General features: G+C 35.3%; 2 protein-coding genes and 1 pseudogene across 2 annotated transcripts; all 3 read right to left on the bottom strand.

The window, feature by feature from the left end:
• Window positions 1-2,591: 2,591 nt before the first annotated feature.
• LOC132142873 (deoxynucleoside triphosphate triphosphohydrolase SAMHD1-like) lies at window positions 2,592-8,425 on the bottom strand. The gene is made up of 11 exons (XM_059553058.1): window positions 7,436-8,425; window positions 7,254-7,354; window positions 6,832-6,940; window positions 6,152-6,243; window positions 5,881-6,044; window positions 5,625-5,776; window positions 4,504-4,584; window positions 4,281-4,409; window positions 3,964-4,089; window positions 3,568-3,832; window positions 2,592-3,531 (listed from the first exon to the last, which is right to left on the bottom strand). The coding sequence occupies exons 4-10, from the start codon at window positions 6,220-6,222 to the stop codon at window positions 3,569-3,571; spliced, it is 987 nt and encodes a 328-aa protein (XP_059409041.1). The 5' UTR covers window positions 6,223-6,243; window positions 6,832-6,940; window positions 7,254-7,354; window positions 7,436-8,425; the 3' UTR covers window positions 2,592-3,531; window position 3,568.
• A 164-nt stretch (window positions 8,426-8,589) lies between these two features.
• On the bottom strand, window positions 8,590-46,192 carry LOC132141756 (deoxynucleoside triphosphate triphosphohydrolase SAMHD1-like). Its single transcript, XM_059551418.1, has 14 exons — window positions 46,175-46,192; window positions 45,064-45,126; window positions 44,733-44,831; window positions 44,519-44,669; window positions 42,696-42,793; window positions 41,471-41,527; window positions 40,860-40,922; window positions 40,651-40,755; window positions 40,155-40,371; window positions 39,484-39,570; window positions 30,338-30,372; window positions 29,997-30,157; window positions 9,201-9,337; window positions 8,590-8,700 (listed from the first exon to the last, which is right to left on the bottom strand). The coding sequence occupies exons 1-14, from the start codon at window positions 46,190-46,192 to the stop codon at window positions 8,591-8,593; spliced, it is 1,401 nt and encodes a 466-aa protein (XP_059407401.1). The 3' UTR covers window position 8,590.
• Window positions 46,193-47,210: 1,018 nt separating this feature from the next.
• On the bottom strand, window positions 47,211-54,329 carry LOC132141757 (deoxynucleoside triphosphate triphosphohydrolase SAMHD1-like; annotated as a pseudogene).
• Window positions 54,330-72,089: the final 17,760 nt, after the last annotated feature.

The following is a 72,089-nucleotide window of genomic DNA, read 5'->3' on the forward strand; positions in this document are numbered from 1 at the left end:
CCGCACACTTTTTGCACACTGAAGTAAAACAAATAAAAGCATATTTAAACTTTGACCTTTTGACAAAATGTCACAATATTTATGAAAATACAGTAAACCCTATACTGCACTGTAAAAAAAAAGTTGTGTCAACTTAAAAAAAATAAGGCAACTTATCGCAAGGGCTTTTTTGAGTAAACTTAACAAAAAATTACTATGTTTGCGTATTTTAACATCAACCTAATCCATTGGTTAAAGTTACGTCCAGTGGACATCTTTTTATGTCTTTGCAGACCTTGAAAAGATGTCCACTGAGGAGGCAGAATGTTTTATGATGTCTTTTTTTAAATGTTTTCTATGTCTTCTGTACGTCCGATATAGACGTTCACAGATCCTCCTTACAAGGTTCTGTGACTTTATTTCTGTCAGACATCTAGAGAAGCTCTTATTGAGAATTAACAGAGGTTTAAATGTTGATACATTATACATTTGAAGTCACCATTGTGGTGGAAAGTGTTTGGTTTAGTTGGGATCTTGGTCCAGTTACTTCTTGTGTAAGCTTGTCTTTTGCTGCTGTAACAGCGTATTTTAAAGCACTGTTTTTTTTGTGGTGAAGAAAGACAAACTTAAATGAGCTCAGGTGTCATCAGCTCTTTGCTGATGTTGGCTTGTCTCTTGCTGCTGTAATTTGCGTGTTGTAAAACACTGTTATTGTAGCAATGAGAGTTGAGATCAGACATGCACATCTTGCTTGTAATGGTGACAAGTTAAAATAAAATGTATTGCTGCAACTGTGGATTCACTATTATGGATAGAAACCTAGTAGATAAAATAAAGTACTTATTTTTTGAAAACAGATCACGTTGTCACAAACAGACATCAAGATTTTGGATATGCATCACATCAATGGTGACAATCAGAACAAAAAAGGCTGGATAATAAGGATGAGTTTGTGCTATGGAGCTCTTTTGTTTGTCACCGTTGTTGTGATGCATATGCTAAATCTAGAAGTCTGTGAGTGTGAGTACTTGATTCTTTTACTCAAAATATTTCAAATGCATTCATTTTGTCCATCTTCAAAATAAGTATTTTGCTCTTGGTGCCCGTTATAAATATCAAACAAAAATTATTTTCTGATCTCAAATACGTATTATGTGATAACTTTCTCATCAACAAAAAACAACTGATAACACCTGAGCTCATTTAAATCTGTCTTTTTTCACCACAAAAACAGCGTTTTAAAATACACCAACTCAGCAGCAACTGGACCAAGATCCCAACTAAACCAAACACTTTCCACCACAATGGTGACTTCAAATGAATCAAGTATCAACATTTAAACCTCTGAGTGATTTAGGTAGAGTCTACAAAACAGTCAAGTTAAATAAACTTAAATATGTAAGTTTTGGGAGACTCCATTACTCAATTAAATTGAGGCAACAAGTTTACTCAATCAATTTAGTTCAGTCAACTTATTAGGGTTTTCAGTGTATATTACATTTTGATTCTCACTATATTATCTTAATTCTTGTCTGTCAGGAGTTTGATGTCGAATGTAAAGAATTGCCTATACTGCGCTTTCCATTTTGTGAGATTTATGTTGTCAAGAAAGTGTGATGTTCTTGTGAAGACTGAGATCTTTCCTCTGCTGGGTTTTAAATGCTTTCCCTCTGCAAACTGCCACACATGTGAGGGCTGTTTCTACAGAAACAAAACCTGACAACTCTAACTTATCTTACACTATCACACAGGAGAGGTTTTTAAGTTCCATTGTTAGTCCAAAACAAATATAGATAAAACTAATAAAGAGTAAATCAAGCAAAATAATGCATCACAAAGCTTTACAAAATGCAGATAATAAAGTTTGTGTTAATTAAGGCAAAGAGAATCTGTTCATCTTAATCCTTTTTTGTACACATGTGAAAGGATATTTAGGCAGCTTTTCTATAACTAAAAAATAAGTTTCCTTTGGTCTGTAACACCTATTTCTTATAAATGTCTGTCCTAATAGGCTATGTGTCATTGTCCTTGAGTCACTTCGGTCACTACAGAAGATGTGTACATGACTCAAGGCATCATTAGTATTTTTTTCATGACTGCTTTATAAGTTGTTGTTTTCAATTAATTAGTTTCATTTTCAGTATAATAAAATATGGTAATTTAACTTAGAAGACACTGAACACTCTTATTGGTGTCTTGCGCTCTTACCATCATCGTTCAGCACAACAAATATTTACTTTATTTCAATACCCAAACATGTGCATGTATGTAATCTAACCTCTGTTAAACAAGAGCTCTACAGTAAAACACTTCAGTTCCAGCTCAAAGGCGGATGAACCCACAATCATCTTAACTAATTAAACCCACTCTCAAACTGACACTAATCTCGGTCTAAATACAATATATTGAGGTCACACGACCAGATGAAAACTGGTATCATGATACCCTGTTGAAAGACTCTTTCATGTGTGTAATAAAGGATTAATGACTGTCTGTTTAATTGAAACAGATTAGTGATTAATTAATCACAAGACACATCTATAAAGCAAAGGAACTAATACTCTAAATATAGCAAACATTTATTAGACAAGAAATAAATCATTACTCCATCATTGTTGTTGATGCAATACAGTTTATTTTCGTCAGTTTCTGAGAATAACAAACTGAAAAGCATTACATTTTATCCCCTGAATAACTCATGTTTTCCCAGAAATATGTAAATGAACTCCTACATCCTAAAAGGTAAAATATCTAATGTAGAAAGACTCATTAAATGTCAAATTAAATCTCTAAAAATTATTAACTCGAACCCCAAAATATATCCTACTGTAACCAGATCACTGACCTACACACACACATCTGAAGAAATTACAAGAAAATAAAAGATTCATCAGTTACCTATATTTATCCATCACCAAACAAACCTGTAATAGTATTATATAACCCTTCACCATCTTCTACTGTCAACTAGTGAAGATTTACCCAGCATCAGCACCACATTGTGAATAATAATAATAACAAGCATAGAGAGCTGCTCAAACAAGAACATAAATCAGCAATTAGGCTCAAATATCGGTTTACTGTATTTGTGAAGAACTAAAATCAAGATAAAATCGCCCTCCACTTTAGTTTAGTAGCTCTGTTTCTTCAGACTGATTTACTTTTATGATTTTACTTTCTCATCACTGATTTTTCATTGCACTGCTCTTTGTCAGCAGCATCTGCCACAACATTTATTCACAAAATAATCTCATATGGTCACCTGTGGCTTCAATAACTGTCAATCAGTTGTAATAATTTAATCCTGGTGTTCTTTATTTTCTAGTCACTTTGGATAAAAGCATCTGCTAAATCAAATTAATTGCATGACATGCTAAGTAATTAATCAAGTTATTCTCAATTCAGTGTATATATTACCATTGGCAGAGAAAACCATTAAAATAAAAAGTAAAAGATACTACATGATTATGACAGCAGTGTAAATCATTGATTAGACTATTTTTGGTTAGAAATTATAATTAAACATTAAATGAATGCTTTAAACTCACAGCCCTAGTTTGCAGATGAATGAAGGCAACAGATGTGGACTTTATTCTGTCACACGTTTAACAGACAGAGCAGGAGCAGTGCTGTCACTGCCACCCCAAGCCTCATGGTTTCGATACTCCGCCTCCTGCAGTCGGTAACTGGGTTCCCTGTAGTGAGGACCCTCATAGAGATCCCACACACCACTGAGCACCTTACAGGAGCGGACCTCTGTTATATCACAGCTGTCCAATGATGGACAGTCTCCTGTGATCAAGCTCCTATTGCCTCTAAACTCTTCCTGATCGAAGACCAGAATCATACACACCTAGAAGGAAAGAGAACATTGCTTTATATGAGACACGAAAATAGAGCCTTAGTGTATGAACAGTTGGTTTATGAACAGTGTCACTGTAAAGTGCTTTCTGTGTGAATGACAAACAAGCCATAAACTCTCACCCCGTCCTCACGGAGACGCCACCATCTGAAGCACTCCTTAGCATCCCTCTCCTCCTCGTCTGATTTTTTTGTGTAGTAAACCCGACCAACATATTCAGTAGACTCCTTTGGCAGCAGACTGGATATCTGCAATACAAGTAAAAAACAAACATGGTCATCAATAATTATAGATCTAGGAAACTTGCTTTGACTTGCCCAGATCAGTGAATAACATTTTGTCCCAGTAACAAGATAAAATACCAGTAAATGTACAATATGTGTACTTTTTTCCCTAAGTGTAATGTTAAATTACTAGAGCAGCAAAGTGCTACAAGAACCTCATATTCCTTAATGTTGATTCCTTCAGTGGGGTTTCTCTTCCTGTAGAAATAGACTTTTTTGATGAGGTCCAGACTTTTTTCAGCCTTGTTTTTAGTCTTCTTGTCACTATAGTCCAGTTGAATAGTCTGTGTCAAAGATTCACAATATTACAGTGACTTAAACGTTTTGAGACAATAACACAAATGTCGAAGTGTGAAATTAGATTTGAACATAACATACATCAATGATGAAATCCTTCTTATCCAAGAAAACAGTTGGGATAAGTTTGTTCCACTCGTCCACTGCTTTATTCCACTCTTCCTGTACAAATGGTGATTGAAGACAAACACATGAGACCAGTTTGCCCACAAGAGCACCTGAAAATTAACTTGCTTGTTTAGCCATTATATATGTATTTCTTATATTTTTATAAACTACACATTTATGCAAATTTTAACTTGTATGTTCCTCTCTGAACAACTTCAATTACAGATTTGTTAAAACAAATTTTAACAATTGTGACCATAGTTAGCTAACAATGCTTTTGGGAGATGAACCCCTGCACAGTAAAATCCTGAGTGTTAAATTAACAGTGATTATATTTGGTCTCACTCTACTAGACTGTTAAAGCAACTAAAGCAGAGTTTAAGTTAATGAGCTAATGAAGTGATTAACTAAGTGCTGATTGTGAATTAGTGATGAACAGCTGCTGTTAAGAAACAGAATCACTGAAGAAAAGAGAAACACAAGAACTACTACAACTGACTTCAGACACAGCCTTAGATGAAATCAACTGAAATAAAATACATGAAATCTCTCAAGATCTGATTAAACAACCCCACAAACAGCATCACCAGCTCCACTTATTAATAACCAGACTGACTTTATTTCTGTCAGACGTCTACAGAAGATCTTATTGAGTTAATTAGTATAGTTAACCACTTAATTGGTTTCCTTGTTTGTTCCTTTTGTATCGCTCTCAATTTCTGTTATTCATGGCCTGTTCTCATTTGTTCTCATGGTCTGTTGCTTAATTTGTTCTTTTTTTAATAATCATCATTATGAATTATCTGCTGTCTTCTTATAAAACTGCTGCAGTTTGAACCTGACACATTCTTCCTCAGCTGAAACTGACCGTGACAACCGGGACAGTGTATTATTGGTAAACTGAAATTCATTTATGTCATTTTAATAGAGTAATAATGGGACAAACTGTATTTGCCCATTTTTAAAAAAAGACAGTTTTAATTGTAAAGTTTAGTTAAGAAGGTGTGTTAAGAGTGTACATTACATATACATTAATGCCATTGCTTTGCAACAGGTCCAAGATTAGTACATTAATTGTAAATGTTGTCTTTTACCTGTAAGCTCTGTTTGTCGTTGTGTTTAGTTTGTGTTATTCTCGTCTCTCCCACACACTTGGGCAGGCGTCTCTTCACAACATCCTCGAGCTTCATCCGGGCATCTTTCAGCTTGTCATCAGTGGAGTATAAGATCTCCTCAAAGATGTGATCTGATAGAAGGAAAAACAATATATAAATACAAATATAAGTCTCTGGTCAAATGAAAGAAGAACCGTTTTAATTCTCCACAATCCTGCACATGTTTTTAACTGACCGGTCAGTTTGATGAACTCTTTCATTGCTTTTGACGTTTGGTCCTCACCACCTGTAACCCTGTTTAGAATATTTAAGATCTTCTTGTCAATATCTTCCTTGGATACAGTAACTGGTGAGAGCTGTGTGATCTGGTCTTTCGCTGCTTTGAGGGCTTCTGAGATCCTAATGAACAAATCAAAAAAGTATGAACCAATAAACAACTTAAGCAACACTGAACAAGAAGAGCACAAATATATTTTTAAACTGAAGTTCAGTCAATGTTAACACACATCTCTTCGATGATGTTGACGATCTTGTGCTGGTAGGCCTGCTGATACAGAGTGTATCTGGTGTGAAACATGTCATAAATATTATCAGCCACCTGCGAGAGACAGAGAGAGTGATGAATTAGAGCACAGACTGACTACAGTACGTGATTTCACTGATCTAACAACAAAACACTGAGCACTAGTGATCGGATCACCTAACATTCACCTTCATATTAGATGGAAGCAGAGACGTAACCAGGACAATTTTACTCATGTAATACTGAATGACACATTGGCTGATAAGATGAACTGGACCTTTGATTTATTTTATTTTCATCTTAGCCTCATCTAATAGTGTACATTAACTTTACATCATGGAGTTGTCTTAAATTATAAATATTGAAATGTAAATGTTTACAATTGAATTCATAAACATATTTCTCAAATCTGAACATTGATTTCATGTTCATCTTAATAAACTGAATTAAGTTATGTATAGTAATGGAGGAAGCTATCTCATAAGTTTCTGTTTTAACTCAGTTGACTGAAGCATTGTTTCTACAATCATTTCTTACAGGCTGAACAATGATTGATCATTCACACATTATTTTACAAACTGCACACACTATATATAAAGACAACTTCATAGGTAATAAATGATCTTATGAGAAGTCATAAATACAGTAAGTTATCATGTGTACCTTGTCTCTGAAGCAGATGTGTTTTCTCCCCTCCACCTCACACACACGAGCAGATTTCAGCAGACGCTGATGGTCAAAGCTGTTTGGGATGCCGAGGTGATGACAGTCTCTGACAGAGATACAGTATATCGAGATATGATTTTGGTTGATGTTGTGCTGACTGCTCTGACTTTATACAGACACACAACAGTGTTTTTTTCTTGGTTTTTACTTCTGTGTTGCGTGCTTTCTGCAGCCACGTGACCATCATAAACCAAAATATTAATATTTATGAACATATAAGGTTATATTATATCAAAGCTTCTTAAGGATATCTAAAGTGATGTCTATGTAAGTAGTTTACAATTAAATTATCGATGTTAAGATTAACAACCATTATTATAAGTATAAATGAGCAGTCCTTTAAAGGTTTATTTTTTTACCTTGCAAAATAGTCCCATTTGTGCACATCAATGCCATTCCTTTGATTTACCACGATCTCATACAGGAAAGACTTGTCCTCCGTCCTGCCCTCCGCTGGCCACTGAAGAATCAAAATAACTTCAATACTCAACAGAAACACTGTATGACTTGAGCATTGGAAGGACAGTTCAAGATTTAGTACCACTTTAGCTGAAGTATCAACTCCTTTTATCAACTCCAGAATAAAGGTGATATCTTCTTTCAGCTCTTTTTTCAGTTCATCATTGTTCTCTACTATGTCCAGAAACAGCCAAACCGAGGCATCCTCAAGCTATGAGAATAAAACACACAAACACAAATATATATGAATTGCCACACAGTCATAACTTTTAGAAATAAACAATGTAAACTGTATAGAGTTATAAATAGAGAATTTTATGTTAAGCTGGGCATCCATTGTAAATTATTCTATTTAAAAAACAAAACAAAATAAATTCTGAATGCTACACCTCAGAGTGTCTCATTTCATTTCAGCAGGTATCTAAAACTGAATTAAGTGATCTATAATTTATTTGCTCCTGGTTTTCTGTTCTTGTGGATAAACACAGGAAACAATTATTCTTTCAAAACCTTTTTCTGAGCGATGTTTATGAAACTATAATTGTGTTTTTGTGTCCTTTTGGAGATCGGCTTTTGTGTTCTAGTGAAGAAGAGAAAGTCATACAGGTCTGGGAGGACATAAGAGAGAAAAAATGATTACAGAATGATAATTGTAATTTTTTTATATGAGTGCTGTATCAAAAGTTATAGCATAATTTGACAAATTTCTGCCTTGAAGCCCTGCAGTACACTCACTCAATAGACTTTTGTGTGTCACTGTACACATTTATTGTGATTGGTTTTGCTAAAACGTGCTTCTTTCAACGGTACAATATTTAATTTGGTTTACTCTTAGTAGGCTGTTTAGTAACCACATTGTGTTTAATCAAGTAGCATTTGTTTGTATTTGTAAAGAAAGCACCTTTTCATAGAAAACAGCATTATTAATTGTGAAATGTTAAATATAAAATACAGTTTTCATTTTATGCACAGTAACGAATAGTTTTTTTTCTGCTTACCTTCCACTGATTGCCTAAGAAAACAAGCAAACAAAGGTTATTATATAAGACGTTTCATAAATGATGTCATAAGAACTGAAACTGACGTCACAGTTATACACATCTATTCATCTGCTGTAGAGTCTAACAATAAAAATGTGTTATTCGGTTTTGCTTTATAATATTTAGAAATTTAGTAACAGAAATGACAAAATAATAATAATAATAATAATAATAAATTGTATCATTAAAGCTTACTCTTAACTGAAAGCCCAACTGACCGGATACATTGTCATCAGTGAAGTGAGAAACTTACCAGGGACTTTAGGGATGAACCTGTCCTTAAACACGTAAGAGAACGGACCATGACCTTAATGAAAAACATAACTGTAAAATATACATGTTTCATATTTCACATGAGAACAATTTTATACTCTTTTCATTTGACATGCATCACATGATTTGCTATAATAAAGGAAACTTTCAGTTAAAAGAATAAAAGAGCTTAACCATCTTACTCCTAGTACAAATAAGTACAAAAATACAGTAAAAATGTTTGGTTTTACCTCATTTTAAAATACTACAAACATTTTTTAGCAAGCATTATTCCAATTTTACCTTTACCCCGAACAAACTTTTAACATATCAATTGGAATTCTATAAAACTCAATTCTGCAAATAAATCTACATAAAGAATCCATTTTATATTTATTTATATCATTTGTTTGTTATTATTTGTTCTATTTAAACAAATAGTAACTTTACATTGTTCCCTCTTTTGAAGGATGTTCAAAACAAAGAGTAATCACAGATGTATAGATATAGATAAACTTTTATTTCTGCTCAAGTGTGCTCATTTTTGGCACTCACCTAAATTGTAGCACAGAGCTGCGATTTGGACGCACAGGATTTCTTTCTCCTCAATTAACTGGCTCTGGTCATTTTTAAACTCCTTCAGTTGTTTCTCTTTCAGAACTTCTGCCAGACGTCCTGCTAAATATGCCGCACTTAAACAAACACAGACAAGACATAATTTTAAATAAAACACAGGATAAATCCAGCTTTTACATCATTTGTTCAGTTGATTGATTTATTTAGAATCTGATTATCTATATTGAACTGTATTGGTGATGGACATTAGCACTAGGGACAACAATGTAAATGATGTTTTGTCACGTGAACAGTTTATTCTAATCAAAGTTAGTAACAATGATTCAACCTAATGAAACAAAAACTGTTTTTCAGAATAAGAACTGAAAGAAAGAGCTTCACCGACATTATTTACTGTGAAGAGGATGAAGTACAAAATACATATTATCTTTCCACCTTTACAAAACATTTTCTATAGGGTAAATAAATCAACCATATGCCGTATGTATCTGTGATATTCTGCAATATCTTACAATAACTTGTACCTCATGAAAAAGTTTTAACAAATTAGTAAATAGCACATAATGGAAGACAGTTGTCGTATGTTAATTTCGACAATGACAAAGCCATGGAAAGATTTTTGACTATTTTCAATTTAGTACAGAATATAAATACAACTATCTTAGAAGTTTTACAAAGCAAATTGGTGTTACTTAAAATATATTGTTTTATACCAAGCCTTTGTGCAACACTGACTCTAAAAGCAAAAGGTTTTTTGTCTAAATTGTTATATGATTGAAATTTAATTTAAATACCTTTTTTCTATAAGAATTTACTCTTCAGCAAATGAGTTTGTGTAATATATTGTCTGTGCAAATGTGACTAGTGTATCATTAAAGGGGTCATATGATGCTACTAAAAAGAACATTATTTGGTGTATTTGGTGTAATGAAATGTGTTTATGCGGTTTTGGGTATAACAAAAAAATCCACATACAGTACACAGCAAAATCTGCAGTGTTAATTTAACACTCTGAGTGTGGAGTCTGTGGACTCATATAAACTCTGAAGCAGTGTAAAAGTAACACTGAAGCAGAGTTGAAGTTAATGAGATAATTAAGAAGTTAATGGAGTTATGATTGACCATTATTGAAGACACCTGATGTTAACAAGCAGAATCACCAAATGAGAAAATCACAATTTGTGTATCACCATCATAGTGGTCAGTGTTTGCTTTAGTTGTGATCTTGGCTCGTGGCTTTTTACTTTTAAAATTTGTTTTGCAAGTCTAGAGCAAAAGTCATCGGGTGGTGATGGTTATGTTTTAATGTAATTGTTGTTTGACCTTACTGAACTAATTTACAGTGTTTTCTCTAAATAAAACTTCCATTATTGATTATAAGAGCTTTGATTCCACAATTAAAGCGTCTGCATTTTCTATACATTCTTGCAAGTGATTCAGAATTATTTTTTTTAAGTTAAAGAATGTTTATTTTAGGCACACACAGATAACAAGAATCAGCGTATGAATCTCAACAACGGTGACAAACAGCATATTCAGATAAACAGATCTACTCTGAACATCACAAAACTAGATACTAAAAATTCACATAAAAACAGCAAAAATAAAATTTTGTTAGAATAAAAAGTTAAAAAGACAGTTCAGCTCATAATTTATTCATGCCGCAATCCATGATGGGATCCATGGATGTGTTTTTATTGTCTACAACATGCTTTTTTGATGGTCACCGTTGTTGTGATTCTCACGCTGATTCTTGATGTCTGTGTCTCTAAACTAAAGAACTCTTTCTTTATGTAGAACTAACTTTTAAAAAAAAATGTCATATTGCGCTAAAAATGCTGGATTGCTATTTTTTTCCCCTCTTTATTTATGTATATATTAATGAAACCTGAACTCACGCATTCAGGTCACTCCATGACAATTAGTTCAATCAATAGCACACATGATTGCCTTTGCTCTGGTCTGTATGTTATAATTCTGTTACCACAGCAACACAAAGTCTAAAGTAAACATCTGAAGGTTCAAGATCACAAATAAAGCAAACACTGACCGCTATAATGGTGATACACAAATTGTGATTTTCTCGGTTGGTGAGTCTGCTTGTTAACATCAGGTGTCTTCAATAATGATCAATCATGACCCAATTAATTTCTTAATTATTTCATTAACTTCAACTCTGTTACTTTTAACACTGCTTCAGTGTTTATATGAATCCACACTCAGAGTGTTAAATTACCACTGGGGATTTTGCTGTGTACATTATTGTTTTATTATTACTCTGAAAAGTGAGGTGTGTTGTGGTTGGCCAACTATACAGTGCATTGTGATTGGCCGAATGCCTCAAGTACGCGACAGATGTGTTACACCCCTTAACATATTGTGATGCTGTGTCCGGCCAGAGCGATGAGACATACACATAAAACCCAATATAAACGTGATATAAACATGATTTCTTGTCGGAAGGCCAAACAAAGTAGTTTCGCTTTCACAGTGAAACACACAGTGTCTAAAAGACATGGCGGTGGCGGCAACAACACTACAATGAGTATTAAAGTACACCTTCTTTCTTTGTGTGAACATCTGGGCAGCGTTATGCAAATCTTCCCACATAGTGATGTAGACATGTTAGAATGAGCCGTTTCAGGGTGTGGACGAGTCGTAACTTTTTTAAATAATATCTCTTTGGATTTGAGACATTACAGATCTTCTTTATGCACCAAGAGCTTGTAACAGAGAAAGGAAAAATTTAAATATGACCCCTTTAACACTTTACAGTAGAAAATAGAAAGGGTTATGCATTACACTTTTCGTCTCGATTGCTAACACACAATAACTGATTCATCTGACCCAATTTTCCAAAAAAAAAGTATACAATTTTCGAAACAAAGACGTGTTTCTCAAAACTTTGAACACATTTTACCTGTTTGCACACAAGGTCCAATTTGCTCAGTGTTTTCTGCACAACTCTACTCAAGAACGGCATCATTTTACACTGGTTTAACAATGTTCTCATTCAGAAAACACGACACACAATATAATTAACTCAAGCATCACAAAATGAACTAATTTCTCCATGTGTTCAGTAGCAAAACTGATGACACACAGTTCAGAATCTCAGGATGAGATGAACAAGACTAAATGAATCCTGGTAGTGTGAGACAAAGAGGAAGAGGAGGAGAAAATAAAAATGAAGGGGATGAGGTCAAATTTCATTTGTTCCTGATGAAATACACAGCACTATAGTCGACTGTGTTCTTCTGAATGGACTGACCATGAGGGAAGTTGGTCTACAGGCTCATCTACAGGGTTACAATACTACTTAACAGATTAACAGAACAATCTTTGATCTTAAAATCTGAAAATGTTTAACTAATAAATGCTATAGAAGTATTGTTAGTCACATTTTTTTTTTGATTGCTAACACACTATAACCAGGTTTTGAACTAAAATTTCAAAACCATAATGCCATTTTTTAAAAAAGCACACCCATTTTGCTGGACTATAAACACTATTCCCCTGCTTTAACACATGAGTCAGATTTGGTGAACTGTTACTGCAAAACCCTACACACAGATCCCTACATTTCACAGTGTGTACATCGTTTGGTCATTTAGAAAGCACTAGCATTCAATATTGTTCACTCAGTTCTGCACAGTTTGAGCTCAGTTACCACACAATTACTCAGGTGAAAACACTACAAGTCAAAATGTATTACACATCAATCAGAACCTTTGCTGGATAACGGGCCAAAGTCAGCTTACAGTTTTTCTCAGTGGCTTTGGTGCACTTTTCGAATCAGAAATTAAAGTTTTTACCAACTGCTTACACACAAAATCTTTTTATGTCACACGATTTTTTAAAGCTCTCACTCAAAGTGCAAAACTACATGTCAAATCTTCAAAACCATAAGCTATTTCTCAGCCTTTGACTTAGTTTTCAATTGCATAAAACACTTTTTTCAAAACAGTACACACAATTCTCTACCTAAAACACAAAAATCTATCAGGAAGTGACTTGCTTTTCTTTACCAAACACAGCCAATCAAAATGCTACACTTATTCACCACGTCACACAGACACACTCCTCACATGTGCAAACACTAATTGCTTAACTGATCACTAACCAATCACTGCTTTACTTTACAGTAGTATAGATAGGCCTATAAATAGGTCAAAGGTCAGATGACCTGTTTTGAACAATGGATGCTAACAATGAACAGAGAGCAACACTGTAAACCCAGATTATTAGGGCCCGAGCACCGATGGTGTGAGGACCCTCTTGGAATTGCTCCGTTTATTATTATTATTATTATTATTATTATTATTATTATTATTATTATTATTATTATGATTATTCTTCTTCTCTAAGATGAATCGCATTTTTGAGAGCCTAAACATGCTCGAAAAGTCATGAAACTTTGCGAAAAGTCATGAAACTTTGGAAAAATGGCTCGACAGCGCCACCTATACACGTTCAACGGTGTGCGCCTCGAGCTACGTTTCACGTACATGTATGAAAATTGGTATACACATGTATCTCTCCAATACCTACAAAAAAGTCAGTCTCTTGGAGCAAAATCCGAAACCCAACAGGAAGTCTGTTATTTTTAATTTTATGAGCAAATTTTGTGTCATTTTTGTCATTTGCATGCGTTGTATTTTAACGAACTCCTCCTAGAGATTAATTCAGATCAACACCAAAGTTGGTATGCCTAATTTAAAGGCCTTTGCGATGTTAAATTGCGAAGATTTTGAGTTTTCGTTAAAGGGCGTGTCTGTGGCGGCCTGGCGAATTTCGATGATTCGCCATGAAAAATGAAGTTGCTATAACTCGGACATACAATGTCCAATCTGCCCCAAACTTCACATGTTTGATGAGACTCCGAACCTGAACAGATTGACATGCCCATATTCAGTTATAGTCATAGCGCCACCTATTGGCAACAGGAAGTGACATATTTTACACTGCGACTAACTACTCCTAGACCTTTTATGACATCAATGTCTTTTTTGTGGTCAGTCTAATCTAAAGGCCTGTGCGATGTTAAGTTGTGAAGATCTTGAGTTTTCGTTAAGGGGCGTGTTCATGGCGCCGTGACAAAATTCAAAGTCTCGCCATGGGAATAAAAGATGTTATAACTCAGGCATAAAATGTCCGATCTTCCCCAAACTTCACATGTTTGATATAAACATATATAAAAGTCCTGGCCTGAACAGATCTGAAGGCCAATATTCCATCGGGTGTGAAAAAATGGCTCGATAGCGCCACCTATACACTTTCAACGTAGTGCGCCTCAAGCTATGTTTCACGTACATGTACAAAAATCGGTACACACATGTAACACACCAATATCTACGAAAAAGTCTCTTGGTACGAAATCCGAATCCAAACAGGAAGTCAGTTATTTAGAATTTTCTCTGCAAAATTGGTGTTGTTTTTGGCATTTTCAGAGGTTGTACTGTAACGAAGTCCTCCTAGAGATTTATTCAAATCAACACCAAACTTGGTCAGTTAAATCTAAAGGCCTTTGCGAAGTTAAATTGGGAAGATCTTGAGATTTCGTTAAAGGGAGTGTCCATGGCGGCCTGACAAATTTCGATGTTTCGCCATGAAAAAGGAAGTTGCTGTAACTCAGACATACAATGTCCAATCTTCCCCAAACTTCACATGTTAGATAAGACTTCTGCCCTTAACAGATCTACATGCCCATATTCAATTATAGTCATAGCGCCACCTGCTGGCAACAGGAAGTGACATTTTTTTACGCTGAGACAAACTACTCCTAGAGATTTTTTGACATTAATGTATATTTGTGGTCAGTCTAATCTAAAGGCCTGTGTAATGTTAAATTGTGGCAATCTTGAGTTTTTGTTAAAGAGCGTGTCCATGGCAAAAATGACAAAATTTGATGTCTCGCCACAGCAAGAGAAGTTGTTGTAACTCAGGCATAAAATGTTTGATCTTCCCCAAACTTCACATGTTCGATAAGAGTGCAGCCCTGAACACATCTTAAGGCCAATATTCCATTGTAATGATAGTGCCACCTGCTGGCAACGGGAAGATTGGCACATACATGGAATAAACGTTGATATATTCTACTTATATTTATGAGTTTAAAAGCATATTTCTCACCGTTCACCTCTTTACTAAAGCCACTCGCTGCCGATGAGCCCGGGTGCGAGGGCCCGTTCATCGCTGCTTGCAGCTTTAATTTTACTTGTGTTTTTAAGTCCAATCAGTAGTTTCTACTCAAACAAATTAAGTTTCTATTACTTAAACGTGTCATTTCTTTACATTGCTTAAGAATTCTGAGTAAACTGTACTTTTTAAAGGCCTATCTTATTGTAATTATTTTTTTGCAAACAACTCAATATCATCAAGTTTTGCCTGTTACTAACAAGACTGACTGCAGCCTGGTGCTTCCCGTCTCATGCCGAGGCGTGTCCAACGGTTCTTAGGGTCAAAAACAAAATATGAAATCGGGAATTATTTTTCATGGAGTCAGGGGTAAATTTGTGATTTCCGGATTTTATTGTTGTGTCCCTGATGTTAACGTAAAATTGATGAAAGTGTGATTAATAACATCATTTAAAATGTGATTAATAACATCATGCTGTTTTTTAGCGATATTTATGTGCTTTACTCCAAAACCTTTTCTCAAGAGAGATATTTTCTTCCACTCGCGATGGGGAGAAGACGGGGAATTAGTTTTTTATCAAAGGAAAACACCATAAGTAAGTGATTTACCTCGTTTACATGTATTTTATAAGATGATATTACTTGATGGTGATATTTAAATGCTCTGTGCGCCTAAACGAGCCTAACGGTTCCTCACAGATTTGAACTGCTGTGCAGGCAGACCATGGTGCAGTCGCGGAAAAGACCAGAAGTAAGCGTTTTACCTCATATAAAATATCTATTTTATAACAGCATATTGATGAAGAACAGCAACTTATTGTGACATAAATATGTTGTGCGCTCCTACACTTTCCTCAGAGAGATATTTTCTTTCACTCACAAAGCGGAGCAGACGGGGAAGTTGGTTTTAACAAGGAAAACACGGAAAGTAAGTGTTTTACTTCATTTACTATATGTACGTTATTTCATAAAATAATATTATTTAGTAACGTTAATGCTATTTGTATGTTGTGCGTGCCTAGACGATCTGAAACATTTCTCACAGATTAAATTTGATGTCAAAATAATAATATCAGTAATGTTAATTGTTTCTTGCATGTCTCCTGACCAAATGTTGTCATTGTTGTCATTATACTAAGCATTAATTTAATGAGTTTTCATAATGTTGAGTTTCAGTATATTTTAGTTATTTATTCCATATATATATATATATATGTATGTATGTGTATGTTTCATATCAGCATGGGATTCAGGAATCGTAGAAAGAATCAGAAACATACTGATCTTTTTCATATTATTTAACAAACATCCTGACTAGATTGTTGGTCTCTGTGCATGACTGTGTGTTCATGAGACACTATTAGTTTAGTTCAATCTGAATTGCACAAAAGTTGTGAAAAAAACTTTCTTCACTGAGTTGAATCTTTTCCACTGACTCCTGACCAGAGCTTCAGTTGTTATGACTGTCAAAATGACAGCTGACAGATGAACGTGATAATTTCCTGTTGCAACGAGCACAGCAGATGTATTTACCTCAGAGAAAAAAAATCACATATGTTGTATTTCATGCTTTGTTTTTATTAATCTTCATTTTTCAAAACTTGTGTGCTTTTCCTAGTTGAGTTGGATTGAATTGCTTTGCTAATAGATTCTCATGAGCACATATTCATGCACAGAGACCAGCAGTCGGGTAAATAAATGATGACATCATTTTAAATTTTGTTTTGTGGCGAAATAATCCTTACCATTACAAATTGTTCACCTGAATTGTTATTCACTTATACTCATGCCATTCTACTGACACCATGGAAGACATGTATGTCATACAGGTTTGGAGCCACATGAGGATGAAAGAAAATTATTTTTTTCTCCCCAATTTTACAGAAGCACTTTTGTGATGCTGCAAGTGGGAGTGGATTTCTTGCTTAGATGGAAACTGCAGAGAACCACATCCTGTCGTACTGAAAAAAAGAGACTACTTTCACCAAGGAGGTCCAAACGCCATTGGCACAGACTTTGTTCAGTAAACATACATTCAGCCAGGGCCGTACTTAGGGGGTGCAAGTGATGCGGTCGCACCGGACTCCACACTTGAGGGGTAAACGGACTGAATGAGCCCCCATGTCCCCCCCCCCCGGGAACGCTTCCTACTTCGCACCAGGTCCCAAATCAGCTAAGTACGGGCCTGCATTCATAGTTAATGGAAATGACTGAGATGCTGTGGTTTAAGCAGATAAATGTAAGCACTATAAACCTGATTAAATTGAGAATAAATATGGACTAAATACGTTTTTTTGTGCCTTTGCACTGATTTGCTTTGACATTGTTTTAATTGTTGTAAAGTATGTTCTTTATATGAATTGAAAACACTGAATGTGAAGACATTTTGGTGCAGGGAAAAATAATTACAATATTTCAGTTAAAATAAATAAGTGTAAACATGCATTGTTTTGTGAATTAATGTATCTCACTCTCTCTCTCTCTCTCTCTCTCTCTCTTTATATATATATATATATATATATATATATATATATATATATATATATATATACACAGTACAGACCAAATGTTTGGAAACATTACTATTTTTAATGTTTTTGAATGAAGTTTTGTCTGCTCATCATGCCTGCATTTATTTGATCAAAAATACAGAAAAAAATGTAATATTGTGATATAATATTACAATTTAAAATAATTGTTTTTAAATGTATTATACTTTAAATTATCATTTATTTCTGTGATGCAAAGCTGAATTTTTAGGATCATTATCACATGATCCTTTAGAAATCATTCTAATATGATGATTCATTATCAAAGTTCGAAACAGTTCTCCTGCTTAATAGTTTTTCAGAAAATGTGATACTTTTTTAGGATACTTTGATGAATAAAAAGTAAAAAAAAAAAAAAAGAAGCTATGTTTTTAAAATATAAATATTTTGTAATAACAATATAAACTACTGGTCAGTAATCTTTTTTTCTATATTCAAATAGAAAACTATTATTTTAAGTTGTAATAATATTTCACAATATTACTGTTTTTTCTGTATTTTTGATCAAATAAATGCAGGCTTGATGAGCAGTAGAAACTTCTTTCAAAAACATTAAAAATACACAGCAAAAAATGCAGAGTGAAATGAACTCTGCTGGGAGTACATGTGAGACCACACTCAAGAGTGTGAAAGTGTTAAAATAGGAGTGTTAAATTAACACTGAAGCTGAGTTAAAGTTAATGAGATAATTAAGTGATTAATTGAGGGATGATTGACCATTATTGACGAGACCTGATGTTAACATGCAGAATCAACAAAGACGAAAATCACTATTTTTATGTCACCATTATAGTGGTCAGTGTTTGCTTTAGTTGGGCTCTTGAGCATTACATTTTCAAAGTCAGATTTGGTTTGGCTGTTACAACTGAATTGTAACAAACAGACAAGAAAAAAAAATCAAAAAGTGGGCATTTGACCTGAATCACCCAACTCAATTAAAGCCTAAACAGATTTGATTGACCTCATTGATTATAACAACCCTGTGATTGTGCAGTACACACTAATTAAAAGGATTTCTTGAAAGTTGTTCTGATAATAAAAAAAACTTGTTTTAGGCACATACATACATCAAAAATTAGTGTAGTAATCTCAACATCGGGGACAAACAGCATATTCAGAAAAACAGAACAACTCTAAACATTAGAAAACAAACTACTAAAAGTAACATAAAAAACAAAAATAGAATAGTAAGAATAAAGGAAATTACTGAAACAATTCAGATAATAATTTATTCATGCCACAATGCATCATGGGAGCCATGGATGAATTTTGATAGGTAGCACCCAGAATGCACTGCAACATGCTTTTTGGATTTTCACCATTGTTGAGATTCACAGGTTAATTCTTGATGTTTTGAAAAATTTTTGAGCAAACAACTTTTAAGAAATTCCTCAGATTGTCTTTAAAATGCTGGAAATACTATGTTGACGAAACAGAGGGCTGAAATAATCAACAATGTAACTTTTAATCAGTAATTCATGAATAACAATAGTCTTTGCTTGTCCATCAGTTTTATAACAGCCAATTAAAATCTGACTTTATCATTTTAGGGGTCAAGAGCCCAACTAAAGCAAACACTGACCACTTTAATGGTGACACCATTAAAATAGTGATTTTCATCTTTGTTGATTCTGCATGTTAACATCAGGTCTCATCAATTATGGTCAATCATCCCTCAATTAATCACTTTTATTGGTCAATATGTGAACTAATCAGGCATAATCAATGTGACTCTAGCCATTTATGTATCAAGTTATTCTACTGTTATAATCATGCATTTGACTGTATGTAGAGGCCTGCATGAGAATGAAACAAATAGAATGAAAAGAGCAAAATGGAAAAGCTCTAGATTATTTGTAAATTGAAGAAGAAGGAAGAGTATGTGTTATGTTTGGGGGACACTGCTGTATTTATATACCAAATAATATAGGAGCATTTAATGAAGTAATGAACAAATTGAAAAGGCTAAGAATGGTAGATAAAGAAAACGTTGGAAAAGATCCAAAGTTAGGAGCATGGGGAGCATAATTAATAACTAAATTGGGAATGTTTTTAGGAATTTCATTATTGACAGGAGATTTACTATTTTACTGTGTACTTCCCATATTGAGGTCACTTGTCAAAGCCACAGCTAAGCAAATTAAATTCAAAGATGTCAAGACGATGGGAAATTGATTTTTGAGGGTAACCAAAATGGACTGAAGATCAACTATGCTATTTTTGTGATTTTACATTTTTTATGTTTATTACTCTTGGATTTTACATAAATGTGACAACCACAAGCAAGTGCTGAAGTGCTGAATATTGTTTTATCTTTAATGAGGGGTTAGGGAGACTGGATCTTTTACTCCCTCCTCGTCAAATTAGGAGAGAGATGTTTGGTCCAGTAATCCATCAGAGTGGAATTTCATAATCTAGTCACTGGTGATAATACAATGTGACTTATCTAGTCACTAGGTAGTGTAACTAATATGACTGGATTATGGAGTAGCACTCTGGATAAATATAATCAAATGTGAGACTTATTAAGTCTCAAAGGGGAGAATGTGGAAGGTTTTTATTGGTCAATATGTGAACTAATCAGGCATAATCAATGTGACTCTAGCCATTTATGTATCAAGTTATTCTACTGTTATAATCATGCATTTGACTGTGTGTAGAGGCCTGCATGAGAATGGAATGTGCAGAGAGTGCAGGGGTATAGTATATGGTGCATCTGCACATTCTATTTGGACATATGACAAAATATATGATCAGACCTCCTTGGTGCAGACATTACCAAAATACAGCATATAGTAAAGTTGGACACCCTGTTTTGACATAAGACAAAATATATGATTAGGCCTCCTCGTTTCACGTAAAATAAATTCTACATCCTAAAGGCAAGCTGGAGACAGCCATAAAAGGTTAAAGAGTTAATAAACAGAATCATATGTATGAAATGTATTGAACATGGGCACGCCTTCAGAAGCACTGTATAAAATAGAGACACAGACTCGACAGACTGTTCTGCAGAGCTTTCTCGGTTTTATTTTCTCTTGAAAATAAAATCTTTCTTCTGGAAACAAAACCCCAAGATTCCTCAGATCCATGGCAGACGAAAATACACTACAATATATATACACACAATGTTTTTTTTTTGTTGTTGTTGTGTTTAAAACACTTATTACAGTGTTGTTATTTAACTCTTAATAGTGTTACATTTTAACACCATAATAGTGTTGGTAATATCAACTACTTATTGCAATGTTGTTATTTAACTCCAATAGTGTTACATTTTAACACTGTATTGGTGTTGCAAGTGTCAACACTTTTGAAAATTTAACACTCATGTGGTGGTATCCATATATACACTGAGAAAGTGTTAAATTTAACTATTGGTGTTAAATTTTCGATCTCAAATTTGTAGTGTGCCATCACTGAGGAAACTACACACTAGAAACCTATTAGGCCATGGCTTTGTTTTGTTTTGTTTTTTGTTGCAAAAAAAAAAAAAAAAAGACATGTTCAATACAAATAAAATCGGATCAGTGTAATGTTGCAGTTGTATGTATTTATTTTACATGGCTCTATTGATTGAAAGATATTTTGAGTTTCAGGAACTAAAAGTTAAGTTGGGTCAGTTACAATATTCAATTCAGCTGACTTGGTAATGGAGTAATGCTAACTTGACAAGCTGAGTTAAATAAATGGGGGGGGGGGTGATTGTTTAAACTAAGTATCTTCAGTTACTGTTACTCAGTTATAAGTGCATTCAACTTAAATGTTCTATTCCATTCCATTATGGGCTTAAGTACATTGAACCTAGTCCACTTCACTTATTCAACTAATGCTTCATTACTTAACATTTTTAAGGCAACGAGTTACCACAGTTTTTTTAAAGTAAATTCAACTTATCCGGGTTTACAGTGAAGAGGAGTAGGAGGAAGAGGCAGGGGACAACGAGGACAAATACAAAGAGGAGGAGGAGGAATGGAAATGGGAAGAGGAAGAAGAAGAGGAAGAAGAGGACGAGGGCAAATAAGAGAAGGAAGGAGAGCCATCTCTTATGAGATTAGGGCAACACTTGTTGATCATGTAATCAACCATGGTTTGACCATGAGAGAGTCGATTTACAGTTGTGTCCAAAATTCAAACCTAATGACTATTTTAGCATTATAGTAATGTACTGTAAAATACGTATGACTGCATAGTATTGCATAAGCATTTGTAACTCTAAGGCTTACAGTGTTTGACATCCATTAACTACACTGCACTGAATGAATGAGGTTGGTTTTCATGCTGTACTAAATTTTTTTGTAAATGGTTTACAGTTCCTATACTGAACACATACTGTGTTTGAATTCTGTACAGAGTGGAAAGGCAAATACATCATCGAGGAAAAGGATGCTTGTTTACAGATGTACAAGAGACTGCAATTATAAATATGGTTTTGGCCAACAATACAATTAGGATTCGAGAGATAAGAGAACATATCTTGAATAATGACACCATATTCAACAACATCAATGCTGTAAGCCTGTCGACCGTACAACGCATCCTCCAATGACACCAAGTGACAATGAAACAACTTTACAAGGTGCCATTTGAGAGAATCTCTGACAGAGTCAAGAATCTGCGACATGACCTTGTAGAGGTATGTATGCAACACTACTTCAGACATACCATATTTACTCATCTGTATATAATTTTGTCTGTTACAGAGAGAATTGGAGATGGATGCCCATTTAATTCGCCACTTATTTATTTATGTGTATGAGGTTGGGTTCAACTTCACCAAAACCAGGCGCCATGGACGAAATGTAATAGGACAGAGGGCAATTACCAATGTCCCTGGACAGCGTGGGGGTAATATAACCATGTGTGCTGCCATCGCACAAAATGGGGTCCTCCATCACAATGCGATACTGGGTCCATACAAGACCAGCCATATGCTCACTTTTCTGGATGCAATTCACACAATGCTTGTCCCTGATCCAGATCTGGCGCCTGCTAGATTTGTGGTTGAATGGGACAATGTTAGTTTTCACCAGGCTGTTCTGGTCCAAAACTGGTTTACCACCCATCCACAATTTGTAGTTTTGTACCTACTCCCACATTCACCTTCTCTAAATCCCATAGAGGAATTCTTCTCAGCCTGGCACTGGAAAGTGTATGATCGCCAACCCTTTGCCTGCATACCGCTTCTCCGGCAATGGAGGACGCATGTTGGGACATAGAGGTTGCCTCTGTCCAAGGTTGGATACGCCATGCTAGGAGATAGTTCCCTCGATGTTTGGCAAGAGAAAAAGTGTCTTGTGATGTGGATGAAGTATTGTGGCCAGACCCAGCTCGGAGAAGAGATGAAGCTTAACACTGGGGACTGCCCCCCCCCCCCCCTGCCAATTCCTGGACGGGGACCCCACACACAATTTTCTTTATTATACTGTAAAGAATATACTTATGGTTTACATGTTTATAGTTTTGTTTTATGCTAATGTACATTCGTGGACAAAAGTTTTAAGAATTACATAAATATTTGTTTTCAAAAAGTTTGCTGCTAAACTGCTTTTAGATCTTTGTTTCAGTTGTTTCTGTGATGTACTGAAATATAATTACAAGCACTTCATACGTTTCAAATGCTTTTATCGACAATTACATGACATTTATGTAAAAAGTCAGTATTTGCAGTGTTGGCCCTTCTTTTTCAGGACCTCTGCAATTCGACTGGGCATGCTCTCAATCAACTTCTGGGCCAAATCCTGACTGATAGCAACCCATTCTTTCATAATCACTTCTTGGAGTTTGTCAGAATTAGTGGGTTTTTGTTTGTCCACCCGCCTCTTGAGGATTGACCACAAGTTCTCAATGGGATTACGATCTGGGGAGTTTCCAGGCCATGGACCCAAAATTTCAACATTCTGGTCCCCGAGCCACTTATGGTTATCACTTTTGCCTTATGGCACGGTGCTCCACCGTGCTGGAAAATGCAATGTTTTTCACCCAACTGTTGTTGGATTGTTGGAAGAAGTTGCTGTTGGAGGGTGTTTTGGTACCATTCTTTATTCATGGCTGTGTTTTTGGGCAGAATTGTGAGTGAGCCCACTCCCTTGGATGAGAAGCAACCCCACACATGAATGGTGTCAGGATGCTTTACTGTTGGCATGACACAGGACTGATGGTAGCGCTCACCTTTTCTTCTCCGGACAAGCCTTTTTCCAGATGCCCCAAACAATCGTAAAGGGGCTTCATCGGAGAATATGACTTTGCCCCAGTACTCAGCAATCCATTCACTATACTTTCTGCAGAAGATCAATCTGTCCCTGATGTTTTTTTTTGGAGAGAAGTGGTTTCTTTGCTGCCCTTCTTGACACCAGGCCATCTTCCAGAAGTCTTGGCCTCACTGTGTGTGCAGATGCCCTCACACCTGCCTGCTGCCATTCCTGAGCAAGCTCTGCACTGGTGGCACTCCGATCCCGCAGCTGAATCCTCTTTAGGAGACGATCCTGGCGCTTGCTGGACTTCCTTGGACGCCCTGAAGCCTTCTTTACAAGAATTGAACCTCTTTCCTTGAAGTTCTTGATGATCCTATAAATTGTTGATTTAGGTGCAATCTTAGTAGCCACAAAATCCTTGCCTGTGAAGCCATTTTTATGCAACGCAATGATGGCTGCACACGTTTCTTTGCAGGTCACCATGGTTAACAATGGAAGAACAATGATTTCAAGCATCACCCTCCTTTTAACATGTCAAGTCTGCCATTCTAACCCAATCAGCCTGACATAATGATCTCCAGCCTTGTGCTCGTCAACATTTTCACCTGAGTTAACAAGACGATTACTGAAATGATCTCAGCAGGTCCTTTAATGACAGCAATGAAATGCAGTGGAAAGGTTTTTTTGGGATTAAGTTAATTTTCATGGCAAAGAAGAACTATGCAATTCATCTTATCACTCTTCATAACATTCTGGAGTATATGCAAATTTCTATAATAAAATTATAAGCAGCAACTTTTCCAATTTCCAATATTTATGTAATTCTCAATACTTTTGGCCACGACTGTATACAACAGTAATGTCTGGTTAACCCTCTCAGCAGATTACTTTCACTGTAGAACATTGTATTGAAATGTAGATATAAGCCTATGAAAGACCAAAGAGCTTTAGATTTAGAACAGCAGTGTTTACATGGTATATCCAAAATTTAATTGTTATGAAAGAAGTGCTTACCATTTGATGCAAATGCTTCATTCTGACATGTGTTTACGTCATTTTGAATGCAGTGTTGCAGTTTGAAGAAGATGCGAGGCATTTTGTGTGTCACTTTAGTCACTTTTGCACATCATAAAAAGTGTTAATCTTCTGATCAAGATGTGATTGCTTATTCATGCAACATTATCAGTTGCTATTGTCATGTTGCTCAATGTATTATATAGTTCTATGAAATAGCTCAAGGGTACATATCATGAACCTTCAATTGGAAAGCATATATAGTCCTAGAACAAATTCTGAGAGAGGACTTTCTAATTTTTTTTTTTGCCTGTGTGGATATATTTATTTTTCCTTTATATTTCACAAAGTGAAAGTGACATGGCATTCAGCCAAGTATGGTGACCCATACTCAGAATTCATGCTCTGCATTGAACCCATCCAAAGTGCAAACATACAGCAGTGAACACACACAGCAGTGAACACACACACACTGTGAACACACACACAGCAGTGAAGACACACACACTGTGAACACACACACACACACACACACACACACACTGTGAACACACACACAGCAGTGAACACACACACACTGTGAACACACTAACAGCAGTGAACACACACACACTGTGAACACACACACAGCAGTGAACACACACAGCAGTGAACACACACACACACTTTGAAAACACATACACTGTGAACACACACACAGCAGTGAACACACACACACCGTGAACACACACACAGCAGTGAACACACACACACCGTGAACACACACACAACACTGGACACACGCACACTGTGAACACACACACACAGCAGTGAACACACACACTGTGAACACACACACAGCAGTGAACACACACAGCAGTGAACACATAAACACTGTGGACACACACACAGCAGTAAAGACGCACACTGTGAACACACACACAACAGTGAACACACACACAGCAGTGAACACACACACTGTGAACACACACACAGCAGTGAACACACACAGCAGTGAACAAACACACAGCAGTGAACACACACACACTTTGAAAACACATACACTGTGAACACACACACAGCAGTGAACACACACACAGCAGTGAACACACACACACTGTGAACACACACACAGCAGTGAACACACACACACTGTGAACACACACACAGCAGTGAACACACACACACACACACACACACCGTGAACACACACAGCAGTGAACACACACACAGCAGTGATCACACACACAGCAGGGAACACACACACACACACACACCGTGAACACACTCACTGTGAACACACACCCGGAGCAGTGTTCATCATTTATGCTGCGGTGCACGGGGAGCAGTTGGGGGTTCGGTGCCTTGCTCAAGGGCACCTCAGTCGTGATATTGCCAGCCCGAGACTTCAACAGCCTATGATGTTGAAGAGGTTCTTTGGCCTGTTCTAGACCAAAAAACAGGATACTGGGGCAGAATAAATATTTTTGTTGTTGTTTGCTGTATTTTACTGTACTCTACAGTACATTAAATTAACCCCTTACCAGTCACCCCACATTTTTTGGCATGGAGACAGAAATGGCATACCCAAAATAAAAAGGTTTCTGCTCATGCTTTCTGACTAGATACATAATCAACATTTGTTCACAAAGCTGACACTTCAAAGTTTACTGTTCAGGAATCAGAATCACTCAGACTGTTATGATAATAGAGACATATAGTCTTAAACATAAAAACATTAAAAACATATTTTTTAAATGTATTTAAAAAATTGCTGATGTAGGATATGTGTATAAAAACACAGTTTAGCTAAAGCCACAAGTCTACCAAAGTTTAATTTGAAAATTCATAATCTAATCTGTAAAACTGTGAATTCTATGACATATTTTCTAAAGCCTTGTCATGTGTGTTTTTAGAGAAGGCTAATCAGATTGATTTATGACACTTTTCATCTCTGTAAGATCTCACACGTAAACACTCCTGTGTGCTTTGTCTGTGAAAACTCCCTCATTCATGGTTCTATTGTTCTCACCAAACGAGTCTTTCACACCACCTATATGACACATTATACACATTATTATTTTATCATTATTCTTTGCTTTTATTCCACCTTTATTAGCCTTTGTTCTGGTATTGTATCAATACCATCTATAGTACCATCTACTATCGTAATCGTGCGTTTATTATTTGGGTATCTCGTGGGTAAGGAGGTTTTCCAGTGTTGTTGTGGTCAGATATCAACGCGGAAGTATACATGAAGCATGTGACACGATGTGACAACAGGAGCATTCAGCTTGAAGCAGCTCTCCACAGAATGATCACTGTATGACATCAAAGTACCGTGAGAGCGATACGAGAGCACACAGATCCAATACATTCGAATCGCTCTCGCTGTACGTGTGCAGCACTGCTTCAAGTCGAACGTGTCTGTTGTCTTGTTATGATTGGTTTTTATACAGTTTATGGTTATGGCACTCTAAAGATTGACAAGCCGAAGGACCAATCGGAGTCTGTCTGAGACACGAGCACACGGGTCTGCACACACACAGATCGCTGGGAGAGGTTATGTATCATCAGATCGTGTAAATCAGTGGAAAATGAATAGAAATGATGATTCTGTCTGAATAAATATGTTGTAAACATCAGTAAATATATCCATATATCTCCGTGGATATGCATCTTTGGTCTATAAATCCTTATTGACGCTGTTCAGTGAGTCTATGTGAACACAAACAAACCGCTGCTGACGTGACTGGATATGAATGAGTGGTGAATTTCTATTCAAAATACGGATTTATTATATTGCACTCCTGACTTAATTACTAAACTGTCACTGCAACAATTTTTTATCAAAATATTGGTCAAATATCGAAGCTACATCAAACTGTCAATTGATGCACAGTTTGTCCAGATCAAGTAAGAGAGGGATGTTTAACGTGCTGTAAAAGTGAAACAGTAATAACCTGGGGCCGCAAAGGGGTTAAGGAATAAAACATTTGGGGAGTACCACACTTTTAATTTTTGAATTTATCTCATCAGTGTGTGAAACTGTGTTGAAGTTTGTGTGTTTTTACACTGTTTGTGTGTCATATCTGAGAGCAACCCACTGGACAAAGTTACGTCCAGTGGACATCTTTTTTATGTCTTTGCAGACGTTGAAAAGACGTCCACTGAGGAGCCAGAATGAAAGTTTTTATGATGTCTTTTTTTGACGTCTTCTGTACGTCTGATTTAGACGTTCATAGAACCTCCTTACAAGGTTAAAAACTAGTTCAAAAGTGGTCAGTGGACATATTTTCAACATCATTTAAGGTTAATTTAGGCATAATTTATACTGTTTCTGGACCAAATCCACACTCTCAGGATTTAGACTCGTGTTATTTCAATGTAATTTCCAGACACTGTGTTTGTCCTAAAATCAAGAAAATTAAATATTCTTTATGAAGTAATGAAATAACTGATGATTGAGCATGTGGTAAAATCAACTGCAAATCAAAGACATTAAATCTCTGAAGATCTCAGCAGAGGAGGATCATACATCTCCACAAACATGAGAATCATTAGATTGACTTTATTTCTGTCGGACATCTAGAGAAGCTCTTATTGAGAATTAACAGAGGTTTAAATGTTGATATTTGATTCATTTGAAGTCACCATTGTGGTGATCAGTGTTTGGTTTAGTTGGGATCTTGGTCCTCACACTTCTTGTGTTAGCTTGTCTCTGGCTGTTGTAATTGTGTGTTATAAAGCACTCCTATTGTGGCAGAGAGCGGTGAGCTCAAGTGTTAGCATCTTACTGTTAATGCTGACAAAATTATAGCAAAATAAGATATTAGTGTTTTGTTGCAACTATATTTATTTTCTTGGATAGAAATATTGTAGAAAAAAGTAATTTACATATATTTTACAAAATGCAGGATTTTGGACATGCATCACATCAATGGTGACAATCAAAACAAAATAAAGTATTTTGCTCTTTTTTGTGTGTTTCTCTACTGTAGATTTAAAAGAATTAATGAAAATAAATAAAGCTAACATCATAACCTCAGGTACTTAATATGTTATGACTTTTTCATCATCATCAAAGAACTGATACCAGCTGAGCTCTCTCAATTTTATTTCTCTTTACTGCAGTGTTTCCCAAAAACACAGTTACAGCAGTCAGAGACAGGCTAATCGAAGAAGTAGCTGGACCAAGATCCCAACTAAACCAAACACTGTCCACCATAATGGTGACTTTAAATGAATCAAATATCAACATTTAAACCTCTGTTAATTCTAAATAAGAGCTTCTCTAGATATCTGACAGAAATAAAGTCAATCTAACGAGTGAAGCTGATGAAGCTGTTTGTGGAGATGTTTGATCCTCCTCTGCTGAGATCTTCAGAGATTTAATGTCTTTGATTTGCAGTTGATTTTACCACATGCTCAGTCGTCAGTTATTTCATTATTTCATAAAGATTATTTTATTTTCTTGATTTTAGGACAAACACAGTGTCTGGAAATTACATTGAAATAACATCTAAATCTAATGCATCCTGAGAGTGTTGATTTGGTCCAGAAACAGTATGAGTTATGCCTAAATGAACCTTAAATGATGTTGAAAATATTTCAACTGACCACTTTTAAACTAGTTTTTAACTAGTTAGTTTTAGTTTTAAGGAGGTTCTGTGAACGTCTAAATCGGACGTACAGAAGACGTCAAAAAAAGACGTCATAAAAACTTTCATTCTGTCTCCTCAGTGGACGTCTTCTCAATGTCAGCAAAGACATAAAAGGACGTCCACTGGACATAACTTTTCCCAGTGGGAAAGTTTGGTTTTTCAGCAAGATTGAGTTTTTTTAACTGTGTGTGTGTGTGTGTGTGAGAGAGAGAGAGAGAGAATAAAAACATGGCTTACCCGATTGAGTGTTCGAAGCGAGTGTGAGTGGCTCCAGGATACACCAGATATGTTCCTCCCAGCTGTTTGATGTGTCTGAGTCTCTGAAACTGAGGAGTATCAATGATCTTCACCAGCAGCGGGTGCAGCTCAATTTGACCATGAATGGGGTCGTTGAAGATCTACAAGATAGAAAACAGGCAAACACATCCACAAATAAATAAAATGCCCTCTAAAAGTTTGGAAATGGACTAGGAAACATGGGGCTTTGGACAACATCAGAACATTTCTGGAATTCAGTAGGAAATTGACACTGGAATTAATGTGTTCATTTTCATTCATTTTAACCCTTTAATTTTTACCTTGCCTGAAGTGGTTTGATGGTCTTGGGATTTCTCTTTGTGGGATTCTATATATAAAAAAAATAAAAAATAAAGTATAACATTGTAAATCCTAAGTGTAAGAAATATCTTTTAGTTGTATCATCCAAAATCAACTGGACATGTCAATATTAATAAGAACTGGTCATTTCATGATTATGTATGGGGCAGGCAAACACCTTCACCTGATTAAGCCAATTCTTGTTACTAGAAATCCAAACAATGTATCTGATAAATTGACAGAGGTGTCAAGTCCAGGGGTCAGAAAGTAAAAGTCCTGCCATATTTTTGTTCCACCCATGAACTTTGCAGCTGATTTCACCAGAGGAGGAACCAAGTCATTCCTTTCAAGTCACAAACGAGTCTCAAGTTAAATTCCAAGTCCTCAAAGAGTTAAAGTTAATGAGATAATTAAGTGACTAATTAAATGATGACTGTGCAGTAGTGATAAACACCTGCTGTTATTGAAAATTACAGAGGATCGGATGATTTATTGTTTAAAATGATGCGACCATCATGGAGATCAGTGTTTGATTTAGTTGGGCTCTTGACCCTTTTAATAATACAAAGTAATTTGCTTTTAAGCACTTGCGGTTGTGTTACATAGAAAACATTAACACATTGCTGTATTGCTAAATTAAATTGCTCTTTTTTTATCTAAAACATTTAATGAACACCATGAGGGTGTCTCTCTTTGGTTTGTTACATGATGTACAGCTATTTCTGAACTACAAAAAAGTCCTATTAAACAAATATTATTGCAATTCTTAAATATTGGGGGAAAATTATACAGGCTCAGGATTTTAGACATGAGCACTTATCATATGATCCTCAACAGTGGTGACAAAATTATTCATGCTACAGTCCTTGATGGGAGTTTTACTATGGTGTTACCCAGCATGCACTTCAGCTTGAAGAGTTTTGTTGATTGTCACCATTGTTGAGATTCATATGCTGGGTCATGATGTCTGTGCGTCTTAGTATGACAAGATTAAAATATATATATATATATATATATATATATATATATTCATTACATACATTAGATTTCAAATTATTTTATTATAACTATTATACCAACGGTTTATTTGCATGTGGCAGTTCCACAAGGTAGGTTATAAAAAAAAAAACTGAACATATGTTAAATGAAATAAACTGTTTTTGGAAACAAACAGACTGATGCCTAACAATTACTTTGTCATGTAAAACCAGCTAGTAATGGTTTTCTGCACAGCACTGATCACACTGCTTTATAACAGCACATGTACTTTTACAGCGAAATACCTAACACAAGAAGCCAAAGGTCAAGAGCCCAACTGAAGCAAACACTGATCTCCATGATGGTGGCATCAGTTTAACCAATAAAACATCAGCATCTGATCCTCTGTAACACACAATAATGGCAGGTGTTCATCACTAATGCACAATCATCATTTAATTAGTCTCTTAATTATCTCATTGACTTTAACTCTTTGAGGACTTGGGATTTGACTTGAGACTAGTTTGTGACTTGAAAGGAATGATTTGGTTCCTCCTCTGGTGAAATCAGCTGCTGAGTTCATGGGTGGAACAAAAATATGGCAGGACTTTTACTTTCTGACCCATGGACTTGACACCTCTGTAAATTGATTTAGGTCACACTGTAAAAAATTGCTGTAGTTTCTACAGCAAATTTTTACAGAATTTTACTGTATAAACATTTTACAAGATGCAGCTGTAATTCGCAATGCATTATGGGTCAAATAAGGTTTTACAGTTGTTAACAGTATATTTCCACATCAACTGTAATTCATTTACAAGAAGCAGGTGTTGTCACTGTAGTTCCTGCTTTTTACACTAACTTACTGTAGTGTGGCATTATGGGATTGCACGCGCATCATTCAAATACAAATGTGACTGGAGCAGCGTGAGAACAATTGAAGATTAGAGACTTTATTCATAATTCCTGGTAAGTTCACTTAATTATACTTGAGAAATATATCATTTTTATATTTATTTGAGTCTATACTTATAATGTATAAGTGATATCATGTCACAATAGCCTCCTATCCTGACATTTAGACAAGTGGCCTTGGTAACTTCTGTGCAGTAAACTATGAATTGCTATCATAGCATAGTTAAACAGCAAAATCCCCAGTGTTAATTTAACACTCTGAGTGTGGACACATATAAACACTGAAGCAGTGTTAAAAGTAACACTGAAGCAGAGTTGAAGTTAATGAGATAATTAAAAAGTTAATTGAGTTATGATTGACCATTATTGAAGACACCTGATGTTAACAAGCAGACTCACCAAACAAGAAAATCACAATTTGTGTGTCACCATTATAGTGGTCAGTGTTTGCTTTAGTTGTGATCTTGGCTTGTAACTTTTTTATTTTTAGATTTGTGTGTCAAGCCAAGAGCAAAAATCATCGGGTGGTGATAATTATGTTTAATGTAATTGTTGCTTGACCTTAATCACTAAACTCATTTACAGGCCCTTCTCTTATTATCGCATATTATTGATTGTAACAGCTTTGATTCCACAACAAAAGAGTCTGTATTTTTTATACATTTTGTAAGTGTCTCTTGTGATACTGTGATTTTGATTTTTTTTTATTTTTATTGAAGAGTTTTAATTTTAGGCACACACAGATAACAAAAATCAGCTTATGAATCTCAACAACGGTGACAAACAGCATATTCAGATAAACAGATCTAATCTGAACATCACAAAACTAGATATAAAAAAGCTCATAATTTATTCATGCCGCAATGCATGATGGGAGCCATGGATGAGTTTTTATTGGCTACAACATGCTTTATTGATGGTCACCGTTGTTATGATGCGCAAGCTGATTCTTGATGTCTGTGTGTCTAAACTAAAGAACTCTTTCTTTATGTCGAACTAACTTTTAAAAACATGTCATATTTATGTACACAGTAAAGAAACACGAACTCAGCCAATCAGGTAACTCCATGACAATTAGTCCAAAACACATTAAAATCCATAAGATTGCCTTGGCTCTGGTCTGTATGTTATAACTCAGTTACCACAGCAACACAAAATCTAAAGTTAATAACTGAAGGGTCAAGATCCCAACTAAAGCAAACACTGACCACTATAATGGTGATACACAAATTGTGATTTTCTCGTTTGGTGATTCTGCTTGTTAACATCAGGTGTCTTCAATAATGGTCAATCATAACTCAATTAACTTCTTAATTATCCCATTACCTTCAGCTCTGCTTCAGTGTTACTTTTAATACTGCTTCAGTGTTTATATGTGTCCACACTCAGGCCTAGTCCACACGGACACGGGTATTTTTATAACCGGAGTTTTTCCTCCTGCGTTTAAAAAAAAAGTCCCGTCCACATGAAAACGCCAAAACATGCTATCAAGCGGTGTCAAGAGCATGCCCAGGCGATATAACCCAAATTGTAAAGTCACCTTGGCCAATCAGAAGCAGTCAGCAGCGCACAATCTGACGTCAAACACAGCGGATAACAGCCAGAGGTGTCAAGTCCATGGGTCAGAAAGTAAAAGTCCTGCCATATTTTTGTTCCACCCATGAACTCAGCAGCTGATTTCACCAGAGGAGGAACCAAATCATTCCTTTCAAGTCACAAACTAGTCTCAAGTCAAATCCCAAGTCCTCAAAGAGTTAAAGTCAATGAGATAATTAAGAGACTAATTAAATGATGATTGTGCATTAGTGATGAACACCTGCCATTATTGTGTGTTACAGAGGATCAGATGCTGATGTTTTATTGGTTAAACTGATGCCACCATCATGGAGATCAGTGTTTGCTTCAGTTGGGCTCTTGACCTTTGGCTTCTTGTGTTAGGTATTTCGCTGTAAAAGTACATGTGCTGTTATAAAGCAGTGTGATCAGTGCTGTGCAGAAAACCATTACTAGCTGGTTTTACATGACAAAGTAATTGTTAGGCATCAGTCTGTTTGTTTCCAAAAACAGTTTATTTCATTTAACATATGTTCAGTTTTTTTTTTTTAATAACCTACCTTGTGGAACTGCCACATGCAAATAAACCGTTGGTATAATAGTTATAATAAAATAATTTGAAATCTAATGTATGTAATGAATATATATATATATATATATATATATATACATATATTTTAATCTTGTCATACTAAGACGCACAGACATCATGACCCAGCATATGAATCTCAACAATGGTGACAATCAACAAAACTCTTCAAGCTGAAGTGCATGCTGGGTAACACCATAGTAAAACTCCCATCAAGGACTGTAGCATGAATAATTTTGTCACCACTGTTGAGGATCATTTGATAAGTGCTCATGTCTAAAATCCTGAGCCTGTATAATTTTCCCCAATATTTAAGAATTGCAATAATATTTGTTTAATAGGACTTTTTTTGTAGTTCAGAAATAGCTGTACATCATGTAACAAACCAAAGAGAGACACCCTCATGGTGTTCATTAAATGTTTTAGATAAAAAAGAGCAATTTAATTTAGCAATTCAGCAATGTGTTAATGTTTACTATGTAACACAACCGCAAGTGCTTAAAAGCAAATTACTTTGTATTATTAAAAGGGTCAAGAGCCCAACTAAATCAAACACTGATCTCCATGATGGTCGCATCATTTTAAACAATAAATCATCCGATCCTCTGTAATTTTCAATAACAGCAGGTGTTTATCACTACTGCACAGTCATCATTTAATTAGTCACTTAATTATCTCATTAACTTTAACTCTTTGAGGACTTGGAATTTAACTTGAGACTCGTTTGTGACTTGAAAGGAATGACTTGGTTCCTCCTCTGGTGAAATCAGCTGCTGAGTTCATGGGTGGAACAAAAATATGGCAGGACTTTTACTTTCTGACCCCTGGACTTGACATCTCTGATAACAGCGCACACTCTGACGTCGCAATGCAAAAACCCCGGTTATACTGTCCACACGACAACAATGCAACTGGCTTTTCTGAGAATGCTCACCCTGGCCGTAGTTTTCAAAAATGTTCGGTTTTGGTGCCCTGAAACTGCGTTTTCGTGTGGACGAAAGGCCGAACCGCGTAAAAAAAGTCACGGTTATAAAAATACCCGTGTCCGTGTGGACAGGGCCTCAGAGTGTTAAATTTTCGATTTTTGGAAGTTACATTTTCTTATTGAGAGGATTTAAAGTAGTGTTTACCTAACTTTTATCATAAAGCCCAATGCGAACGATTGTCTTAGTAACTACTATCTGTCAAAATAACTGACGAACAGCAAAATATGTGAAATTTCATTTATTTATATGTGTTCATTTGTTTATATGTGTTCAACTGTCCTATATTGACGTGACGCCTTACTATAATAAGTGAAAGACATCTTTATATCCTCGACTGCACTCACAGAAATATTTCACCCAAAATTTAAGATTTATGTAATTTATCATTCGAAGTCACCATTGCGGTGATCAGTGTTTGGTTTAGTTGGGATCTTGGTCCTCATGCTGCTTGTGTTAGCTTGTCTCTGGCTGTTGTAACTGTGTGTTATAAAACACTCTTATTGTGGCAGAGAGCAGTGAGCTCAAGTGTTAACATCTTTCTTTTCATGTTGATTAAACTATAGCACAATAAGTTATTAATGTTTTGTTGCAACTATGTATTTATTTTCATGGACAAACACTTTGTAGAAATAATGTACTTATTTTTAAGAAACACCTCATGTAGTCACACACAGACATCGAGATTGTGGATATGCATCACATCAATGGTGACAATTAAAACAAAAAGGTCTGGAAAATAAGGATGAGTCTGTGCGATGAAGCCGTTTTATTTGTTTTGATTGTCACCATTGTTGTGATGCATATGCTAAATCTAGATGTCTGTGTGTGTGAGTACATGATGCTTTTGCTCAAAATATTTCAAACGCATGCATTTTGTCCAACTTCACAATAAGTATTTTGCTTTTGGCGACTGTACTGCAGAGTCAAAAGGTTTAGGAGATATACACAAACAAAACAACACTTATTTCATGACCTCAGATACTTGTAATGTGATGACTTCATCATCACCAACAAAGAGCTGATAACACCTGAGTTCTCTTAAATTTGTCTTTCTTTGCTACAACAACAGTGTTTCACAAACACACAGTTATAACAGCCAGAGACAAGCTAACACAAGAAGAATGAGGACCAAGATCCCAACTAAACCAAACACTGTCCACCACAATGGTGACTTCAAATGAATCAAATATCAACATTTAAACCTCTGTTAATTCTCAATAAGTGCTTCTCTAGATGTCTGACAGAAATAAAGTCAATCTAATGATTCTCATGTTTGTGGAGATGTTTGATCCTCCTCTGCTGAGATCTTCAGAGATTTAATGTCTTTGATTTGCAGTTGATTTTACCACAAGCTCAATCGTCAATTATTTCATTATTTCATGAAGATTATTTTATTTTCTTGATTTTAGGACAAACACAGTGTCTGGAAATTACATTGAAATAACGAGTCTAAATCTAACGCATCCTGAGAGTGTTGATTTGGTCCAGAAACAGTATAAATGATGTCTAAATGAACCTTAAATGATGTTGAAATATTTCCACTGACCACTTTTGAACTAGTTTTTAACCTTGTAAGGAGGTTCTGTGAACGTCTAAATCAGACGTACAGAAGACTTTCATTCTGGCTCCTCAGTGGACGTATTTTCAACGTCTGCAAAGACATAAAAAGACGTCCACTGGACGTAACTTTGCACAGTGGGTAAGTTCACAAATAACCTAATAGAGTTGTTTTTGTGTTTGTCTAATTCTATTTTTTATTATAAGATGGGGAAACAATTACATAAATGTGATGCATTGTTTAATTTGGTTTAGTATATAAGCATACATTAAACATGATTCAAATAAATGTTATTTAACTTTTTAATTATCCTGATTTAGTTCTCTTAATTATTATGCAATTTATACAATAAACTTTATGTATTTTAAATAAATAAACTTTTTATTATTAATTAAGAATAATTACACTTTACATAAACTAATTACATAAACCCTGAGGATTATGCATTTAAAATAAATAGGTTTTATTATCCTAATGAAAATAAATCGTATAAAGTTTATTTGGTAGATTTGTGTTAAAATTATGAAAAAAATATAAATGGGAATTTGTTATGTAATAAAATTACATAAATCTTAAATTTTGGGTGAAATATTTCTGTGAGTGTGGACAAGTTAGCCTGATTAAGAAAAAAGTAAAAAAAACACAGAAAAAAAAGACTGAGGAAGCATCGAAACGCGAGACTGATTCTGATTATATTAACGTTTCATTCAACATCAAAACAAGCTTAACGGTACACATAAACTCCCGGTTTTCATCCAGAATATCTTAAATTGTGTTCCGAAGACGAACAAAGCTTTTACGGGTTTGGAACAACATGGAGGTAAGTGATTGAAGGCAAGATTTTCATTTTGGGGTGGAATAACCTTTTAAGTTCTGGTAAATGCTGATTGTATTGTATAAGTGGCATTTTGACATTTATTTTATTGAGCTAGTTTCATTTGATACATAACTTTATCCTGATGCTTTTGCTTGTTTTTATGTGCAGATGTTTTCTTGGAATCACAACACTCTCTGGATACAAGACGGACACATGGAGGCAAAACAAGTGGAAAAGTCTCAGAGAAGAGGGACAGCCCTCATGTGTGCACTCATCTCAGAAAGTTGATGGACTTTCAGTATGTATTTATTAAATTGTCTTTTGCAGGAATATTCTTAATTTAATAGAACATAAGCTCAAACTACAGAATTTGTGATTTAATGTTGATTCCAGCATTTTATTTTAACAATTTTCTTCAAAACATTTTCTTTTTACAAAAATTATACAAATTCTGTTGATTGACCTACATTTTTAAAGAAAGTTAATGTTCTACTCTGAGTATGGCTTATTTTTTTTTACATGTATTTGTAGTTATTTGTGATGCTATGTTATTTTTATGATAAGATTTTAACTGTTGAAAGACTGACATTTTTATTTTACCAGTAAAAGCCTTGCAATGTCTTTCTGCCAGTTTTAATAAATACTTATTTGCAACATCATCGTCTTTATTCATTTTTATTCATTTGTAAATGTATTAAGATAGAGCTCATGATAATGCATTTATATACATATTTTATAGTTTACTGTTAAAATTATTCTTTAAAGCAGTTTCATTGTTAAATTATTACAACATCAACTTTAGTTGCCAGTTAAATACTGTAATATAATGAATTTACAAATAAATGCTGTAAAATATATTTACAGGACTTTATTGGCAACTTTTTTGCCAGGTAAATACTGTACTTTAGTGAAATTAAAAAATATTGCTGTAAAATAAACTACAAGTTACATTTACTGTAAAAAAAATACTACAAACTACTGTATTTCACAAACACTGTGCTTTGGACAGAAACTTTCAATAATAAAAAAAAGTTATTTGACCCGTGTTATGGTCTTGTATTTATTTAGACTATTTGAACAATATAAAGTTGTGGCCTAGTGGATAGAGAGCTTGTCTCCTAATTATAGGGTTCTGGGTTCAAAACCTGGGCCGGCAATAACACGACTGAGGTGCCCTTGAGCAAGGCACTGAACCACCAACTGCTCCCTGGGCGCCGCAGCATAAATGATGAACACTGCTCTTTTTTTACTACTACTTTTTTTTTTACAGTGTACAGCAATTAACTGTAATTTGCTTTGCAGTAATTTCCTGTAATCCATTTTACAGCAATTAACATCATTTTTACAGAATTTTATTGGCAACTTTGTTGCCAGTAAAATCCTGTAAATTCTACAGTCCATTTTTTACAGTGCATGTAAAGTGTTAAGCAACCTTAAAGGAATAGTTTTCCTTAAAGTGAATTCTGTGTTTAAATCACTCTCACTCAATGAAATATATGTGTTTTGGTTTAAAGCAAATATGACTGCAGTGCGATAGAAAACTTGATAGAACTGAAATGGAGTTATACTCTAATGAAGATGGTGTATTACCATCCATATGCACATATGAAATAAAGAATTGTGTTAGAAAAAAAATCCTTAGTCTTGACAATATGTATGCTCACCATTTAAAATAATTTATAACACTTGTCTCCAGTGACTGAGTGTAATGTACAGAGCAAGACACACACCTGCTGCTGATGAAGCCTGTCCTGATTCCTGTGCTGTCCCTGCTGAGGCCGATGATGAAGTGGTCTGCTGGCTGGATGTGTTGTCATCTACAGCTTTAAGATGACATATCATGGTACATTTAATTTAACCCATTTTACAATATTTTTTATTGTAATAATAATAATAATTATTATATTACATTATTATATAAAATGAATTGTTATAAATATCAGAACTGTACAAAATGAATGTCAAAGCATGAAGAGAAAACAAACAAAAAAACCTTTCTATTATTGTATACTTTAGCAATGGCATTTTCAACTTTGATTTTTTTAGTTGTTTTTAAAGGAACAGTCCAGAAATTCTTGAAGATCCAAAAAGGTATTTTAGGGTTTGGTTACCTGGACTTGTGTTTTGAATATTAAAAATAAACATATATTAAATTGGGTTTGGGTGTAAATAAATAACAGCATTTAAATTTTTTGAATGATGTTACAGTCTTATTTATGTATGTATGTGTGTGTGTGTGTGTGTGTGTGTGTGTGTGTCTGTGTGTGTGTGTGTGTGTGTGTGTGTGTATGTATGTACCTACAAGCACACGCACACACACACACACACACACACACACACACATACACAAACACACGCTAGAGTAATAAGCATGCAGATATGGCAGCATTATTGAAGTTACCTGAACCAGGCTCAAAATCAATAAACTGTTTATTGTCTTTGCACCAGTCAGGAAAGTACTTCTCAGCTTCCTGCTGGACCTTCTTCCGATGCTCCTCAGTCTCTGAATCCTCCCGATTTGGTGGATTCTTCTGATTCTCTGGATTCTTCTGATTCGGTGGATCGTAATAGACCCTCACAACAAATTCATGAAACTTCTTAGGCCTGAGATTGGACACCTGCAGACACACAACAGAAACCTAACACAACCTTTCTCAAACCAAGAAAAAAGTGCTTCCACTCACTCAGGTGTGAATTCAGGTATACACCACAAACTAGAGCAATCTGATAAAGCTCAAATCACTTTATTCATTAAACTTAAGGATAATTAATTTATTTTAGTAATGACTCAGTTATAAAAAGGCTATCTGATCAAATCTTATGCTCAAGAGATTCACAGTCATTATATTTAGGAAAATTCAGGATAACAGATATTTGAGATAAGTGAGCTTTAGTACCTGGTACTTCTGCATTTTGAAGGCTCTGTTTGGCTCATTCTTGCTGTAGAAATGAACATTATCAATGGGCTCTTTACCCACTTCACCAAAACCCATCTCAAGAACCTGAATGAGTTCAGATTTCAGATACGATAAAAAGTTACATTGTAAAAATTAGTCACAACAGTCATTTTTATTGTATTCTTTTTTTTTTTACTGTTTAAACATACATGAATGTCAAAGTTCTCCTCCTCCTGTGGTGGTTTAAACTTCCCATTCTTGTTCAGTATTTCCTAAATATTTAAAAGGGTAAAAAACAGTAAAGTATAACAAGAAATTAAATGTCAAATAATAGAGACAAAAGTCATTCAAGTGGGGAATATTCACTACAATTCAAAAGTGAGGAAACCATTTCGTTTTTGAAAGAAATTAATAAATAAAAATAATCAGTGTGACAGTAAAAATAAAAAAATACAAATAGTATAAAAAACTTTTTTATTGTTACAAAAGATTTAGATTTCTAACAAAACTGAACTTATATGTATTCAGGGATGTATGCAGTGTGTTATGATATTTATCTGATATTGCTTATAATTTTTTTATATGTGAACATCAAATAAGAAGATGCGTATTAATACAACACAGAAAATAATTTACACCATACACATGGTAAATGTAAATGCCATTTGTTTAGATATGGATGGATAATAGATGTCATTCTTTTTTGTGTTTTTGAAGGGGCTTATTAAACAATATAATATAAAATAAAATAAATAAATAAATAACAAAATAAAATAATTGATAATGTAAGTAGCAGAGCTATATAACACAGGAATGATACCTGATACAGTTTGGTCTTGAAGGCTTTATCAGGCAGTGCTTTGGTTTCAGGTATTTCCTAAAGGATTTTAAAGGAGTAATTATGCATGGAAATATTAACAATAACATAATAATCTGATAAAACAGTCATTACATGTGAGAATAACTCATAAAAATATAGCGGCTTACAGCAATCAGTGTTGCCAGATTGGGTGGGTTCTTGCTCAAATGGGAAAAGGGCAGGTGGACAGAATTTGGGCTATCTTTAAAAAAAGATTATGTTATTCACTTGTTTTTGTTTGGTTATGTTATTTTAATACATTTGAACATATATAATTAAGAAAGTAGGCCTGGGAGAGTGACCCAACTCTGTGTGTTAAACTGTAGTTCTGTTTGAATTTAAAGTGCAACATGAAGGTAAGTACATTATTATTGTTAAATGTCTTGGAGTTGGAGGGCTTGGGGTGTTTTTTGACTGGAATAATGTGACATATACCTTCAAAAGTTCAAAAAATATTTTATATTCAATAAAAGAAAGAAACTCATACAGGTTGGAACGACATAAAGGTGAGTAAATCATGACAACATTTTGGGGTGAACTATACCTTTAAGTGCAATGCAGAGTCAAATAAACTCTTAAATGTATATATATATCTGTAACTATTTGGATGCCTATTTCTGGAACACTAGGTGGCACAGTGTTCAAATTTCTCAGGTACCTCCGGACGTGCTGGTGATGATTTTACCAATTTTAAGTGACGATATGTTAAATAACCTTAATTTTTTCTAAAACAAATATTTCAAAATTTATAACCATTTGAAAAGTGCATTTTTGAACTGGTGTCGAGTCGGTTGTAGGGATCCTAAAGCTGGTCAAATTGCTTTATGGGACACCCACTACAAGTGTGCCAAATTCCATCCTTTTCCTATGAATGGTTCATAGAGCTGCCATGGACACCAGTTGGAGAAAAATAATAAGATAATGATAGGGGCTAAAGCACCTTGAGTTGTAAAGTGGACTTGCACTTGCTTATGCGTTTTCATTATTGTTTAATCTTATGATTTTGGGTTTTTGTGAACTGTTTAGACTTCATGAATAAGAGAATGAGAATATTTATGGAAAATGTAAGGTTTATGGGATGTTGCTGTGAAGCAGTTTGGTATAACACTACTTGTTGTATTTGTTCTGGTCAGTAAGTCACAACGTAATTCTGTTATACTGCACTGTTTAACAAAAGATGAGGTACCTTTAATTCTTCTTCTTTCAGTCGCGCCTCTCCAACAAACTTTGGCAGTCGTCTATTGACAATATTTAGCAGAATTGTCCGGGCTTCAGCCAGATGGTCTGGATGGAAAGAGTTAATAGAATAATTTTAAACCATGGTCTGTCTGAATACTGGATTCTGATTGGCTGGAAAGTCTGTATTCAAATGGTTTAGCTTTGTTCAGACTGTCAGCCCAAAACTGATTTTGTGCATATCTAGATAAAATCTGATTATCACAGCATATTGCAACTGTTCATATCCAATTTGTGTGTTGATTAGCACTTTTTTGTTTTTACAGAATGTGCTTTGGTTTCTATGGTAATGACGTTGCATTGTTATGCATACGCTAAAAACAACAGTAACAACAATAGAGTTTGCAATACAGATATTGTATTATGACATAATAACATGTTCCTGTCATAGCTGCGCTGTATTATTATAAAACCGACAACTCAAAATGGTTTACCTTATTAAGATTTTTCATTCACTGACAATAAAATTGCTAGTTTGAACTTGAACTATCTGTTGTTAGCCACTTGAACTCACTATCAGACGTTTCTGAGGAAAAGTTCATCTTATTTTATAAATTAAGTAGATTTTATTTTGAAGTTGTAGTTGACATCCAGTTAGAGTGAGGTCAACTTATCTGAGCATGCTCATTTGAAATGTGTCATGATAACCAGCTGTGACGGGGTTTCCAAGGATTTCCCAGGAGCTCCCTTCAAAAGTTTGAAGGTTGTGTCTGCCATCTTGTCACGATGGCAGCGGTAACTTTCCCTGACGTCTTTGTCGAAGAGAAACATTCCTTCTAATTCTAGTTCAGATAATTAATACTTAGGCACTATACAACTGTTTATCGGTCATCTTTGGCAATTTTGCATTATTTGTAAGGTCTCAACAACACTGTAAAAAATAAAACTTCTCATTTTCCAGTTTATGAAACCTTTTGAGTCTCAAATACCAAAATAATTATATTTTCTTGAAACTACACAAAAATAATTTTCAAACCAACAAAATGACCCCAAATGTTGCCCCAACTAAAGGCTTTGTGAGTTCCCAGCATGCATTGCAGCGTGAATAAATTATGCAGTTACTGTTATAGCATTATTGTTTTGCTGTTTGCTGACTTAATTTCAACTTTTTTATTATTTTTAGTTATTTGTTGTACTGTGATGTAAAGAGCTCATCTTTTTAACATGTGTTGGTTGCCACCGTTCTTGAGGTTTGTGTGTCTGGTATTGAGGACTAGAGTTTGTTGAACTGTTAATGTCTTTTTTGTTTCTGGATATAATAGTCTTGTAAATTGTCTTACAAACAAAGACAATGTTGTATGTTTATTGAATTATCATAGTCTTTCACATTTGTCATTTTTGTAATTTAGTGACTTTTTAAACATTTTTTTTTTTTTTTTGTTTCCAGGTAACAGAAAAAAAAATGAATTACCTCAATGACAAAAAAAAAATAAAGTTGTAATGTTGGGAGAATAAAATGAGAATAAAGTTAAATATATATATATATATATATATATATATATATATATATATATATATATATATATATATAAGAATAAAGTCAGCATTCTGAAAATAATGTCAGGGATGGTTCTTAATAAGATGCATTTTGTTTTAGTTTCTGCAGTCTATTGGGATTGTACATATGCATCGTACATTTATATATATATATAAATATATATAAATTATATATATATATATATAAGAGCCTAATAAATACTTAAAAACAAAAGAGGATAACACAGACAATCCACTGTTAAATGAACGCAAATGTAGCAGCACAATATGAGTTACCTGTTTTATCTCCGGAATCAATAAACTTATCATCTCTGCACCACTCACGAAAGCATTCCTGAGCTTTCTTCTTGACCTCTTGATCAACATCTGTTTTGTGGTACACTCTAACAAGACATTTAGGAAACTTCTTTATCTTGAGATCGGTCACCTGCAGAGATATGACGGACAAAACCTGTAACCTTTCTCATTCCACTGCTAATTTTATTTTTACTGTGTCAACACATACATTAATGTCAAAGTCATCAGCTTTGAGTTCTGGTCCTGTGGTGTGAGACTCTACCCTTTCCCTCCATTCCTTCTGCAGTTCTTCCTAAAGGTTATGGAAGAAGAAATCTGTCAAATATTACACTATATGGAAAGTGATATTGACATACATAATATAAAATATGTTTGTGTTTGTTTGAGGCTTTAAAAGATGCAGTGTTATAATCAATCAATATATGAAAGTAAGACACTGATAAATATCCTTGAAAAATTCATAATCAAATCATGGCAAGTCTGTACCATAAATGTCTCGGCTAAGTAAAAGAGGGACGGAGTACCTGAAACACTTTTCTCTTAAATGCTTCGTCAGGCTGGTCTTTCAGTTTGTCCTTCAGTTTCCCCTAAATGATTGAGAAGAGTAACTAGTCATACATACAAATGTGTCAGTAAAAAAGAAAAATATACACACACACACACACACACACACACATATATATATATATATATATATATATATATATATATATATATATATATATATATATATATATATATATATATACATATATATATATATATATATATACACACATTTATTTTATTTTTTTTATCTTCAATAATATTATATCATATACTGCAAAATATTTACTTGATGCTGTTAAATCCAATGTGCTAATGCATATATCATTCCCAAAAGCAAATTTGTTTTATTGGAATTTTTATCTATTAACAGAAATTAAGGTACCTTTAAATCAGTTTCATTCAGTGTGGCCTGTCCAACAAACAAAGGACTATCTGGCTGGTTCAAGATTTCATCAAGTATGTGATCTTTTAAAAGATGAGGGAAAAGGAAGGGTTAAATGAATATTAGTATAGCATACAAAGCGCATTTATGCATATGAACTTAAAATGACGCCTAGAATAGCCTAGTGATTTAATACAAGCCGAAATCAAGTATCACATTAGTTGAGGCAGGTCATGTGAGTCAAGTAAACCTTCCCTTCAGCTGATTTACATGGTGGATAACTTTAGATGCCTCAGATGATCAGTAATATTTGAGAAATATTTGATATATCAGACATATTTGATATAAGTGGTCCTGATTAAAAATGGTTGAGGTTTACAGATGTGTAAGTTTTCCTAACTACACAGCAAAGTCCCCAGTGTTAATTTAACACTCTGAGTGTGGACTCATATAAACACTAAGGCAGTGTTAAAAGTAACACTGAAGCAGAGTTGAAGTTAATGAGATAATTAAGAAGTTAATTGAGTTATGATTGACCATTATTGAAGACACCTAATGTTAACAAGCAGACTCGCCAAACGAGAAAATCACAATTTGTGTGTCACCGTTATAGTGGTCAGTGTTTGCTTTAGTTGGTATCTTGAACCTTCAGTCATTACTTTAGACTTTGTGTTGCTGTGGTTACTGAGTCATAACATACAAACCAGAGCAAAGGCAATCATGTGTGCTATTGATTGTGGTTTGAACTAATTGTTATGGAGTGACCTGAATGCGTGAGTTCAAGTTTCTTTAATGTACAAATAAATTAAGTGGAAAAAAAAGATAGCAATCCAGCATTTTTGGCACAATATGACATGTTTTTAAATGTTAGTTGTATATAAAGAAAAAAATTCTTTAGTTTAGACACACAGAGATCAAGAATCAGCGTGAGCATCACAACAACGGTGACCATCAAAAAAGCATGTTGTAGCCAATAAAAACACATCCATGGCTCCCATCATGCATTGCGGCATGAATAAATTATGAGCTGAACTGTCTTTTTAACTTTTTATTCTAACTATATTTTATTTTTGCTGTTTTTATGTGAATTTTTAGTATCTAGTTTTGTGATGTTCAGAGTAGATCTGTTTATCTGGATATGCTGTTTGTCACCATTGTTGAGATTCATACGCTGATTCTTGTTATCTGTGTGTGCCTAAAATAAAGACTCTTCAATTAAAAAAAAAAAAAAATCTGAATCACTTGCAAGAGATGGTTACAAAATGTATAGAAAATGCAGACACTTTAATTGTGGAATCTAAGCTGTTACAATCAATGATGGAAGTTTTATTTAGAGAAAACACTGTAAATTAGTTCAGTAACTCAGGTCAAACAACAATTACATTAAAACATCATCATCTCCACCCGATGACTTTTGCTCTTGGCTTGCCCAACAAATTTTAAAAGTAAAAAGCCACAAGCCAAGATCCCACCTAAAGCAAACACTGACCACTACAATGGTGACACACAAATTGTGATTTTCTCATTTGGTGAGTCTGCTTGTTAACATCAGGTGTCTTCAATAATGCTCAATCATAACTCCATTAACTTCTTAATTATCTCATTAACTTCAACTCTGCTTCAGTGTTACTTTTATTACTGCTTTAGTGTTTATATGAGTCCACACTCAGAGTGTTAAATTAACACTGGGGATTTTGCTGTGTAGCTACTTATTAAAAGAAAATGTATCTCAGTTTCTACTTATGCTTTGGCTTGACCTGTGAGTTCAGTGTATTCCAGCATGTTATCCTTGGCTTTTGAGATCCTTAGTCTGCCATCAGCTAGCACAAGGGCTTCCTTGATCCTAATGTACAGAAATAAATAGCTATAAATAACAGTAAAACATAAATAAATATCATGATGTGTGGTGGGGAAGCCCATTACCTTCCCTAATAATCATTTGTGGGTCAACTGGCTTTCACTATGGGGATATAAAGGGCGGGAGACCTGTGCTTGAGGTCAACGTCACTGTCAACGCATCACGAATGCTGTACTGTGGCTGCTTCCGGCATCAGGTGTGGACATTGGAGAGAGGTGCTCTCCCTAAAACATTGGGAGTGTTGACTGCTAGTCCGGGCACGTTTCACGTCATGCCCACGGATAGCATTGCTGCTTTATTTTGTGTTGATTTTGCTTTATATTTTGTTACTTTTGTTTTGTTTAAGTTATCTTTATTTACATTTGGCTAGAAGTGATGCTCTATACTCTTCTTTGCCGTTGTATCTTCTAATAGTTTTTTTTTTTTTGTACTTTATTTTGTTTTCTATTTTCTATTTCTACTTTGGGTCTATTTTGCAGTATATTATTTATTTTGTGTGTCTTGTTTGATTTTTCTTCGTTGCTTCCTATTAAGTGTGATAACACTGTTTTTTGTTTCGCATGATCATGTTTACTTTTCATATTTATTTATATAACTTTTTATTTTTTATGCAATTATTCATTTACTATTCAGAATGTTTTCGCTGGAGCATCATCCCATTGGGCAAAGTTATGTCCAGTTGACGTCTTGTGGACATCTTTTTTATGTCTTTGCAGACGTTGAAAAGACGTCCACTGAGGAGCCAGAATGAAAGTTTTATGACGTCTTTTTTTGACGTCTTCTGTACGTCCGATTTAGACGTTCACAGAACCTCCTTACAAGGTTAAAAACTAGTTCAAAAGTGGTCAGTAGAAATATTTCAACATCATTTAAGGTTCATTTAGACATAATTTATACTGTTTCTGGACCAAATCAAACCTCTCAGGATGCATTTGATTTAGACTCATGTTATTTCAATGTAATTTCCAGACACTGTGTTTGTCCTAAAATCAAGAAAATAAAATAATCTTCATGAAATAATGAAATAACTGACGATTGAGCATGTGGTAAAATCAACTGCAAATCAAAGACATTAAATCTCTGAAGATCTCAGCAGAGTAGGATCAAACATCTCCACAAACATGAGAATCATTAGATTGACTTTATTTCTGTCAGACATCTAGAGAAGCTCTTATTGAGAATTAACAGAGGTTTAAATGTTGATATTTGATTCATTTGAAGTCACCATTGTGGTGGACAGTGTTTGGTTTAGTTGGGATCTTGGTCCTCATTCTTCTTGTGTTAGCTTGTCTCTGGCTGTTATAACTGTGTGTTTGTGAAACACTGTTGTTGTAGCAAAGAAAGACAAATTTAAGAGAGCTCAGGTGTTATCAGCTCTTTTTTGGTGATGATAAAGTCATCACATTACAAGTATCTGAGGTCATGAAATAAGTGTTGTTTTGTTTGTATGTATCTCCTAAACCTTTTGACTCCTTTTGACAAACCTTTGGACAAAATGCATGCGTTTGAAATATTTTGAGCAAAAGCATCATGTACTCACACACAGACATCTAGATTTAGCATATGCATCACAACAACGGTGACAATCAAAACAAAACCACTTCATAGCACAAACTCATCCTTATTTTCCAGACCTTTTTGTTTTAATTGTCACCATTGATGTGATGCATATCCACAATTGTGATGTCTGTGTGTGACTACATGACTTGTTTTTTTAAAAATAAGTACATTCTTTTTTTTTCTACAAGGTGTCTGTCCATGAAAATAAATACAGAGTTGCAACAAAACATTAATAACATATTGTGCTATAGTTTAATCACCATTAAAAGCAAGATGATAACGCTTGAGCTCACTGCTCTCTGCCACAATAGGAGTATTTTATAACACACAGTTATAACAGCCAGATACAAGCTAACACAAGAAGTATGAGGACCCAGATCCCAACTAAACCAAACACTGTCCACCACAATGGTGACTTCGAATGATGTTGATGTAAATGATGTAATTTGATCTTCCTCTGCTGAGATCCTCAGAGATTTAATGTCTCAATCATCAGTTATTTCATTATTTCATGAAGATTATTTTATTTTCTTGATTTTAGGACAAACACAGTGTCTGGAAATTACATTGAAATAACATCTAAATCTAATGCATCCTGAGACTGTTGATTTGGTCCAGAAACAGTATAAATTATGCCTAAATGAACCTTAAATTATGTTGAAATATTTCCGCTGACCACTTTTGAACTAGTTTTTAACCTTGTAAGGAGGTTCTGTGAACGTCTAAATCAGACGTACAGAAGACGTCAAAAAAAGACGTCATAAAAACTTTCATTCTGGCTCCTCAGTGGACGTCTTTTCAACTTCTGCAAAGACATAAAAAAACGTCCACTGGACGTAACTTTGCACAGTGGGATTTATCTGGGAATGGATGGTTTTTCTTGGGTCTACCATTAACGAAGTGGAAAGAGCAAACATACAGAAATTTTGGTGGTTTCTATAAGGCTTTTTAGTTTTAACTAAAGCCGACAAGCTTCTTCTCCCTTTGGAAGGGCATGCAAATCATAGGGTTACCACAGATGCATACAGAAGAATGAGCAAAATAAAAATGAGCTCTTTCATACAAAAACCCACTTGACATCAATGATGTAGCCGATCTTGTGCTGAAGAGCCTGACGATGAAGAGTGTATCTGGTGTGAAACATCCCATAAACGTTATCAGCCACCTGTGAGAGAAACAGGGACATCAACTAGAGCACTGACTGAAACAGTGAAATGTACAGTGCAGCACTGAAGCTTTTGATGTGACAGGAGTAGATTTAAATATGATGCTATAATCAACACTTTTCATGATAAGTTAATCTCAACAATGTAATAGTAAAAGTACTGAAGAGAGCTCTGCATGTAAGAATTATTTCAGAGCATTCAAATCAGAGGGACACAATTAGAGTAAAACATGGCCTTTTGTTTTCACAGTAAGACTGTTTGCAAAGTGTTGCCAAGTTTGATAAAAGTGGCTGGTTTTAAGTGAAAAGTTGTGAGTCTCTTGGTGAAGAACAAAAACACAAAGTCATACACATATTGTCAGGTACCTTGTCTCTGAAGCAGATGTGTTTCCTCCCGTTCACGTTACACACTCGAACAGATTTCAGCAGACGCTGAGAGTCAAAACCACATGGAATGCCGAGATAATAACAGTCTCTGCATGTCAAATAAGAAAGGAATTAACTAATCCAATCACTGCTGGAGCAATGAGCCACATTTATACTTTATCTTCAGCTGTTCATAACCTGTTCAAATCATATTAAACATCACTTTAAAATAAAACTAACCGAACCAAATAGTCCCATTTGTCCACATCAACGCCATTCACTTTATTAGCCACAATCTCATATAGGAAAGACTTGTCCTCAGTCCTGCCCTTCAATGACCACTGCAAGATGGAAAATATTTTGAACTTGAACGCTGTATCCTGATAAATGCTGAAACAGCAGCTTAAACACGGGTTTACCTTGCCATCCTTTTGTCCTTTCAGGATTAATTCTTTAATAAATTTGATGTCTTCATCTAGATTCAGTCCGTAGCGTTCCATCTCTTTGTCCAGTCCATTCTTCTTTCTCATGCAGTGAAACATGTCAACAGACGCCTGCTCGTGCTTCAGAAGATCAACATAAATACACAGCAGTACAATAAAAGTTTTAATGTTGTTTTTTTATTATTCCAATTTTATGAAGAAGTAACTTTGAAGGTGTATGCTCAGAGCATGTAAGTGAATGAAAATAAAACTGTATTTTGTTGGTGAACACAAAGACGTGCTACAGTAATAATAATTTACAGTTGAGTAAATGGAACATTTTGACAGACTCTATTCAGACAGTTTATCTGTATTAGCTTAACGATTCTGTTTAAATCTGTTATTTGTGTGTTGTAGATCAGCTGTTGAATTTACAAAAGTATGTACACAATTTTCAGTGTATGACTGCAACTCATTAACATGTAGTAAATGCAGTTTGCATTACTGTCTTTCACTGCATTCAGTTCACACTCGTATTACAGTCATTTTAGTCATTTCTTCTATTACCATATTTAACCAGCATTCAAAAGACCAGAAACATTAAGAAAATTAAATAAGCTCGTCTGAATGTTTTGACTTGATATTCTACATGCTTTGTAGCACACTGACTTTGAAATGTATATTATCATATATTTTTATCTGTAGGAGAGATATGATGCTTACCTCCCAATGCTTATCTGAGAAATGGAAAGAGATTTTAGGCATAACGTGAGGCAGGTTTAATAATAGTCAATATACATTTGTAAGTCTCCATCACACATAAACAAAGTATTAAATTGTTTTAATAAGGACCACAACAATCATTGAGCAATGGCAAAATATTTTGTTTGCTTTTAGATTTTTCTTTAAAAAATAAATAATAAATATTCTGAATAAAGTTAAATATTCTGTTAAATAAAGTTAACTTAACTTGATTAACTTAGTTAACTTAATTAAATAATTGTACGTTGTAAATAATGGATATGATGTGTTTCACTTGCTGTCAGCTACAAAAAATAAAAATGATAATCTATAATGATCTGACTGTATGTTTTATATGAACAATTAAAGTAATTTAAGCTCCATCGTTATTTCAGTTATATACATTACTCTCTATATTAGCCTTGCTTGTGGTTCAGCATTAAACGTCTAACAGCTAAATACTAATTATTGATTGCTTAAATGCAAAGCTGAAATCACTGAATCAAGAAAACTCAGGCATTTACCATCAGGCTGGACTTCCGGGATGAACATGCCATCAAACAAATGAGAGAACGGACCATGACCTGAAAGGACAAGGTAACAGGCTTTTATTATATATAAATTACTGTTTGAATTTACTTTTAATAATTTACTTATTCATCGATAAATTACTTTTTTTTATAAGTTAACCTCATTCTTCCATATGTAGCTACAGAGATAAAGGTTTAAAGGAACAAAAAGAAAAAAAGAAAAGAAACATGCAAAACAGAAAATAATAAATAATGAAAAAGAAAGAAATGATAGTAGAAAAAAAAAACATGAAAACCTTCAAAGAGACTAGCCAATCACAATCTCTGCCGGTTGAAAAGTTGTACAGATGTTATACAGTCAGTGGCTATAAAGCAGACCTTGACTTCAGGAAGTCACCATAAGAAAGAATAAAGTTGACACTGCATTTTTTTTGTCCCCATTGTTTGTTTGTAGACTAAATTGTTGTCTTTGAAAAACTAAATTAATGTAGGAAACTACTCAAACAAACGATAGAATAAACTGAAAATACATACTGTACATAAAGGTACTTTACAGGATTTTTTTAGGCATATGCTTCAGCAAGGTCTAAATCATGATGAAATAAAATAGACAATTAAAAAATATCATAGTGGCATGACTAGGATTTCTGGTCCTGATCACCCACCCAGAGGTAATCTTTCTGGGGCCTGTCAACCCCTGGGCCCTATGCACTCTGTGCCCCTCCCAGCCAACCCATTAAATATATATTTATATTAAAATTTAGTCATTTAGCAGACGCTCTAATCCAAAGCGATTTATTTATTTGAAACAACATAAAGAAATAGCAACTACATTTTTTCTTTTTTTTTGAATTTTATACATTCATTCATTCATATTCATTCATATAAATTTTTCTTCTATGTAAATATGCACATGCATGTTTGTTCTCCTCACCCATGTCATGACAAAGAGCAGCGATCTGAACACACAGGGAGTCCTGTTCAGTAATGTTGAGCTCCGGCTGATTCTCACGTAGAGTCTTGAGAAAACATCCTGCTATATATGCCACACTAACACACACAATGATAACCAGTTTTTTACAAGGAAAATTAAGTAAAGGTCCAGCCTAAAAAACAAAAAGAGTAAAAGGTTACCCAATAGAGTGTTCAAAGCGAGTGTGAGTGGCTCCAGGATACACTAGATGTTTCGTTCCCAGCTGTTTGATGTGTCTCAGTCTCTGAAACTGAGGAGTGTCAATGATCTTCACCAGCAGTGGGTGCAGCCCAATTTGACCATGAATGGGGTCATTGAAGATCTACAGGATAGAAAATGGTGTGAGATGGGTATAAACGGAGGTCGGAGCCAGCTCCAAATGGGCTGTACAAACCTCCAGAGGCTTTTGATTGGTCTATTGAATATCACGGCGGTAATGCACGCTGCGAACCGCCAAAACAAAGAAGATGACAGATTTTCAACTCCATGAATGATGAGTTGAAGGGATAAGTTTGTTAAACAGTCTTAAGACTTGTACAAAGTATTACAAGTTGTAAAAAAGTACATTATCTTGGAGGTTGATGTTTTAGTCTTGACGTCCCTTAGCAAAAAGTAGTATACTTTAAGTTTATTTTATTAAGTTTACTTAAGTAAAGTTTGAGTATACTTTTAAGTATACTTTATGTAGCAAGTATACAAAGTGTTCTAGTGTTCTAGTAGTATACTTGTAAGTGTACTGTTTCAGTACTCCTTGGGACTAAATCGGCCCACTTTCTAGTATATAAAATATACTTTTAAATATACTTAAGTATAACAGTAGCAAACTTTGAGTACACAACTATCAATGCATGGCAGTACACGTATTACCAGCTTCACTTATTACTAACCAGTTTGACTTTATTTCTGTCAGACGTCTACAGAAGTACTTTTTGAGAATTAACAGAGTTTTAGGTGTTGCTGTTTTATTTGAAAATATTTGGTCACCATTATTGTGATCAGTGTTTGCTGTAGTTGGGTAGTTTGACTCTTGGCTTAGTAAGTTTGTGGTTCCTGTAATAGTGTTTACCAAAACACATAATTTGTTATAAAAGGAGCCATAAACAAAGATAAGGTGATGTAGTTTTCATCATCATGAAGAAAAATGATTAAGGAAAATTATTTTTATCGTCATTGACCCAAAGTGGTTATTTATTATTAATGAACAATATTCAAAAGACAATACTTTCTTCCCTCAGATCAAACATTCTGAATTTTTATTTTTAAATACATTTTGGGAAAAAAAATCTTTCGAGACACATAGACATCAATAAGCAGTATATGAATCTCAACAATGGTGACATGCTTCATGCAGCAATGCATGCTGGGAGCCACCATAGTATACAACGCATGGCTCCCAACATGCTTGACTGCATGAAGCATGTCACCATTGTTGAGATTCATATGCTGATTTTTGATCTCTGTGTGTGTCAGCATAGATTACGTTTTTTGAGCTCTTGTTTGTTAAAATATTTTAACTGATTGTTATAATACTGCTGGATCTTATGTGGCAGAAACACAGGGTTTGTAATATGAATGTACTAATGGAACAACATAATTGTTAGATTAAAAAATATCAGCGAATCAGGTTATTTCATGAGGATTATAAAACCATTAACAGGTAACAGCCATCACCTGATCTCATGTCACTTTAGCTTTCTTGGATGCTGCAAATGTGCTCGACAAACAAACTGTCACAGCAGCCACAATATATAATAAGTGTTAAGAGCCCAACTAATGGAAACACTAATCACTGTTATGGTATTTAACTGTTATGCTGTTATGGAAATTAAACACATTAGAGTTAAACCCCTGTTAATTTTCAATAAGAGCTTTTGTAGACATCTGACAGAAATAAAGTCCGTCTGGTTAGTAATAAGTGAAGCTGGTAATGCTGTTTGTGGAGTTGTTTAATCCTCCTCTGCTGAGATCTTGAGATATTTAATGTGCTGCCATGCATTTCACCCATTGTTGCAGTGTTGGTGCTTATTCCAACCAAAATTCAACGTCTGTCTGGTGTCAGAGTTTGACGTCAAACAAAGTTGGGTTTAGACGTCAACCCGACTTTAATTTTCAACCAAAATATGACGTCTGACTGACGTTGGATTAGTTGGAGTCCAACGTCTTCCTGTTACATTGATGTACTGTGCCTGCTGGGTGGTTTCTTTTTCTTCACTTGTGTATTTTTGAAAATTTTGTACAGAAGATGCATACTAGCACCCTCTACCATAAAATAATGAAAACACAGATTCTAGGAGTATAGCTCAAATATATTTAGACTTTTTGTAAGTACAAGTCAAGTATACTTAAATTTAAAATTAAACTTATATTTCTGAGAAGTACATAAAGAGCATTTCTGAGAAGTACATAAAAAGTAAACTAAAAGTATACTTTCCTATTTTTAGTTTAAAAGAAGTATACTAATATCACACTTGAATAAACTTCTTTTTCATAAGGGTTCATTTCAGTAAATATGTAGCCTTGGGGTGAAAGCAGCAGCAAAGTGTTCCAATGCTGATAAAAATAAGCAAGTTGAAACACCTGTATTGTCAACCTCAGGTTCCTTATCTGTTCTATCTATCTATTTGTTAAGATTTTGTAATGATTTTGAAGACTGATGCTCACACTTCTGTTCACACTTGGAACACTAATCACTGTTATGGTGAAACACATTAGAGTTAAACCTATGTTAATTCTCAATATAAAAAACTTTTGTAGATGTCTAACATAAATAAAGTCAATCTGGTTAGTAATAAGAGAAGCTGGTAAAGCTGTTTGTGGAGTTGTTTAATCCTCCTCTGCTGAGATCTTGAGAGATTTCATGTCTTCTTTTATCTTCAGTTGATTTCATCTAAGGTTGTGGCTGAAGTTAGTTGTAGTTCTTGTGTTTCTGCTCTTCTGTTTTTCTGTTCTCTTCTTTCCTTCAGTGATTCTGCTTGTTAACAGGCTTATTAAGGCTGAAATTATTTCATATTTAATACACACAGATTTTGTGGCTTAGATAAGGTCCAGTTCTGGTTAATTTCTTTACTCTTGGATGACATATGGCATTGCTATGGCCTGCTTGTGGCTCAGTTCTGGCAAACAGGAGCGGTCCTCCCAAGTGCCATCATTCCACGCTACATGTGGGCCAGATCATCTTTCCATGGGTGCCAGATGTGGGCCGGATCTGGGCCGACACAATGTTGCTATCTGGGATGTATGTTTTGAATTTTAATTTGTAAATAATATTGTTCAGCTAATTTTCAGTGCCAAATTACTTCAATTCAGCAGCCCAATCACCAATTGTACCTTCTGTTTTTAGCACGGTAAACATAATACATTTTTAATACCTATGATGATTTTACATGTGTTCCATGGAATAGTTTGAATCCACTTTTTTTCCCTTAAGGATGATCTAACAGAAGATGGCCCTCCATCATGCTTCATCTTCAAGGTACTCCATTAATGTGGTTAACAATGTTTTGTTTTTTTCTAATGCCTGTGCTAAGTGTTGTTATCAGTTATCAGGAGCATTGTTAAGGAACATATTGCTTGAAGTTATTCTTGAAGAATCAGATGCTGCCTACATGAAATTGGCAATGGTTTGCACCAGATTCAGAAACCTACACTGTAAAACCCGACAAGTTAACTTAACTCAAACCGTTTGAGTAAACCGATTGCCTTGACTGTAATACCCGACAAGTAAGCTTAACTCAAACGGTTTGAGTAAACAGATATCCTTAAGTTATGTTAACTCAAACCATTTGAGGAAACAGATTGCCTTAAACCGTTTAAGTTGAAAAAACTAACAGTTATGAGTACTCTGAACTTAATTCAGTTGAGTTCACTGAAAGAAGATATACATTGCAATTAAGTAATTAAGTGATTAACTAAGTGCTGATTGAGAATTAGTGATGAACAGCTGCTGTTAACAAACAGAATTACTGAAGAAAAGAGAGAAAGGAAATACAGCTGACTTCAGACACAGTCTCACTCAAACCTGACAAGTTATGTTAACTCAAACCGTATGAGGAAACCGATTGCCTTAAACCATTTAAGTTGAAAAAACTAACAGTTATGAGTACTCTGAACTTAATTCAGTTGAGTTCACTGAAAGAAGATGTACATTGCAATTAAGATTAACTAAGTGCTGATTGTTAATTAGTGATGAACAGCTGCTGTTAACAAACAGAATCACTGAAGAAAAGAGAAACACAAGAACTACTACAACTGACTTCAGACACAGTCTTAGATGAAATCAACTGAAATAAAATACATGAAATCTCTCAAGATCTGATTAAACAACCCCACAAATAGCATCACCAGCTCCACTTATTAATAATCAGACTGACTTTATTTCTGTCAGACGTCTACAGAAGATCTTATTGAGAATGAACTAAGGTGTAGATGTTGATTTATTGTTTCATTTGAAGTAACCATGTTAGAGATCAGTGTTTGCTTTAGTTGGGCTCTTGACCCTTGACTTCTGTCTTAGTCTTTTTTCTGGCTGTTATAACCGTGTGTTTCTAAAACACATTTGTTGTAACTCAAAAGCCCAGAAAAAATGCCATCAGGTGTTAAAAAGTGAAAAAAAGTGAAGTGACATTCAGCCAAGTATGGTGACCCATACTCGGAATTTGTGCTCTGCATTTAACCCATCCAAAGTGCACACACACAGAGCAGTGAACACACACACACACACACACTGTGAGCACACACCCGGAGCAGTGGGCAGCCATTTATGCTGCGGCGCCCGGGGAGCAGTTGGGGGTTCGATGCCTTGCTCAAGGGCACCTAAGTCGTGGTATTGAAGGTGGAGAGAGAACTGTACATGCACTCCCCCCACCCACAATTCCTGCCGGCCCCGGACTCGAACCCACAACCTTTCGATTGGGAGTCCGACTCTCTAACCATTAGGCCACGACTTCCTTAACTTTACCTAGGTGTAGGTTGTTATACTTTATATTGGTGAAGATAATTATTCATTATTATTCACAACTAATGAGCCGTACAGAGTCTAATCTCTGATGAAGTAGGTGTAGTGTAATTTGTAAAAGTGGTTCTAGTAAAAAAATGACACTAAGAGCCAGTGGTTCTGTGATAATCAGTTAATATAAAAATGACTTTCTAAACATTTTGTACACATACATTTTTCTTCTATGCCAATAATTGGTCAAACACAGACATTAATAATCAGAATATGAACCTCTACAACGGTGACGAAAAAAACATGCTGCAATGCATGCTGCGTACTATTGTAGTACAGAACTTATCCATGGCTCCCAGCATGCTTTGCAGCATTTTTTTTTATGGTCACCATTGTTGAGGTTCATATGCTGATTATTGATGTCTGTGTGTGACTAATTGACACCATAGAAGTCCAAACTGTTTGGAAAGTCTTTGTATTATCTGATTATCACAGAACCACTGGCTCTTAGCATCAATTTACTATAATCAATCTTATTACACAACACCTATTTCATCAGAGATTGGACTCAGTACAGTTCAATAATTGATGATTATCATCACCAATATAAAGTATAACAACCTACACCTAGGTACAGGTTAACACCTGATGATATTTCTTCTGGGCTTTTGAATTACAACAAATGGGTTTTAGAAACACACAGTTATAACAGCCAGAGAAAAGACAAAGACTGAAGACAAGGGTCAAGAGCCCAACTAAAGCAAACACTGATCTCTAACATGGTTACTTCAAATGAAACAATAAATCAACATCTAAACCTTAGTTCGTTCTCAATAAGATCTTCTGTAGACGACTGACAGAAATAAAGTCAGACTGGTTATTAATAAGTGGAGCTGGTGATGCTGTTTGTGGGGTTGTTTAATCAGATCTTGAGAGATTTCATGTATTTTATTTCAGTTGATTTCATCTAAGGCTGTGTCTGAAGTCAGTTGTAGTAGTTCTTGTGTTTCTCTTTTCTTCAGTGATTCTGTTTGTTAACAGCAGCTGTTCATCACTAATTCTCAATCAGCACTTAGTTAATCACTTAATTACTTGAATGCAAAGTTTCAAAACTTACATGGTTTAAATCAAGGCAAACTGTTTACTCAAACGGTTTGAGTTAAGTTAACTTGTCGGGTTTTACAGTGTAGTTGGGGAACAAAGCTTCAAACAACAGGCATACTTTTTGTTGCTACAAAGTAAGTATTGACATTAAAATTGTCATTTGTCTTGGGTTTCTCCATGAACAAGGTTTTTACCCCCACCCCTCCCCCAATCAGGTGTTGCATGTTGTAAAGATAAAACTACAGAGTACAAACAAGACTTCTGGAGAATGTATTTTTAAAAGTGTACCCAATACCTAAACTTAACAATTACCTTACTAACTATAAATAAGCAGCAAATTAGGAGTTTGTTCAGGAAAAGTCTTAGACTGTAAAAATACTCTACATTTACTCTATAAAATTGTGGCAACAGATTACAAGCAATATTGTTAATTAAATTTAAGACATAAGAATTCATTAGAATTAATCAAATGAGATGCTTAGAAAATAACTATTCAAAATGAGTTAAATAGCACAAAAAAATAAGTAAAGTTAAAAAAAAGAAAAAAAAATACTATGCTAATGAATACTATGTTATGCATACCAGTACAGTAGTTGGCGACTAAGAAACACAGCATAGAAATGTAATTCACAAATTCATGTTTTTGTTGATTACATGGAGATGATACAGGCATTTTGTTCAAAAGCTTATGTTTTCAAGCCCCCAAAACAGAGTTATTGAAGACACCTGATGTTAACAAACAGAATCACGGAAGGAGAATAATAAAATGTTTGGTTACCATTATGGTGGTCAGTGTTTGCTTTAGTTGGGCTCTTTGCTTTGCTATCATTTGGTTTGGATTTATGAGTTGGTTGTGTTTTATCAACAACAGGTGTACTGTGGATGTTTAGTACAAAGTCTGGTATTTCCAGCGTAATCAGAGAGATTCTTAGAACCATTTCTGATCATAAATTTATCAAAAAAAGTAAATATACTTCATTTAGGCACACTGACATCAAGAATCAGCACTGAGAACCACAACGATGGTGACCAACTAAAAGCATGTTGCACTGCATTCTGGGTGCCACCAATCACAACTAATTTATGGCTCCCATCATGCTTTGCGGCATGAATAAATTATGAGATGAATTGTCTTATATTTATTTTTACTATTTTCTTTTATTTTTACTTTTTTATACAATTTTTAGTAGCTTGTTTTGTGCTGCTTACAGTTCATCTGTTTTTCTGAATATGCTGTTTGTCATCATTCTTGAGATTCATATGCTGGTTCTTGATGTCACTGTGTGCCTAAAAGAAGGTGCTCTTCCCCACTAAAAATTTTTTATTAATCAGAATTGTTAAACTCTGCATTTTACAGAAAAATATGGGTCTTCTATTGATTATTAACAGGGGCTGCTATAACGAATGTTAATTTAACTCAGAGAACAGGCCTCTATTAATAACACTCAGGCCAAATTGTGATCATGTCAAATCACAATCAGCACAACCAGAAAATCTTTTCTCTTAGTAATTAGCTGTTGTAACTGAATTATAACAGCTAATTATTAAGAGAAAAGATTTTCTGGTTGTCCTGGTTGTGATTTTACATGTTGTAGTATAAAATGTAGTATTACAAAATAAAGGGCCAAGAGCACAACTAAAGCAAACACTGACCACTATAATTGTAACCAATAATTTAACCATTTCTCCTTCAGTGATTCTGTTAGTGAGCTTTAGGTGTCTTCAATAACTCTGTTCTGGGGGACTGAAGACACAAACTTCTGAACATGATGCCTGTATCATATCTATGTAAGCAACAAAAAATGTGAAGGTTGACGTCATGTGCATGCATATAATGTTTTTGAAGGGTGTTTCATGATCGCCAACTACTGGCCTGGCATGCATAACATAGTATTATTTAACGTTGTGTTTTTTGTTTGATTGTTTGTTTTCAATGAAATCTATATTTTTGTGTAAATTTTACTTAAATGTTTCATGTTATTCTACTCATTTTGAATGGTTGCTTGTAAGCATCTAATTTGATTATTTCTAATTAATTCTAATGTGTTAAATGTAATTAATAATACTGGATGTAAAATTTTAAACAATTTTATTGAGTAAATAAAGTGAATCATTTTTTACAGTGTAGGATTAGGTATGTAGAAAATGGTCATGCAGAATGTGTGATTTATAAATATTAAAAACAGCTAGTATGTTAACAATAGGCATGCTAATAAGCAACTGGTTAATAGCGATAATAATAGCAGTTTCTTTATAATTAAAAAGGATGACTCGACCTAACCACTAGCTTATTTTTCACTTGTCAGTTTCTTGCTTTTATATTGCGCTTACCTTCACTTCAGTTGAAAGCTCAGATGAGTATTTTCCTTCGATGTTTAGCAACTCTCCAATGATCTTCTGTTTTTTCTCTGTGGTATGTTCTGTGGTATAGATATCCAATCAAATATTTTATTTCACCTTAACAACAAGAAAACCCAAGTAACAAGAAAACTCAAGTGGTCCGTCTAGGTCGGTCTAACAGTCCGTGTAATGCTTTGTAGTTGTTTGTTCAATTTGCACCTTCAAAATTAACCAAATGAAAAATTGGCTTCAAACTTTCATTTTCCATTTCTTTGGAATAAAACGGATATTTGTTTCTCAGATTAATTTTCAATTCTACAAGCTTGGGTTGTTGCGTCCGAGTCTGATTTTTTTAACAAACATAAAAAAATTACTCATTGCTCTGATTTTCCATTTCTCTGTTTTGCTCGCCGTTGGACCGTACCAGTTCCACCGGGGGGTGGAGCGGGGGGTGGAGATGTGGATGCATTAACCAGGCATTAGAGTGCTGTAACCTAATGTGTATGGCATATCTGATGAGTCTGACCATGAAATAATTTCACCAGAACCCTATTAACTGTGTGACTGCGGTTAACAACAGATTTTCTGGACGATGTGTGAGTGGAGTGCGCTTGATGATTATGAAAGTGAAATTCTGGCTTTCATTTTTTTTTTTTTGGAATTGGCTTACTGGACTGCTTGTGCAATGTTTAACCTTTTGTTTCTCGCTCTTTATCCCCCTATTTTTTCATAAACCCTTTCTTTCTTAAAATATATATCACAGATCTATTCTTTTCTATTCTTTTCTTTCTGTATTCTGTTTTGAATGTTATAAAAAATATATTAAAAAATATTATATTTCACTCTGCCTACAGAGCAGGTGTACATCTACTGGTAAGTCACTGAAGAGTTTTGCTCCAACACCCCTATTAAACACATCTGAACCAGATAATCAAGCTTTAGGGTAATGGATAATGACGTTCAGGGATTATAGAAACTTCCAGGCTGGGGTTTTGTAGCTGGTTGGAGATATAGCTACGATGCACTCATGGTCAGGCCAAACTGTGGTCTGTGAGGGTACTGCAGGTGGTCCGTGGAAAGGCAAAATAAAATATAAAATAATGTTTTTTTTTTTTTACCTTCATTTTACCAGGAAATTCCCATAAAAAATAAAAAGTAAAAAGAATATGTAGGCCTATATTGATATAAAATTTAAAACTAAATTGTCACGTTATTGTGTGATTACTAAAAATAGGCCAGTGGCGCTCTGCCATGACGTTCAAGTTCTGTGCCGTTAGAAGCACAACATGGATCGGTGGATAGCAACAGGTTCTCTGAAGAGAAAAGGGCAGAGGCAAATATGTTCTCATTATCACATCACATGCATAGCCTTTATAGGCAGTTTATATGAAGTGAAATGTTTATAAATGGAATGAATAAGGCCTGTTATTATTTTAATTTACAGTTAGTGTCTTGATCTCGCGTTTCTGAAATGTTTTGCGGATGTGCTGTTAAGTGGACAAACTCAAGCCTACTTTTTGAGGACTTGTAAAACTCTGAAGATTAAGGCCCAATCCCAATTCTATTTTATACCACTTCCCCTTCCCCTAAAAAATATTTAAAAAATATTCCCCTAAGAATTGGGACACCGCTACTATGCCGTCACACGTCATCATACGTCGTCTAGCTCCTACAATACACTCATATACTGGAGTGCATTAGAGCCTTTAATTACCATTCTGTATTAATGCGCTGCTTGCTGACACACACATCGCACAGCTCACACCTCCAGGAGAAAAGAAACTTGTCAACGCTGCCCCACGACTTTTATTAAATACAGTTTAAATACTGAATCGCTACATTATATTTTGCAGCGACGAGAGGATACAATCGCTGTTTTTAAGTAAACTCACTCTAAAAAGAGAAACGCACAGACAAGCATACACGCAACTTCCATCTCTCACTCTCTCACTCTCTCTCTCTCAATATTTGAGAAAAGGGTTTAGAGATTTCTAATTATTGGGGGGACTAGCCCCCCTCAATGTCTACGGTGGTTATCGCCCTGATCAGACATGAAAATATGTTGTGGTACTATCATGCAGTCTATAATGATATGACGTTAGCAAATATTAGCGATTTTTTTGCATTTCTTTGAGTAACATGATTAATATGAATTCACGATTGAATGTAACATAAAACAAATGATCACTTTTTGTTTAAATCTTTATTAATGCCAAAAAAGCTTACATTTATGTGTCTTTTTGTTCGCTCAGGCAGCCATGTTGCTGAGATAATTCATACCCCTTAGTTTGAAGTGTGGTCCCCAAAAATCTTCGTATGAAGGGCTATCTGGGCCTTCCCCTTACCCCTACCCCTCCAACCAAAAGAAAATTGAGACATCGAGAGGGGAAGGGCTAAGGGGTAGAATTGGGATTGGGCCTAATAATCCCCTTAAATCGCCAAAGGTTTTGAAATGTTGACTATATCCGAGGGTTCTTATTACTGTATAGATTTCATACTCCATTCATACAGCCGTTGTGTGCAGTAAACTTTCTTTTAACCAGCCTGTTGTACTGATGTGATGACTATAGTTTTAGTGCTAGTAAGCCTATTTAGAGGTGCGGATTAATTCAGGCAGGACTCTGTGTACTAGACATATTTTATTATGTGTATTATGAGGTGGTCAGTGAAAATCTTTGATTACAAATTGTGGTCCACACACACAAAAGTTTGTTAACCCCTGGTCTAATGGTTTGAGACTCGGACTTGTAACCCAAGGGTTATGGCTTCGAGTCTCAGTACTGGAAGGAACTGTCGGTGGAGGGAGGGAGTGAATGTACCACAGCTGAGGTGAGACCCTTGAGCAAGGTACTGAACCCCCAACAGCTTCCCAGCCACTGCAGCAAAAAATGGTTGCCCACTCCGGTTGTGTTTGTTCACTGCTCACGGCTGTGTGTGTGCACTTGGATGGGATAAGTGCAGAGCACAAATTCCAAATATGGGACACCATCATATAATATCGCCAGATATTATATTATATTATGTATAATACTATATATAATATTTGTAAAATGGTGCAGTTTTTTAAAATATCTGAAAGTTGATTATTAATTAAAATCAGTCAGTCAAGCTTTATAACAATCAAGTATTATTTAATAATATAACCTTAGTAATTAGAAGTAAACTTGATTACCATGTTTGAATGCATATTAGTTATTTTAACAGAACATTTTTACTGGACTGGTGATGGTGCATTTTGTCATTTGTCATTTTGTGATTCTGTAAAAATAAAATAAAAGGGTGGGGGAACTAACAAAAATACTGATAAGATATAAATGATACGAATTATAATAAGAACCATAAAACACACTAAGAATTACTAAGGATTAATGAGCTGCTGGATTCATGAATATTAATCAGGTTTTGTGCGTTTGCTCAAATTGATTTGTTGAAATTAAAACTGCTCTGCAGTTGTTTTTGTTAGTTTGTCCTGTCTTTAGTTATTTTCCAGCAATCAGTTTCACCAGGGACGAATTGCTGGACATTCGGCACCACACATCTCCCAATATATTACCGTTTTTCGACTATTCTGATGTCTTGCTGGACATTCTTGTCGGCGATAGCAGCTGCGCTGATCACACTCTTCAGGACGTGAAGACGGGGAAAAAGAGCTTGCGCGATCGTAAGGCTCAGGAGCGGATTTCGAATGCCGTTGCCTAGCATCCATCTGGCAAATCTCTGCTCTCTACCCAACAAAACGGACGAACTGCTTCTGCTCTCCCGGACAAACATGGCTGAACTGGCCATTGGGCATACCGGGCATTTGCCCGGCGGGCCGACGTGCTTTTTGGGCCGATATATCTCATACTCATACTTTTTTTTTTTTTTTTTTTTTTTAACGGCCCATAAAATTTGTACATCGGCGGCCCATTCGTTTGGTTTTGCTTAATTGGCGGCGCTGGGTTTGTGCCGGTGTAATGCATTGGTCAAAGTCAGTGTTAGTTTTTTTTTCTGACAGACCAGCCCATGAAACACGTAGATCAGCGGCCCATTGGCTCTTTTATTGATTGACACTGGGCTGGCCCAATCACAACTTTAAACAAGTGAGCAAGCGGTAGCAGTGTCAGTGTATATCTGTAAAAAAAGATGGAGAAGAAACGCAAGGAATGTGCAGATAAATAGCGTGAAAAAATAGAACGAGGCCCTTAAAGCAGACACTGTAAACTGTGTCAAAATATATGTTTTCTGACCTTCATCAGCTCCTGTGGCAGATGATGATAGTGTGGACGGAGGATCAGGAGAGAGATGAGAAAGTGTAGAGCCTGCGGTAAGCATAACTACTTTCAAAACACTTAGGCCATGTCATGAGTGTAGATTATTTCCACATCTGCATAGTTGACGATTACCGCAATTCACTAGAAATTTAATAAGAGGCGTTTGTAAACCATGTTTTCCGCCAAAATAAAAGCTTAATGCAGTTTGCGTCAAAATAAAAGATCATGTGCTTATCTCTTTCAAGTATAGAAATTGGTACAACTAATTAAGAAAGTTTCCTTTATTTTTTTGTGCATTTGTTTTACAAAATATGGCTATTACTGTCATTGGATTAATATTATAACTATTATTATGTATAGGTGTAATGTAAATAGACACTGTAACTAAAAGAGGTTTGGATTTTTCTTTGTTTAATTTGCACACTGAATATGTGTTGGAGCTTTTAATTTTGAACTCTCAAAGTGCACCAGATTAATGAATTTAACATTAAAATGCACAAAATTTTCTCACGGGGGGCATGCCCCCGAACCCCCCTAGAAGGACCGAGGACACACCACCATAGTTTTAACAAAAATCCTGTAAGAAAAACACTGGTATTGCTATGCCAGAGCCGCTTATAGCTTGTTTTAGGATTCACCGCTGTGGAGTATAGTTCAGCTGTATTAATAAATATAACATTTTGACTTATTTGATCTGTTAACTCTCACTCATTCCTATACTCACTCATTACATGGCATTAGTGGTTTTAATGAATAGGAGTTGGTATGCATATAATTAAGGGCGTGCAAAGATGGGTGGTGTTTATGATCATGTAGTGGGCCGGTCTGGGCAAAAATGCCCGGGCCGATTTTTTGTCCCAGTCCAGCCCTGCGGACAAATAAGGATTTCTCACACTCTGCTGCTCTGTGTTTCACGAAAACTTGGTTGAATGACGGCATACCGGACAGTGCGCTCCATCTGCCGGGCTTTCAGCTGTTCAGAGCGGACCGCGATGCAGAGTCAACGAGAAGCACCGGGCTGCAGCCTGCAAATTAGAGTTGTGACGTTCGCGAACGAACCGATTCTTTTGAACGGCTCATAAACATAAACGATGGGAGCCGAGTCGCGGCTGGAGGGGAGCCGTTCTTTCTGTCGTTCTTTTTTCCTATGCGTGTTTCACACAGATGCACACAAATGAGCTCCTCCGCGAGACAGAACAGTTATAGGGGTAGGGGCGCACCCAGCGCAGGCAAACCCTTTATAGCGTTATGTTATTAGTTATTAGTTGTGCATGTTCATTGCAGCCCACTTTGTTATTGTTCATTGACTTGAAGGGGCTGATGTCCTATTTGCAAAGTTTACAGTAGTAATAGTATGTAGTATGTAGACATTTCCATTTTATTTATTCTAATTTTATCTACTTTAAATATTTTTTGTTTTCTATCAAAATGTTCTTGTGTGATAACAATGTTCTTGTGTGAAAGTGTTTGTAGTAAAAGCTGTTTTGCACAGAAATTCATTGCAGCTGGCTTTGTTTTTGATGTTTATTTGAGTAGGTATTGTATGAATAACATAAGTCAACGTAGCTTTACACACACACACACACTTTGTACTAAAGGTAAATCCAAAATAGTGATGTCACTGTCTAAGCAGAGGGATTTGTGCAACCCTATGGAATATAGTCCACACATGACAAACGAGGTAATAATCAATATTTCAGAATAATTCAAACTCAGATATTGGTGTGTGATATCTGAGTTTTAATTATTTGACTACAAATCTCACCTCATTTTTCCTCCCAGTAATTATTTCCAGGATAAACTGAGATGCCCCCAAGCTGGCTTCTTAAAACTGACTAAATATTTAAAAAGAGCCAAAAGAGCCGTTCTTTTGAACGGCTCTTTGAAAGGAACGGATCGCGAAGATCCGGATCCCCTCAAAGAGCCATAAATCCCATCACTACTGCAGATCGAGGCGGGGCTGGACCAGGGGCGGGGCTGCAGGTGTCGCCCCGCCCCAGACCTACTCTGATTGGTTCGATCGTCTTTCATAGACATATATGAGGAAATGTGTGCATAGTTGGTGTAGGATGTAGGAGTATGTTGTTTAAAAATCTAAAAAGCTGTGCAGTTTTAAAAAGCCTTCATTATAATGCACAGAAGAAGAAGAAAAGAAAAAAAAACATTAGCCTGGATCTTGCCATGGCCTTGAAATGATTGTTTTGCTAAATTAAACTGATCTTTAGGCTAACAGACGAACAACCCACTACATTTAATAAATGAATTGGGTTGATTATCCACAGTAAAGACGCGCGTACACGGTGTGATTTTTGCTGTCGTATGAGTTCGCATGCGATTTTTTTAAATCGTGTGGAAATCGCGTATGCTCGTATGGTCGCGGCTCGTATCATTTGTGATGAATTATGAGCCGAGAATAGTGGCTTACGAGCACTTCCCGACCTCCCCATCATTTTTAAACATGTCTAAAAAGTTTGTGAGCTATCGGTTTGAATTCGTGACATGTGTGCGGTTGAACGAGCCGATTTGTTGATTTATTTGAAGTTGACCAATCATGAACTAGGAAAACCACAGAAGAAGAAAGGCGAAGACGGCAGCGCCACGGCGATTGTGGACTATTGACCAGGAGGATAAATTTGCTGAAGTCTAGCATGAACAACGAGCGCTGTATGATGTTTCTAGCAATGTGTTCCAATGCCTTTTTAGTTCTCTCTCTCTCTCTCTCTCTCTCTCTCACACACACGCATATGTAGTTTACAGGGACTCTCCATAGACGTAACGGTATTCTATACTGTATATCCCCATACACTACCTCTATCCATCACGGAAAATGCATGTTTAAACTTTCTTTTAAACACCGTATAGTATTTTTTAAAGCCATTTGGTTTACAAGGGCACAGGAATTGGCTTCACAAACCATGTTTACATTGTAATACCTATTTCAGATATTTATAAACCATATACAAGAACACACACACACAGGGTGATCAAACGTCCCGGTTTCCTATCGCTGAAAAATAACCTGTAAGTTACATGTAGGAAACAATCACGGCTTGTATCAATATTTTATATGAGAGAGGGAGAGCAGTTATATTAGGCGCGTTTGACTTGAAGCAGCACTGCACAGAATGATCACCTGTATGACATCAAAGTACCGCAAGAGCGATTCGAATGCACTGGATATGTGTGCTCTCTTATCGCTCTCGCGGTACTTTAATGTCATACAGTGATCCTTCTGTGCGTGCAGCGGTGCTTCAAGTCGAACGTGTCTATCAACTCCGTGCGATTGCTTCTGGAATTCACAGGTTGTAAAATCGTGTTGTATATCATCTTGTCCGTACGATTTTCAGATAAACTCACTCGTGCCGTGTGCATGGGCATACGATCTTCTGACCATCCGAATTCGCACCGTGTACTGCACGCCTTAAGACGATCAGGTCTTTAGATAGAAGAATGTATTATGAATTAAATATATTTACTTTTTAAAAATGTGATTATTTCATATCATTACAGTATGAGCAAGGAAATGAAAAGGATGCATTAGTATTGTTTTAATTTATATAGCATGACAAGACAATTACTGTTACATATAATTATCTGTCATGCAGATAATAGGCTAATGTGTCTGCTGTGTGCTGTTTCATTTTTTATGAAACTTTAATTTTCTTTACTCGAAGCATTGACTTTTTCCTCCCATTTATTTCAGGAAAATATGCTGCTCCTCATTATTTTAAAGTGCATAAATCGATAAACTTTTATTTCTATGTGCATATATATATTTTATGCGCATCTTGCTCTTATTTTAGTGCAGTTGTCTCACTGCCACCTCGGTCAAATATTGATATGAACTTTATAAAGTGTCATCTATTTATATTAAATTAATATATTAAATTGGTATCTTCTCCGATGCCAATTTTGTGACCATTATTGAGCCGATTATTTTCAATCAACTGGAATGGTTTGGGACATTCTACACTTAACGTGGCTTAATGCATTAAAACGATGTTTTTAAAAGTGCGAACTCATTAAACACATTAATAATAAAGCATTCTATTCACAGACAAGCAGATGAGTCCAGAATAAGAATGCAAAGCGTTTAACTACGTTAAGCATTTTCCTCCCATAGAAAATCATTAGCCTAAAAGGAAAACGCTTAACGTGGCATAATGCATTAAAACGTGTTTTAAAAAGACCAAACTCAGTAAACATTTTTAATAAAGCATTCTATTTAGACAAGCAGGCTATCAGACGGAAATGCTTAACGCATAATTAAACACGTGGCGTTTGTTTTCTGGGCTCATATCTGCTTGTCTGTGAATATAACGCTATATTAATAGTTTGTTTACTGAGTTTGGTGTTTTTAAAACACTGTTTTAATGCATAAGGCCATTTACTTTCACTTTAAGCGTTTTAGAATGTCCCAATGATTCATTTGTGAATTCGACTGGTCCAGAAGATTAAACTTGCAGCAGCTAACATCTTGTGATTCAATAAATCAGACATAGTGAGTCAAGTTAACAATAAACAACATTTTATAATGAAGGATTTATAAAAATGCACATCGTCTTTAGATTTTTAAACAACATACTCCTACATCCTACACCAACTACGCTCACATTTCCTATAATGCATGTCTATGAAAGACGATCGAACCAATGAGAGTAGGTATGGCCGATTCTTTTGAACGGCTCATAAACATGAACGATGGGAGCCGAGTCGCGGCTGGAGGGGAGCCTTTCTTTCTGTCGTTCTTTTTTCCTATGCGTGTTTCACACAGATGCACACAAATTAGCTCCTCCGCGAGACAGAACAGTTATAGGGGTAGGGGCGCACCCAGCGCAGGCAAACCCTTTATAGCGTTATGTTATTAGTTATTAGTTGTGCATGTTCATTGCAGCCCACTTTGTTATTGTTCATTGACTTGAAGGGGCTGATGTCCTATTTGCAAAGTTTACAGTAGTAATAGTATGTAGTATGTAGACATTTCCATTTTATTTATTCTAATTTTATCTACTTTAAATATTTTTTGTTTTCTATCAAAATGTTCTTGTGTGATAACAATGTTCTTGTGTGAAAGTGTTTGTAGTAAAAGCTGTTTTGCACAGAAATTCATTGCAGCTGGCTTTGTTTTTGATGTTTATTTGAGTAGGTATTGTATGAATAACATAAGTCAACGTAGCTTTACACACACACACACACTTTGTACTAAAGGTAAATCCAAAATAGTGATGTCACTGTCTAAGCAGAGGGATTTGTGCAACCCTATGGAATATAGTCCACACATGACAAACGAGGTAATAATCAATATTTCAGAATAATTCAAACTCAGATATTGGTGTGTGATATCTGAGTTTTAATTATTTGACTACAAATCTCACCTCATTTTTCCTCCCAGTAATTATTTCCAGGATAAACTGAGATGCCCCCAAGCTGGCTTCTTAAAACTGACTAAATATTTAAAAAGAGCCAAAAGAGCCGTTCTTTTGAACGGCTCTTTGAAAGGAACGGATCGCGAAGATCCGGATCCCCTCAAAGAGCCATAAATCCCATCACTACTGCAGATCGAGGCGGGGCTGGACCAGGGGCGGGGCTGCAGGTGTCGCCCCGCCCCAGACCTACTCTGATTGGTTCGATCGTCTTTCATAGACATATATGAGGAAATGTGTGCATAGTTGGTGTAGGATGTAGGAGTATGTTGTTTAAAAATCTAAAAAGCTGTGCAGTTTTAAAAAGCCTTCATTATAATGCACAGAAGAAGAAGAAAAGAAAAAAAAAAACATTAGCCTGGATCTTGCCATGGCCTTGAAATGATTGTTTTGCTAAATTAAAGCAAAAGTCTTTAGATTTTTAAACAACATACTCCTACATCTTACACCAACTACGCTCACATTTCCTATAATGCATGTCTATGAAAGACGATCGAACCAATGAGAGTAGGTATGGTGCATACCTGGTGCAGCCCTGCCTCGATCTGCAGGCTGCAGCCGGGTGTACTTGGAATCAACGGGGAAATCACGCGGTGGCGGGACATGCTTTTACATCAATGATCTGTGATGTGCAGTTGTAACAGTGTTAAACCCTTCTTTGCTACCTTATCAGCAGCTTCATTTGCAGAAATCCCTTTATGTGAATCTGACTGTCCTTCAAAAGCATAAATATTTCATTCATCAAATCTTTTCTAAGCGATTTCTGAGCAGATATTGTTTTTAATGATTATGCAGAACCAGAACATATCACTTTTCTGTCATTCTTTATTTCTACCACCCATGTTAATCCTCTGAGAACATGGACTCTTAGAATCTAACAAAAATCTACTGAATCCTTTCTGGTATACTCAAATTTAGTGGTTAATTGACTCAAGTTGC

This window comes from Carassius carassius, chromosome 6 (genome assembly GCF_963082965.1).
Source record: "Carassius carassius chromosome 6, fCarCar2.1, whole genome shotgun sequence".
NCBI classification, from domain to species: Eukaryota; Metazoa; Chordata; class Actinopteri; order Cypriniformes; family Cyprinidae; genus Carassius; species Carassius carassius.

Bases quoted from the DNA above. Each gene is read 5' to 3' on its own strand.
- LOC132141756 (XM_059551418.1), bottom strand. The intron at 40,756-40,859 runs GTATGTTTAAAC...GAACTCATTCAG, and splicing joins AGGAGAACTTTGACATTCAT to GTTCTTGAGATGGGTTTTGG. The intron at 8,701-9,200 runs GTGAGTGCCAAA...TTTTTCATTAAG, and splicing joins AGCTCTGTGCTACAATTTAG to GTCATGGTCCGTTCTCTTAC.
- LOC132142873 (XM_059553058.1), bottom strand. From the start codon at position 6,222: ATGTTTCACACCAGATACACTCTGTATCAGCAGGCCTACCAGCACAAG. The intron at 6,045-6,151 runs GTGTGTTAACAT...TTTGTTCATTAG, and splicing joins GTCAACATCATCGAAGAGAT to GATCTCAGAAGCCCTCAAAG. The intron at 3,833-3,963 runs GTGAGAGTTTAT...CTTTCCTTCTAG, and splicing joins GGCGTCTCCGTGAGGACGGG to GTGTGTATGATTCTGGTCTT.